Here is a 72,089-nt window from a genome sequence, read left to right as displayed (position 1 = left end):
CCCCTCCCCCTACACCCCTACCCCCCTACACCCCCCTCCCCCCTACACCCCCCCTCCCCCCTACACCCCCTCCCCCTACACCCCTACCCCCCTACACCCCCCTCCCCCTACACCCCTACCCCCCCTCTTTTCTCAAAGTGTCCCTGGCGTCCTGTCACCCCCCCCCCCCCCACCGGCTCCCTCCGCCCGACTCCCTCGCACCGGCCCAGGCAAACGCAGCCGAGCTCACGCCGCATTTCGTGAAATATTCACGATCAGCACAGGCCCCCACAATCGCTTACACGCGACCCGTTTCATTTCATCTCTGGTCCCGTGAAAGACACGTGGAGAGGGGAGAAAGAGAGAGAGAGAGATGGGCGTGGGAGAGAGTGGTGGTGTTGGTGGTGGTGGTGGTTTCATGTGTGGATCACGATGCGACAACACTCAACGCGTCCTCCCGGCGATCTTACCCCTCCCCGCATTCGCGTGCCCGTCTCTCTGTTCGGGTGCTCCAGTGCGCGCGCTGCGACCCAGCGCTTTGGAGGCGAGGGTTGGTGGATCGCGCAAAGAAGGGGCTTCCCAAACTCGAGTCCTCGTCGTTACCCCCACCCGCCACCACGCTTCGTCTATCCACGTTTTTCAATTTTTACTCCGCAAATCGAAAACAACTTCCACTTGTTCGCGCGGCACGCGCCCGATGGTTGGTAAACACGTCCCGATGGTGCAGGTTTCTCAAATTCCAACACTCCCATTCCACCTGCGCAGCACCATAAATGAGTGCAGCAAGTTAGTCTATCGGCAGCTCAAGACAAAGGGTGAGTGGGTGAGTGGAGTGAGTGAGTGTGTGATGTGGTGAGCTGCAGTGTGGTGAGTGAGTGGGTGAGTGAGTGGGTGAGTGAGTGTGTGAGTGATTGTGATGATGTGAACTGCAGTGTGGTGAGTGAGTGGGTGAGTGAGAGAGTGTGGGTGAGTGAGTGATGTGACCTGCAGTGTGGTGAGTGAGTGAGTGAGTGTGACGTTGTGAGCTGCAGTGTGGTGAGTGAGTGAGTGTGATGTGAGCTGCAGTGTGGTGAGTGAGTGGGTGAGTGAGTGAGTGGGTGAGTGAGTGATGTGACCTGCAGTGTGGTGAGTGAGTGAGTGTGACGTTGTGAGCTGCAGTGTGGTGAGTGAGTGAGTGTGATGTGAGCTGCAGGGTGGTGAGTGAGTGGGTGAGTGAGTGAGTGGGAGTGAGTGATGTGACCTGCAGTGTGGTGAGTAAGTGAGTGTGATGTCATGAGCTGCAGTGTGGTGAGTGAATGAGTGAGTGTGATGTGAGCTGCAGTATGGTGAGTGTGTGAGTGTGATGTTGTACACGTGTACTTGTACACATTGTATACAATGCATTACGAGTGTGTGTGTGTCAAGTGTGTGGGACACGCGCGCGCACCGGGGGTATAACAGTGCATCAAAGACAAAGACCCCCCGTGTAGCCTTAGCAGACTGATTGGGGCAAGTGCTGTCAGCGAGTAAGCAGCATCTATGAAGGGCGGCACGGCACACGAGGGGAGCCCCATGTGGCTGTGTGGGTGTGCACGCATGCATTGGGAGCGGTGGTGCAGCGGTTAGCGCGCCGCGCTGCATTCCCGACAGAGGCCCGAGTTCGATTCCCGCTCGGGGCTCACCAACACCAGTGATGATTATCTACACCTCTCGTGGGCCTTCCCTAGGTCGACTTGGCATGAAAGGAGTACCTGGTGCGGTGTGTAAACATCGCCACCGGGGAGACAAAGGCGGTCGGGCGTGATGCTGGCCACCCCACCCCCTCGCCTGCAGTTCCGGCCTTCATAGCTGCTCGCTAACAGCACTTGCCCCTACAGTCTGTTAAGGCTTTACGGGGGATCTTTGTCTTTGTGTGTGGAGGTTGAGTGGCGTAAATCGCTGTGAGCAATGCCCCCACCCCCCGCCTTAGCCCCCCCCCCGCCTTAGCCCCCCCCCGCCTTAGCTCCCCCCCCCGCCTTAGCCCCCCCCCCGCCATAGCCCCCCCCCCCCCGCCATAGCCCCCCCCCGCGCTGTAACCCAACGCGCTCCTAGCGGTGTCGCTTCCGCAGCCTCACCCCCCCCCCCGCGTCCACCACGGGACAGCTACGCCCACCCCCCTCCACTCGTACCTCGTACAGGCCCCTCCTCCTACCCCTCACTCCTACTCCTCTCACCTACCCCTCCCTTCTAACCCCTCACTCCTACCCCTCCCTCCACCCCTCCCTCCTACCCCCCCCTCACTCCTACCCCTCCCTCCTACCCCTCACTCCTACCCCCCCTCCTACCCCTCCCTCCTACCCCTCCCTCCTACCCCCCCTCACCCTACCCCTCACTCCTACCCCTCCCTTCTACCTCTCCCCCTACCCCTCCCTCCAACCCCTCCCTCTTACCCCCCTCTCACCTACCCCTCCCTCCTACCCCCCTCACTCCTATCCCTCACTCCTACCCCTCCCTCCTACCTCTCCCCTCCTACCACCTCCCTCCAACCCCTCCCTCTTCCCCCCTCTCACCTACCCTCCCCTCCTACCCCCCTCACTCTACCCCTAACTCCTACCCCTCCACTCACCCCCTCCCCCTACCCCCCTCACTTCTACCCCCCCTCCTACCCCTCCCTCTTACCCCCCTCTCACCTACTCCCTCCCTCCTACCCCTCTCACCTACCCCTCCTCTCCTACCCCTCCCTCCTACCCCCCTCACTCCTACCCCTCCCTCCTACCCCCCTCACTCCACCCCTCCCTCCTACCCCTCCCTCCTACCCCTCCCTCCTACCCCCCCTCACTCCTACCCCTCACCTCCTACCCCTCCCTTCTACCCCTCCCTCCTACCCCCCCTCACTCCTATCCCTCACTCCTACCCCTCCCTCCTACCTCTCCCCCTACCCCTCCCTCCTACCCCCTCCCTCTTACCCCCTCCCTCTCACCCTCACCCTACCCTCCCCTCCTACCCCCCCCACTTCTACCCCTCTCACCTACCCCTCCCTCCTACCCCCCTCACTCTACCCCTCCCTCCTACCCCTCCCTCTTACCCCCCTCTCACCTACCCCTCCCTCCTACCCCTCTCACCTACCCCCCCTCCTACCCCTCCCACCTACCCCCCTCACTCCTACCCCTCCCTCCTACCCCCCTCACTCCTACCCCTCCCTCCTACCCCTCCCTCCTACCCCTCACTCCTACCCCTCCCCTACCTCCCTTACTCCTACCCCCCTACCCCTCCCTCCTACCCCTCCCTCCTACCCCTCTCACCTACCCCTCCCTCCTACCCCTCCCTCCTACCCCCTCTCCTACCACACGCAGCCCCTGTGTCCACCCACATCGCGTTCTCATCTCCAACCTCATCCCTCCCCCCAATGCCCTCTCCATCCCTCCATTCCTCTAAAGCCACGTGACTCCCTTACTCCCTCAATTCCCCCTCTCTCCCACTCGTCTCGTATCCCTCCCTCGCTCTCTCTCCACATACCCCCTCTGCCCATCCACCCATCTCTCCCTCTCGTCCCGTATCCCTCCCTCCCTCCCTCTCTCCACATACCCCCTCTGTCCCTCCCTCTCTCCCTCCCCACATACCCTCTCTGCCCATCCACCCATCTCTCCCTCTCGTCCCGTATCCCTCCCTCCCTCTCTCACATACCCCCTCTGTCCCTCCCTCTCTCCCTCCCCCGTGCGAGGAAGGAGGAGGGCTGCTGCGATTAAGAGTGATGTTCTGACACGGCTGTCCCGGCAGCCCCTAATTGAAATCGTGTAGCCGGGCTTGTAGCAAATTGCCGACGTGACAGATCTATCAGAGGACGCGTCCGCTCCGCCCAGGGGGTGGGAGACGCGCGCCGCGCGGGGCCACGAGCCGAGGCCGGGAGGGCGCAACACACACACAGCCACCTACCTACACACACCTACACACTCACACACACCTACACACCTACACACACAGCCACCTACCTACACACACAGCCGCCTACCTACACACACACACACAATCACCTACCTACACACACCTACACACACAGCCACCTACCTACACACACACACACAATCACCTACCTACACACACCTACACCCACAGCCACCTACCTACACACACACACAATCACCTACCTACACACACCTACACACACAGCCACCTACCTACACACACAGCCGCCTACCTACACACACACACACAATCACCTACCTACACACACCTACACACACAGCCACCTACCTACACACACACACAATCACCTACCTACACACACAGCCACCTACCTACACACACACACAATCACCTACCTACACACACCTACACACACAGCCACCTACCTACACACACAGCCGCCCTACCTACACACACACACACACAATCACCTACCTCCACACACCTACACACACACCTACACACACAGTCACCTACCTACACACACACACAGTCACCTACCTACACACACACACACAATCACCTACCTACACACACACAGTCACCTACCTACACACACAGCCGCCTACCTACACACACACACAGCCGCCTACCTACACCAACACACAGTCACCTACCTACACACACACCCACACACACACACAGCCGCCTACCTACACACACACACACAGCCACCTACCTACACACAGCCGCCTACCTACACACACACCTACACACACACACACACCCACACACAGCCGCCTACCTACACACACACACACACAGCCACCTACCTACACACACCTACACACACACACACAATCACCTACCTCCACACACACACACACACAGCCACCTACCTACACACACACACAGCCACACACACAGCCACCTACCAACCTATCTACACACACACCTACCTACACACACAACCTATCTACACACACACCTGAACACTCACACACACACAGCCACCTACCCACCTACCTACACACCCACACACAGTCACCTACCCACCTACCTACACACCCACACACACACACACAGTCACCTACACACCTACCTACACACCCACACAGCCACACACACCTACACACACAGCCACTACCTACACACACAGCCGCCTACCTACACACACACACACACACAATCACCTACCTACACACACCTACACACCCACACACATACAGTCACCTACCCACCTACCTACACACACCTGGACACACACAGTCACCTACCAACATACCTACACACACACACACATAGCCACACACAGTCACCTACCCACGTGCCTACTCACACACCTGCACACACACACACAGTCACCTACCTACACACACACCTACCTACACACACACACAGTCACCTACCCACCTACCTGCACACTCACATACACACACAGTCACCTACCACAGCACCTACTCACACACACACACACACAGTCACCTACCACAACACCTACTCACACACCTACCGACTGATATTCCACAACGGCCGGAAACTTCATTTCCCACCCGACAATTCTCGTTTCCGAGTCGCTGGCTGGCTAGACTAGGCCTGCAGTAGGCACGCGACTCGTAAAACAAATCCATTGCGAGAGATATGATGGATGTGGTGTGCCGGGTGATACAGGCTGGGGTGAAGCTCAGTGCCGGATTATCCCAGGAGCAAAAGTAGCATATGCTTTCAAGCTATCAATTCCGGTTTAGTGATTCTGCACTTGCTCTATTACGATAGTACTATACTGCCTTCAACTTTTACGAACGACTGGGTGTTTAAGGTTAGCGATTTGTCGCATTATTTGGCTGTATAGCAAATGAAAAAATACAATTACTTTACTTCCCCCCCCCCCAGTCCCCTCTCATCCCTCCCACCAACCCCACTCACCCCAACCACCCATCACCACCACCTGACCTCACACAAACGCCTGCGGGGGTCAGAGGTCAGTTGTCAACTCGTCGCGACCCCTCAACCCAATCCCGTCGTCTCACCCCTCTCACCTCCGTGCACATCATCTGAGCTCCACTCCTCACCACTCAGCCGCAATGCCCTCACCTCAGCTCCACATCCTCACGCACCAAACCCCTCACCATCCACACACACTCTCACCTCGCCACTCACCACCACCCACCCACATCCTCTCACCTTTCCCCTCCGCCCACTGTTATCATTTGAGGCTGAGTCGACCTAGGGGAGGCCCAGGACCGGTTCAGATAATCATCACCGGTGTTGGGCCGTGAGTGAGAATCGAACCCGGGTCGCCTGGTTCGTAGCGCGGCGCGCGAACCACTACAACTACCGCTCCCCAACAAAGACGCACACACACAAAGACAAAGATCCCCCGTATAGCCTGTAACAGATGTAGGGGCAAGTGCTGTTAGCGAGCACCTATGAAGGCCGGCACGGTACACGAGGGGGGTGGGTGGCCAGCACCACGCCCGGCCGCCTTTGTCTCCCCAGCGGCGATGTTTACACACCGCAACAGGTACTAATTTGAGGCTCAGTCGACCTAGGGGAGGCCCAGGCCCGGCTCAGATAACCGTCAGCGGTGTTGGGCCGTCAGCGGGAATCGAACCCGGGTCGCCTGGTTCGTAGCGCAGCGTAGCGCTACCCGCTACACTACACACGCCGACTTCAACAATGCACACCTCTCACTCCCTCCCTCTCTCTCTCGCAACAACCCACCCCCCCGTCTCTCTTCCCCAGCCCCCGTCTCCCCCCCCACCTCTCCAGCGCGACCCCCTGCGATGACAGATCACCCATCCCATGCAGGGCAGCACACGAGCGGCGCAGGGCTCGCCGCTAATCTCTTCGCTAATTCTCAATTACAGCAAAATGGAGCCATACATCACCGCGACACCACGATCGATGCGAACGTTATTTCCAATGGTCCTGACACCCCCACTCGCCCCCCCCACCCCTACATAGTAGAATACCCCCCCCCCCTTCATCCACCCCCCCCCACCACCGTCTCCTCCTGTCAGATGTCTTCATTTTATTATTTTAATAATATTATTATAATTACTACTACTACTACAGCATTGCTACCCTGGTTGTTGTGGATGTGTGTGTGTGTGTGTTAGTTACGCCAACGGCACTTGTCCGGTCAGCCTGCTCAAGGCTATATGGGGATCTTTGTATGTGCACGGTGTGTGTGTGTGTCTGTGTGTAGTACGGGGAGGGGTGGTGCAGTGGTTAGCGCTACGCTGCGCTACGAAACCCGGCGATCCGAGTTCGATTCCCGCTCACGGCCTACTCCGGTGACGAAAGATCTGAACCGGTCCCGGGCCTCCTCTAGGTCGACTCAGCCTCACATGAGTACCTCGCTAACAGCACTTGGCCCAACAGTATGTTAAGGCTATATGGGGGATATTTGTATATGCGTGTTCATGTTGCAAGGCAATATGTCTGTGTTTAGAATGTATCTGTGTGTGTAGTGTGTAGAGCTCCCTCCAGTAGTTGAGGCCCTTCCGCCAACAGTGGCGTGAGCGAGCAGTTGCAGGACTGCGCCTCTACCACAACCACCACCACCACCACATATTATTAATTAGGTGCTGGTGGTGGTGCCGGATGGTTTGGGGTTTGGTGGATTTAGTGGTGGTGTTTAATTGTGGTGGTGATGGTGGTGGTGATGGTGGTGGTGGAGGTGGTGGCGGAGCTGGTATCAGTGGTGTCAGTGGTGTCAGTGGTAGTGGCGGTGATGGTGGCGGTGATGGTGGTGGTGGTGTCAGTGGTTGTGGTGGTGATGGTGGTGGAGGTGGTGGTGGGGATGGAGGTGGTGGTGGTGATGGTGGTGGTGGGGATGGTGGTGGTGGTGGGGATGGAGGTAGTGGCGGTGATGGTGGTGGTGGAGGTGGGGGTGGAGGTGGTGATGGTGGTGGAGGTGGTGGTGGTGATGGTGGTGATGGTGGTGGTGGAGGTGATGGTGGTGGTGGAGGTGGTGGTAGTGATGGTGGTGGAGGTGGGTATGGGGGTGGTAGTAGCGGCCGTGGTCGTGGCGGCGTCTCGACAAATCCCCTAGGATTTCGGGTTTCTTCATTTTTTTTCTCTCCCCCCCAAAAAAACGTTGCGCCGTGATTCTGCGGGGAAACGCGGCAATTTGGGTTTCTATCGCCTCTCGCATGCTCCCAATTTCCCTTCCCGTAATGCGAGCAGCTCAGAGGGCGCCCGCAAAACCCTCCCCCTCCTCCTCCTCCACCCCCCTAACCACACCGACAGCCCCCCCCCCACCACCCCTCCACCGCTCTCCTCCCATCCCTGCGTATTCGTTGACACAATAAAAAAATGCCCGACTGCACCAACCCCCCCCCCTCCAAACCCCATTCCCCAGAGGCCACCTGTGACAGCTAAACCCGCTCGCTGTGTGCGCGTCGTGCGGTGAGAGAGAGAGAGAGATGGGGATGTGGGGGGGGTCATTCTCTCTCCTGTTCCTGCGACTTTTGCTGCCATAACGGCCCTGAGAGTCGCGCACAGGAGTCCGAGTGCGATGCCCGTCTCGAACGAACACCCATGGCGCTCCTCTCCCCGTTCACGACCCTGAGCCGACGGTGGAAATTCCACGTTTCTATGGCGGGGGCGAGGAACAGCAACGTAGTGCTTCAGCATCTGGTGATGGTGTAGTCTTGTTTTTGCCGTTGCGTAATGGGCAGAAGCTGCGTGGTTGTGTTTGTTTACAGTGTGTTTCCGTGCGCGGTTGTGCGACATTTTTGGTTTTCACGGCCTTCGCTGCCCCGTATATCCGTGTGATCGTACGTTGAACTTCTTTCCCACCGTACGTAGCCATCCGTGCTCATCGGAGGTGCGGGGGAAGGACACCAATGATGATGGTGATGGTCGTCGGTGTTCCGTCGTGATGATTATGAGTTTGTCTCGCCAACTACAGGTTTGAGTAACAACGCGCGTGCTGTCAGGAGAAGGATGACGTCACAGGACCACCTGTGACGTCATCTCTTTATCCCGACGACGTTCAAAGATAGCTGACGAAGGGAACGCGTAAAGCGGTGGCTGTTTTATCGTTTCGCGGAAGCGTAACCCTTTTACGTCAACTTTCATCATTTTATATTTCATATACGTATGTGTTCGAACTCTCTATACGTATAAAAAAATATTCGGTGTTTTGTGCAGCGATGATATTTCGCATCGCCACGATACCACGATATTTCGTTTGGCCACGATACCACGATATTTCGCATCGCCACGATACCACGATATTTCGTATCGCCACGATACCACGATATTTCGTATCACCACGATACCACGATATTTCGTATCGCCACGATACCACGATATTTCGTATCGCCACGATACCACTATATTTCGTTTCGCCACGATTCCACAATATTTCGTATCGCCACGATACCACGATATTTCGTTTGGCCACGATACCACGATATTTCGCATCGCCACGATACCACGATTTTTCGCATCGCCACGATACCACGATGTTGCGCAAAGACGGCCGAGACTGTTGATCCAGGAGGCTACATCCTTCCATCGCACTGTGCCACCACATCGCGCTAAGCCCACTCGCTACAAGATACGAGTTGCGGGGGGGGTGGTGTTGTCCGGGTTTGGGGGGGCCGAGGGTGGTGAGGGTGGGGGCGAGAGCGAGGGCGGTGGGGGGGGGGTTCGCTTCTTGTATTAATTCAAACAAAATCGTTGCGTGTGTCCTTCCTGTAAGAGAGAGAGAGAGACCTCACAGCATTTGACGGCGGAGGGCGATCGATGGAGAATTCACATTGATCGCTCAGCTTCTGAAGGCTTCTCTTATAATCACACACAAGTGATACCACTGCATGCCCCCGCTGTGATGTGTGAGTGTGTGCGCGGTGCTGTTGCCGCGTGTGTGTGAACCCGTGTAACTGTGCCGGCATTCGTAGGTGATCGCGAACAGCACTTGCCCCCAATGACTGTGAAGGCTATACGGGGGAACTTTGTCATTGTGCATCTGCGGGTGAGTGTTTGGGTGAGTGTTTGTGTGAATGTTTGGGCGAGTGTTTGGGTGAGTGTTTGGGTGAGTGTTTGGGTGAATGTTTGGGTGAGTGTTTGTGTGAGTGTTTGGGTGAGTGTTTGGGTGAGTGTTTGGGTGAGTGTTTGGGTGAGTGTTTGGGTGAGTGTTTGTGGGAGTGTTTGGGTGAGTGTTTGGGTGAGTGTTTGGGTGAGTGTGTCCGTCTGCTGCTGTGTATATTTGTGGTTGGATCTGTGTGTGAGTGTAGGGAGCGGTGGTGCAGCGGTTAGCGTTACGCTGCGCTACAAACCCGCTGACCCGAGTTCGATTCCCGCTCACGGCCAACACCAGTGACGAGCTGGTCCGGTGCCTCCCCTAGATCGACTCGGCCTCAAATGAGTACCTGGTGCGATGTGTAAACATCGCCACTAGGGAGACAAAGACGGTCGGACGTAGTGTTGGCCACCCACCCCTTCGTGTGCCGTGCCGGTCTTCATAGGTGCTCGCGAACAGCACTTGCCCCCAACAGTCTGTTGACGGCGACACGGGGGATCTTTGTCGTTGTCTATGTGTGTGAGTCTTTCTCTTGTCCACGAGTTCGTCTTTGTCGTCTATCATTGTGTGTACACGTATCTGAGTTGGATTCCCGCTCAATGACGACCTCCCAGAGGTCGACTCAGCCTCAAATGAGGACCCTGTTGCCGGGTGTAAAGTGTGAACATCAAGCCCAAGGGGAGACAAAGGCGGCCGGGCGTGGTTGTTGATCATCTACTCCCTCTTGCTCTTTAACAGCACTTGCCCCAACAGTCGGTTAAAGGCTATGGGGGGCGGGGGGGGTATCTGTCTTTGTTGTTGTGTGTGTGACCAATGTTGCAGTGTCGTGTGGTTCGCGCGCCGCGCTACGAACCCGGCCACCCGATTCTCAAGCACCGGGCCTTCATCGTCCCGTGGCGACTGCATCGGGCCTTCATCCAGCCGTGGGCTGACGTATCATGCCGGTGGGCTATGAATGTAACATTTTGTATCGTTCTATTTGTTTATGCGTCTATGAAGAATTCTAGATTTGAAGGTTTCGTGACTGCAAGGATTCACACTCGTAGGTTTTTTCGGTAAAGTCACGAAGGTAAAATAATAATAATAAGAAAATAATAATAAATGAAAATAACAAAACATTTTTTTTTTATTTTTTTTATTTTACATACGTGACTTTACCGAAAAAACCTAAGAGTATCCATGAAGAATGTGCGGTTATTTAAAATAAAATTAAAATATTTCACTTTCACTACAATTAAAAAACAACGACCACGCCTCGTCCACATTTCGCTCTCCATCGCCGTGAACCGTGATCTACCCACTAGCTGGATGAAGGCCTCTTGCAACCGTGTGGGCCGTTGCAGGCTGCTCGACCACACTTCACCACAGCGGGCATCGCTGGGGCTCGTAGAGGGGGGCCCTTCCCGCACGACCGGATCACACATCGCTCGCCACTGACGCTCCATCTCCGCGGTGTACGTCCCCTGGGACGTCGCCTTTCCTTCTCTCGTCGCTGTCACTCCGCCCTTAGCCTCGACCCCGTCGAGCACCGACTGCTGATCCGAATCACAATTCCGGCCTCGGAGAAATCGAAACGTCCATCGGGCTGCACTCTACGGCGAACATTGCCCCATCAACTTTGATCTCGCCGGGCACAGCGAGTGCCTGGGGGCACCGTGCTCTGGCGAGACACGTGGTGGTGGTGGATGGGGGGGGGGGGAGGTGTCACAGAATCTCAGCGGTAGCTCTGTGATGTCCACTTCCGCGGGCCGTTCTGTAACAACACGACGGCGGGCGCTTCGTGTCGCGACGAGACGCCGATGGGGGGGGGGGGAGAGGAGGGGATAGAGGGGAGGAGGGGAGGCGGTGACGGCGGAAATGACAAAAAATAGAGGAGAGAGAGAGAAAAGAGACCGTCTTTATTGTACATGTAAAACATTGAAAACGCAGTCCAATTCCATGGGTCACGCAAACAGAACGCGATCATGACGGACGTAGAAAAACCCCTCTCGAGCGATGCGCTGCGTGGGCTCAGCGCGCACGGTCATTGGCAACATTGATTGATTGATTGATTAACTAATTAATTGATGTATTTATTTATTTAATGTTTAACCGGCCACGTGTCTCGGCGGTAAAGCGAGCGGATCGCGATCGGACGGATGCGGGCTCACATCCTGGTTTGGTGGTGGAGGAGGGGGGGGTGGATGGTTGACTCAGCACATCATCCCCTACGGGGTCGATAAAATCGATGGTACCACTTTGTGGGCGAGTGAGCGGCGAGTTGTTCCAATGGCGAGACTCGACCCCCCGGCCATATGAACGTGGAATGTCCACCACTGCCTCAGCGCTGTAAACAATGCCTCAATGCTCATGTGATGCCACTGACGATTTGAATTAATGACACCGTGCCTGATGCGTGAAACTGGTCCCGTGTTGAATATCTTCTGTGCGGTGTGAGTCTTGTTTCATTTGTCACGTATTACTTTTATTATTTCCTCCAAAGACAATAATTTACAACGCGCGTTGTATCTTTCCGCAACTCGTATATAATGAACACAAATGATAACACGTATTTACAGACTCACTACAGTATATAAATTCAGTATACAGTACTCTTATCCTGAGAGTGCTAGGCATTATTGTAGAATGGTTTTCCTCTCTCGCAGTCCTTCTGCTACTGCTGCTGTTGGTTTATGACATCGATCGTTGTTGCCTCTGTACGTGTGTGTGTATGTGTGTGTATGTGTGTGTGTGTGTATGTGTGTGTATGTGTGTGTATGTGTGTGTGTATGTGTGTGTATGTGTGTGAATGTTTATGTGTGTGTATGTTTGTGTGTATGTGTGTGTGTATGTGTGTGTATGTTTGTGAATGTTTGTGTGTGTGTATGTTTGTGTGTGTATGTTTGTGTGTGTATGTGTGTGTATGTTTGTGTGTGTATGTTTGTGTGTGTATGTGTGTGTATGTTTGTGAATGTTTGTGTGTGTGTATGTTTGTGTGTGTATGTTTGTGTGTGTATGTTTGTGAATGTTTGTGTGTGTGTATGTTTGTGTGTGTATGTTTGTGTATGTTTGTGTGTGTGTATGTTTGTGTGTGTATGTGTGTGTATGTTTGTGAATGTTTGTGTGTGTGTGTATGTTTGTGTGTGTATGTGTGTGTGTATGTTTGTGTGTATGTGTGTGTGTATGTGTGTGTATGCCTGTGTGTATGTACGTGTATGTGTGTTAATGTTTATGTGTACGCCTGTGTGTATGTACGTGTGTGTATGTTTGTGTGTATGTGTGTGTATGTTTGTGTCTATGTGTGTATGTGTGTGAGTGTATGTTTGTGTGTATGCCTGTATGTACGTGTATGTATGTGAATGTTTGTGCGTATGTTTGTGTGTATGTTTGTGTGTATGTACGTGTGTGTATGTTTATGTGTGTGTATGTGTGTGTCTGTGTGTATGTGTATGTGTGTATGTCTGTGTGTAAGTACGTGTGTGTATGTCTGTGTGTATGTGTATGTGTGAATGTTGGTGTGTATGTGTGTATGTTTGTGTGTGTGTATGTATGTGTATGTGTGTGCTCGCTAACAGCACTTGCCCCTACAGTCTGTTAAGGCTAGACGGGAGATCTTTGTTGGGAGCGGTAGTGTAGTGGTTTAGCACGCTGCGCTACGAACCCGTAAATCCGGGTTCGATTCCCGCTCACGGCCAACGCCGGTGACGATTATCTCACCCGGTCCTGGACCTCCCCTAGGTCGACTCAGCCTCAAATTAGCACTCGGTGCCATGTGTAAAGATCGCCACTGGGGAGACAAAGGCGGCCGGGCGTGGTGTTGGCCACCCACCCCCTCGTGTGTCGTTCCGGCCTTCATAGGTGCTCGCTAACAGCACTTACCCCAACAGTCTGTTAGAGGCTATGGGGAAATCATTGTGTATCTTTGTGTGTTTGCGTATGTCTATGCGTGCGTATCTGTTTGTGTGCGTGTATTTGTGTGTATATGTGTGTGTGTTTGTGTACGTGACTATGCTGTGTGTACGTACGTTTTGGTGTCTTTGTGTTATGTACATAAACAAGTCCTCGTGATGGCAGCGACTTGTCGGTTACACATCACGACGGTGCGCGAACAGCTTGGGATAATGAATTTGCTCCATCGCTGATGTCATCATCATCATCATCATGGTCGTCGTTGTCATCATCATGCCACGACTCATCATCGTCACAGCCAGGCCACGTGGTTCAGCGGTCGTGCGAGTGGCTAGCAAAGTGGAAAGTGGCGAGTTCACATCCTGGCTGGGTGGGTTGGGTGGGTTGGGTGTGGATAGTGGTGGGGGTTGACTAGGCCCATAATCACTCCGGGGGTCGATAAAACGGTACCGCTTTGTGGAGAAGTCAACAGTGGTTGTCCTGTGGGATGGACTCACCCCGTCATAGAAACGTGGAATTTATACCACTGCCTGGGGGCTGTGTAAACAGGAGATGAGCACCAAATGCCGCAATGCAAGGAGATCACTTTGACATCATCAATGAAATCGCACATGTTGACGTGTAGTGCTTTAAGCTTTTTATATATCAAACAAGAACAAAACTAAATTACTGGCAGTACTGAATTTCCTATGACGCATCATTTCTTTTTCAATATCATCATCATTATTATTTTCATGATCATCATAAAGAGTATTGTGGGCTTCATCCCCACAATGCATGATGCACATCATCATCATCACGATCATTATAAGGATCATCATCACCACCACGATGATTATCATCTCGACTGTCCTTACCGTCCGCTCTGTACGCGTTAAGTGCCACTGCCGTGTGCGCTAATTCCACAGTAGATTCGTACAACCGCACACGCGTTCAGAACGCTCGCGTGAACCGCGTTAACGATGTCCATTTCCCACGTATCTCTCAACACCACCCCCCCTCTCTCCCTCCTCCTCCGCGCGGGCCGCGAACTCGATGCGAGAGTGGAGAGGGTGACAATAACATCAGAGGCGCGATGAACGGTGTCCTTACCGAGGTCCGAATAAAGATCTCCATCCGATTGTTTTTGGGTGGTGGCGGATATCCGCGCAAGGACCGCACGCAGCGGGCTGCTGCTTCAGTGATTAGAATCTTTCCGCGGGCACAACACGTTTGGAGCGCGGCGTTGTTGGTGTTGTTGTTGTTGTTGTTGTTGTCGACAAGGTTACAAACCAACCCCCCTCTAGTTCCCGATCAGCGCGGCCGCAGCAGGGGTCGACAACTGACGTCTCCGCAGACGCACGCGGCTCTTTGAGGAGCGGCATCGTGTCAAGGTCATTTATTGAGGACCACGCGCCGTCTCGTATTCACGTACATTGCGGCTCTTGACATTTTTTTTTACCGGATTTTAAAATAAATAAATACAAAACGGGCTCTTCTTGTTGTTATTTCGGTTGCCAACCCCTGGGCTAGAGGATGCTCGCAGTGACCGCGGAGCAAATCGCGTTTAGCGGTGCCGTCTCGAAGTGGTCGGGCCGTGTGAATGGAAGTCGCGGCCAGCCCACAATGCGTGGCTTTCCGCAACCCCCACCCCGATCACAGAGGGCATTGAGAGAGAGAGAGAGAGATAGTGGATCAGAGTGGGGTGGGGGTGGGCATCTGAATTCTGTAGACATATTCTTAACCCCGAAATCATCTCTCTACAGCCTCGTGCCAGGACAAACGTTAATCGCCATTGTTCATAATTCATGAACAAGTCGTTGTATTGTTACGACTGTGAAATATATAATTGAGCAAGTTACAGTACAGTTAACAGGCGCTTTTGAGAGATATATTTTTATCTATACCCGCACATGATGTATGATGTAAATGCGTTTTTAGGTTCATATCACGACCACCCAATGGGGTGGGCAGGGGGTCTCGACATCCAGCAGTGGATTTGCAAAGGATCTGTACACTGTAGTTGTGCAGAGGGTCGTTGTCTGTGCTGAGCGCGGCAATCTCCCTCTGCCTGCTGTCAGCAGAGAAACCCAACGGAACGTAACATCTGCAATAAGCCGTGACATGTGTTTTGATTCTCACATCTCAAATAAATACGTGGCTTATGAAACAACAATGATATTTTGACTTAAAGCTTTCGTGACTGCGGGGATTCATATTCTTTGGGTCTTTCGGTAAAGTCACGTAGATAGGTTCAAATTAATAAAAACATTTTTTTAACGAAAAGCTGTCTGCTTTTAGCAGCTTTCCCCCTAATGTTTTCCTCCCGATGACTATCGCTTGTGTTGTGATCGAAACGTCGTAGTTTTTTTTGTTTATTTTACTTGTATTCATTTGAACCTATTTACGTGACTTTACCAAAAGGCCCAAAGAAAACAATATTCTTATTAAAAAATTGAACGACAATTAGACACGTTTAAAAAAAAAGAGGAATATCTCGAAACGGTTACGGTAATAAACTAGCAACAATGTGATGAACTTTTTTTTGTCTATATATAGAAAAAAATATATATTATGGTCCTATCTGATGTTCAGTTTCATTCCGATTTGTGGCGAAATTACCCACCTCCCCCACACCCCCCCCCCCTTGACCCCCTCTTGACCCCCCCCTGCTCCCCCCGAGCCCCGCCCCCAGGAATGCGGCGCACTCTGTCCCCTCCCCCTACGCCCCATTATTGCGCAATAGCCGCAATATTTCGCCAAAATCAGAAAGGAACTCTCGCTCAGTAAACGTTCTGTGTTTCTAAAGAGAGAGAGCACAGTTTGACGTGAAAGCCACGATAAATATACATATTTTAAACAAAATAAAAAATAAATTTGGACCAAGATAAATTAACGGCGTTTGAGAGGCGCTGCTGGTCAGACTGTGTGGATGACATGCGTCACGGCCTACTGCTGCTGATGCTGCTGCTTAGAAAAAAAGTGTTCTTTAAATTATTAATCGACGCCGAACACGTACAACGAATTCAATAACTTAAAGTCATTCATACAGCGCTTATTTAATTGACGATCCGTCTCACTTCAATTTAATTGAACTAAGAAAGATAACAATGCGACAGCGAAGTGACATTAATTGTAGTCATTAGAGTAATAGTACAGATAAAAGTGCGTCGAGGCTTGGATAAAGTCTGAACTGCTTCGCGCGCGTCACGATCACCCCCCTCCCTCCCTCGTCACCCTCCCCTCCACCTCCCTCCCCTCCACTTCCTCCTCCCCATGCAGTCACTCTTGGGCAAGAAAGATCGAGATCACCATCACCATCATCATCCCGTGGATCAGAGTCGGGCTCAAAGTGGAAACGCGATAACCCTCTTGAGTCGAACGACACGTGGTACGTGTTCCGCACGACTTTGTCTGCGTGCAATGCATCGTAGGGGATATCGCACCGAATATCGTGAATGGAGTCCAACGTTTGTCCTTCGATTTGTGCCGTTCGTTACGCGTTCAACCTTTTGCGCATTCAACGGGGAGGTTGGGGGGGGGGGCAGGGGTGACGTCGGAGTCAGCGACAAAATCACATTTGTGCCGAGTTCAGCCGGAGCGGAAATGTTCCTGACCACCTCATTCTACCTCCTCCATCATCACCACCACCACCACCACCTCATCTCCATCGCTACAAACGAACTCCAGCACGACTACTCCTGGCGTTCGGTGGCAGAACTCGGTGGGCGGTTGATCGGTGGCCCTTGATTGGTGACGGCTGATTGGTGGCCGTTGATCGGTGGGTGACGGCTGATTGGTGACGGCTGATTGGTGGGTGGCCGCTGAATCGTTGGTGGCCGAGGTCTGTCGTGCCGGCGGCCTCTTAGAGACCCAGGGCGGCCGCGTGCTTGCGAGCTTTGAGTCGCAGGTCGGCGATGCTCGAGTTCTTGGTACTCGTTTTAGCGGCCGCAGCGGCGGCGGCCACGGCCGAGGCGGAGTCGGCGATGCTGGCGAGGGAGGGCAGCCCGAAGGGAGGCGGCGGGAACATCATGTAGGGAGCGTGTGCGGCCAGGTGCGAGTGGAGGTGGTGGTGGGCATGGGCAGCCACTCCCTCCAATTGCAATTGCGCCTGTACCTTCATCAGGGGGGGGGGAGGGAGGAGGGAGAGAAGCGGTGGCAACGTTGTTGTTGTTGGCAGGCTGTAACTTTCGCACTGCTGTTCAAAGGAGGAAAATAAACCAAACTTCCTCCCTCCACGGTGATCTTTCATTCCCGTCGCGATGTCATCGCTGGAGGCGGCTGGATCGCTCGCACGCGGTCGCCTCCGCAACCCGTTGCGGAGCAATTGCGCGGTGCAACGTGGAACGACTTTTAATTTCAATTGTAAGAACGAGGGCGATAGCTTCCGCCAGCAGGGGCGTGAGCGAGCTATTGCAGGGCTGCGCCCTCACCTTGATGCGTGTCGATGTGTGTGAGTGTGGGGAGCGGTGGGTATAGTGGTTAGCGCCACGCTGCGCTACGAAACCGGCGTCCCGAGTTCGATTCCCGCTCACGGCGAACACCGGTGATGATTATTTGAACCGGTACTGGGCTTTCCTCAAGGTCGACTCAGCCTCAAATGAGTACCCGGTGTGGTTGTGTAAATATCGCCAATAGGGAGACAAAGGCGGTCGGGCGCGGTGCTGGCCACCCACCTCCTCGTGTGCCGTGCCGGCCTTCATAGGCGCTCGCTAACAGCACTTGCCCCAACAGTCTGTCAAGGCCACACGGGGGATCCTTGTCTTTGTGTTCCGTGTGTGTGTACACCTGTTCCGTGTGTGTGTACACGTGTTCTGTGTGTGTGTACACGTGTTCTGTGTGTGTGTGTACACGTGTTCTGTGTGTGTGTACACATGTTCTGTGTGTGTGTGATCCGTGTTCTGTGTGTGTGTGTGTACACGTGTGTGTGTGTGTACACGTGTTCTGTGTGTGTGTCTGTGTACACGTGTGTGTGTGTGTACACGTGTCACTGTGTGTGTACACGTGTTGTGTGTGTGTACACGTGTTCCGTGTGTGTGTGTACACGTGTTCCGTGTGTGTAGGGTTACCTGTTGGAAGGGCATTCTCAGAGCGCCCATGTTGACGTAGGGGGCCACGCGGCACGCCTCCAGGTGACTCGTGGTGCCGATCAGGACTCCTGGGCGACAGGCGGTAAACACTAATAATAATAAACAAATATATCACACACACACGCTCCCATTTGTTCATGCACGAGAACGTGGGTTCGGGCAGTAAACACGAATAATAATAAACAAATATATCACACACACACTCCCGTTTGTTCATGCAGGAGAACGTGGGTTCGATCCCGACGCCTGCTATATATTGGGAGTTTGTGTGTCTCTCTCTCTCGTCATCATCATCATCATCACGGTAAGTAGGAGATGTTAACTGCCTCTCCTGGTATACAGGAGGGTCGTGGGTTCGCTCCCGATCCTGACGCCTGCTACATTTTGGGAGTTTGCGTGTCCCTCTCTCTCTCGTCATCATCATCATCACGGTAGTTTGGAGATGTTAACTACCTCTCCTGGTATACAGGAGGGTCGTGGGTTCGATCCCGATCCTGACGCCTGCTATATATTGGGAGTTTGCGTGTCTCTCTCTCGTCATCATCATCATCATCACGGTGGCTAGGAGATGTTAACTCCTCCTGGTATACAGGAGGTCGTGGGTTCGAACCCGGCCCTGACGCCTGCTATATATTTGGAGTGTGCGTGTCTTTCTCTCTCTCATCATCATCACGGTAGGTAGGAGATGTTAACTCCCTCTCCTGGTATAGAGGAGGTCGTGGGTTCTCCGATTCTTTTCCTCCACGTTTAGCGTATTTCGCTGCTTTTAATTTACATATAATGACAAGCCACTTCGTTGGGTTATCATTTGTGGCGTGATCGCTTCTGAAAAGAGCCATATTGCTCGGTGGGCATTACCTGGTAAAATACACTTTCGTCAATAACAACAACAATACTGTGGCCTGAAAATTTAAAAAAATATATAACAGGCAACGTTTCGGGCAATGGTGCTTCATGGCACAGACAAAGGCCAGAGAGACGACGTGGATGAGTGGTAGAGACTGCATTCTACACCGTACGAAGATCTGATAGGAATAACATATTAATGTATTTTTCTCTCCCAATTTTTAAATTGGCATATTAATAGCTGCCTATTGGTAGCAGTTATTACGTGGTAGCTTTTTGCGTGGCGGTGATACTGACGATGCTCTTTAGGTACCCAGGAAAGCCTCGCTGAGTCCGAGGACTCGTTTTCAGGAAGGAGGGGGTCATTGCTACATTGCGATGTTAAATAACAGACCCCATTCATTCCATCACCAGTGAAGATTTGGTGGCGTCTGCGTGGGAGAAGCCGGGAGAAGCCCAGAGACAACCCAGTACCTCGCTGCTGCATGTGGGAGGGTTGTTTCAGTTTCCAGTTTCATTTATTCGGTATAAACCTGTGAGCCATGCGGCTCTTGACTCGGGTGCAACCGCAACAAACAAAAACATTAACATCTTAAAGTGACTACGAGCAACAGAAAAATTCAGGAAAAAACAGCAAAGTTTTGGGGTGGGGTGGGATGGGATAGACGCTAATCAGCGCCGTCACCTCCTGGCCACACCTCACAGTCACGGACCTACAACACCTGGCAAGCACCGGTACGGATCGTGTCCGAGCGAAAGCGATATCGTGGCAGCCGTGAAAAAATACTTGACAGGCGACCCGCGCGCCAAATGAATTATCAGCGATCACAATTAAAAACGAAAACTCTTTTTTTTATTTTATCAGGTAAAGCCGACCGACCTATACAGTTTTTTTTCAGAAGCGACCTGGCCACAAATGACAGCTCAACGAAGTGGCTTATCATCATCATCACGTGGGAATGTATAGCAGCCATATACTCTAAGCGCGTGTTTAAAGACGTGGAGGGAAAAACCAGAGGACCCGGAGAAAAATCCGTGGGGAGAGCGTGCAAACTCCAAATATACAGCAGGCGTCGGGTTTAGACTCGAACCCACGACCTCCTGCATACCGGGCGAGGGAGTTAACATCTAGAATATTTAGAGAATTTTGCTGATATAAATTTCCATGTGACAAGCCACTTTGTTGAGCTATCATTTGTGAGCAGGTCGCTTCTGAAGAAGCGAATAGTTCAGTGGCCTTTTACCTGGTTAGATAAAAAAACAGTTTAGTTGTATCTGTATATTTAAGTCATTTTCTTACCTTTCCTAAACTTTGCAATCCTATCGTGTATTTATTGTTTGTTTGTTGTAACGTTCTGATTCGCCCCTACTGGACAGCTTTAAAGTCAAGAGCTTCATAGCTCATCGGATTCCTCTAGTTTCAATAAATATTCTGAATACTGATCTCGTCACCGAGGCGTCCCATTGGGAGATTAAGCGGGGGCGGGGCTCGAGGGGGCGGGGCTCTAGGGGGCGGGGCTCGAGGGGGCGGAGCTTAAGGGGGCGGGGCTAGAGGGGGGAGGGGCTCGGGGGGGAGGGGCTCGGGGGGGAGGGGCTCTGGAGGGGGCGCTCAGGGGGGGGGGGGGGCCGTGGTGATGGAACGCATCCGGTTGACGTCGTAGCGATAGATTGGTGACGCAATTATTTATTTATTCATCAATCACCGTTTGGTGGCGAAAGACATGCAGGGGCGCAGGGCGGAAGACGACTTCCGTGTCGGTGAAGATGTCTCGCACAAAGTCGGAGGCTTTCGCGACCAATATCCAGAACAAACGATGAGTGAAGCAACTGAGTAAAGTTTGGCTGCGAATCTTGACAATTAAGTTATAAGTGCTTCAGCACACCCGTGTTGGTCGGGTTTAACGACGCATTTATATATTTGCGCGATCTAACCCAGAGCAAAGGATGAAGATGTATGTTTTCTCCCTCCCCCTCTCTCTCTCTTCGCTGTGAGTTCAATGCGGTAGTTAAACCACCTGGTGTAAAAGTGCGCCCTTCCAGTAGCCTTACACGAATAAACCCGTCGAGAAGCAAAAACACACAAACTGCACCACCGTTCTCAGTAGAGACGTGCCCGCAGGCACGAACAGACAGACAGACACACACAGCACAGACACGAATACACAAACAGACACACAGATACACACAGCACAGGCACGAACACACACACACAGACACACAGACAAACAGACAGACACAGACAACACAAACAAACAGACAGACACAGACAACACAGACACACAGCACAGGCACGAACACACACAAACAGACAAAAACACAAACAGACACAGACAGACAGACACAGACAACACAGACAAACAAACAGACACATTCACACAGATACACAAAAGTAAAACTGACTGTCATGCAAATACCCGACACTACATACATACATACAAAGATCACCCGTATAGCCTTAACACACTGTTGGGGCAAGTGCTGCTCGCGGGCACCTATGAAGGCCAACACAGCACACACCGCACCAGGTACTCATTTGAGTCTGATTCGACCTAGGGGAGGTCCGGTTACACAGACACACACACACATATAGACACGCGCAGACACACAGACAAAGATCCCCCGTATAGCCGTAACATACTGTAGGGGCAAGTGCTGTTAGCGAGCACCTATATACAGACACACACACATATAGACACACGCGCAGACAAAGATAAAGATCCCCCGTATAGCCGTAACATACTGTAGGGGCAAGTGCTGTTAGCGAGCACCTATATATAGACACACATATATAGACACAACAACAACCGCCATTCGCCACTAAGTGGCGGTGACGTCACCACGACGCTTGTGCCAGGCCATGTGCACCTATATAGACACACGCACATATACACACACACATACACACACACACATACACACACACATAGACACACGCGCGCGCACACACACACACACAGACAATTACCTTTATGCATCTGATTCTCCTGCTTCCTGCATTTGGCGCGCCTGTTCTGGAACCAGACCTGGGACACGCGCCACAAGAGTAGACAATGAACCCGCCTCGATCACCCCCCCCCCTCAACTCCTCGCCCGCCTTAAATCAGATCGAATCAAACGCGCGCCCCTAAGTATCCGCGAATAAATAAATCAGACATTATCATGCGCGCTCGGGTTGGGCATATATCAATGCTGGCGCGGAATGCGGGCTTGTGTTAATCACACGAGATACTTTAATCAATAATGCATGCCGCTGCTGGCTTTATTGATGCCGACCGACCGCCTCATGCCGCGTACATTGAGCGATGCAATTTGAAAGCGCCTGACATTTACGCAGAGAGCGGCCGCGGTGTTCCCATTGTTGAGGCATTTCGGAGCCGACACGAGCGGGCAATGCTTCCGATTGAAGGGGGGTTAGGGGCCGGTGATGGCTCTTGAATTTTTTTGGTAATTTTTTTGGTAATTTTTTTTCTCGAACAATTTTTCGTTTTGTATTTTTGTTTGTTTCTTTGCCAGGTGTAAGGCCCGCTCGGAGCTAGGCGTAGCTTTTTTTTTTTAGAAGCGAACTGGTTGATCACAAATGGTGGTTGAACGAAGTGGCTTATCATTTATGGGGGAACATTTATCGCAACGCGCGGTGTTCATTCTAAATGTGGAGTGGGGGGGGGGGGAGACCCCAGGAGGACCCAGAGAAAAATTCACGCCACCACGGGGAGAGCGAAACATCCAGACTCCAAAATATACAGCAGCAGGTGTCAGGGTCGGGATCGAACCCACGACCTCCTGCATACCAGGCGAGGTAGTTAACATCTCTCCACCGTGGCGAGGGGGTGGGCGTGATGGCGAGAGGCGGTGTTGTTAGTGGTGGTGGTGGTGGTGGTGTTATTGGTGGTAGGTATGGCTTGTAGTAGTCATGGTGGTGCTAGTGATGGTGTTATCATGCAAGGTTGGTAGTCGGGTGTGAGTGGTGTTGCTAGCGGGCCTTCGCGAGTGACTGTCATGGGCCCTGCTGTCGGGAATTAAATGGGGCCGCTCTACAATTCCTCACCGCCCCCTTACCCCCCCCCCATCCCTCCTCGACACTCTGGGCCCCGGCGCAGTTGCACTGCCTGCACACTCGACAGCTCCTCCACGGCACGGGGCATGACCTTCGTGAAACGTGATCACTCACTCGCTCCCATCCCCCTCTCATCCTCCCACCCCTCACGCACCCCCCCTCCACCCCCCTCCATCCCCCTCCACCCACCCCTTCCACCCCCACCCGCTAAAAGTTGATTAAAAATGTAAGAGTCGACGGTTGCTGCTGCTGCTGCTGATGATGATTGTCGCCGTGGCACAGCAGATATCCGAATAATTGTTGTTATTTGGTTGTTGTTGTTGTTGCTTGGTTGTTATTATTTTGAATAGCGGCTCGCTCCGATGGGAAATATTCGTTCGCGATGTATGATGGGAAAAACTCGCCATGATCATGGTGATGATGATCATGATTTAGGCGAAGATGCCGATGATGTTGCGTGATCGTGAACGCGCTTCGTGTAGCATTGCACGCAGCGTCGACGGTTATGATGATGATGGTGGTGGTGATGGTTCCATGCTTTTGCTACTGATGATAACTTTGAAGCTGCTGATGACAATGCTGTCGCTGCTAATGACCTTACACTACCAATGATGACACTGCTAATGGTAATTGCTGCTGCTGATAATGACGCTGATGCTGATGATGCTGATGATGATGCTAATGATAGTTGCTTCTGCTGCTGATGATGCTGATGATGCTGATTGATGCTGATAATGCTGATTAATCCTGATGATGCTGCTGCTGATGATGCTGATTGATGCTGGTGATGATGATAATGATGCTGATTATGATGATGCTGATGATAATGATGACGCTGATGCTGATGATGCTGATGATGATGATGACGCTGATGATGATGCTGATGATGCTGACTGTACCTGCACTCGAGCCTCGGACAGTCCGAGCCTCTGGCTCAGCTCCTCCCGCATGAACGCGTCGGGGTAGTGCGTCTCGTCGAATAGACGTTCCAGCTCATTGAGCTGCTCCAGGGTGAAGTTGGTGCGACTGCGGCGCTGCTTGAGCTTCGCTTGGCCCTCCTCCTCCTCGGCTCTCGACTCCTCCCGCCGCTCCTTCGAGTCTGATAGAGAAGAGGGAGTGGGAGAGATGGGAGAGTGGGAGAGATGGGAGAGTGGGAGAGACGGGGGAGTGAGAGAGATGGGAGAGATGGGAGAGTGTAGGAGAGAGGCGATTCAGGGCGTGAAACGGGGAGATTGTAGGCGCGAGGGATGAGTGGAGTCCCCCCCCCCACTCCACTTCCCTGCCTACGAGTGACGACGTCGGGGTGACTTTCACGTGCGAGTTGTGAGCCGCGCTGCGCCGAAATGTGTTTAGCAATGTTCCGTGTCGGGACTCGAACCACGTTGCCCGTGAGCTCAGTGGCGATGGAGTCCAGCGACGAGGCACCGTGCAAAGGCGCGGCCAAGTCAAGGGAGACTTTGCCTAAACCTCAACGGAAGCTGGGTAGTTGAACGCCTTACCCAGAATACGAGGTACTATCGGCTCGGGCTGAGAGGTGGTCAGGACAGGGCAGTACAGCAGCGAATTCGTGAATTTATCTGCGTGGATCTTTAAGTGTGTGTGTGTCTCTCTCTCTCTCTCTCTGGGTTTTGTTCTTGCAACTTCTCTTATCCCTCCCGTAAGAAAGCAAACGCCCAATTATTATTTGATGGAATTGGACAAATATCCCCAATGTGGGAGCGGGACACCCTCGTAAACATACGAGACTCATCCGGGGAGGTTATTTTTTTTTACCTCTTCTTCTGAATAAATAAACAAGAGACGCCGCGCGTATTATGCACCAACGAGCTATTGACCTCGATATTTCAAGAGCCACAAATGCACCGCGTGGTGAAAACGAGACACGGTGGCCCCCCTAATAAATAACTGGCCATGAAGCGGCACTGAAAGAGATGCAGATGTGCCGGACCCCCTGATGTCGACGGACACTACGAACAGCGATTGTACGATACAATCTGCCCCGTGCATTCCAACCGTGATGCTATCAGGTGAACGGTAGAGTAACGGTTAGCGCTACGCTGCGCTACGAACCCGGCGACTCGAGTTCGATTCCCGCTCACGGCCCAACACCGGTGACGATCATCTGGGCCGGTATTGGGCCTCCCCTAGGTCGACTCAGCCTCAAATGAGTACCTGATGCAGTATGTGAACATCGCCACTGGGGATACAAAGGCGGTCGGGCGTGGCACTGACCACCTACCCCCTCGTGTACTGTTCCGGCCTTCATAGGTGCTCGCTAACAGCACTTGCCCCAACAGCATGTTAAGGCTATATGGGGGATCTTTGTCTTTGTGTGTGCGTCTTTGTTTGAGAGCGGTAGTTGTCGTGGTTCGTGCGCTGCGCTACGACCCTGGCGACCCGGGTTCGATTCCCACTCACGGCCAACACCGATGATGATTATCTGAACCGGTCCTGGGCCTCCCCTAGGTCGGCTCAGCCTCAAAAGATAATGCAACCGAGCAGGTGCATCAGCGGGTCGAGCAAGCGGAATCACAATCTGAAGGTTGCGAGTTCGCGCCCTCGTTTTGTGGGTTAACTCAGCCCATCATCCTTCCGGGACCGATAAAATAAAACTACCCCTTTGTAAGTTTTGTTAACAACGGTGCATCTCCTGTCGATAGACTCGCTCCTCACCAGAGGAATGTGGAATTGCCACCACTGAACTCTGCAGGCCTGGAATCAACGGATGATCATTTGAGCAGGACATTGCTTCCGCCTCTGCGTGCGTGTACTGCATTGTGTCTGCTGTCAATCTTTAATTGAAATGCAATCGTCTATTGATAATTAATCAGAAACTATCCCCAGCCACGGGGCGTCAATTAACATCAATGGGAGAACCACGTGATATCGCTCCAATTAAGTTATTGAATTAGAGTTAAACGCGTGTAATTTATAGCCCACTAATTAATAGACTGTTATCATTTCTCGATAAATCTTGACTTAAAGCTTTCGTGACTGCAGGCATTCATATTCTTTGGGTCTTTCGGTAAAGTCACGTGGATAGGTTCAAGTTAATAAAAAATAAAATAAGCAAAAAACTACGACGTTTCGATCGCAACCCATGGCACCTGGGTCTGTCCCTTGACCTCCTGCCAGCGGGCTTTCGACACTTCACGTGCCCTCAACGTGCACGTAGCCTGGCACAAGCGCCGTGATGACGTCACCTCCACTTAGTGGCGAATGGAGGTTGTTGTAGTTGTGTCTGGGGTGCGGTAGTGTAGCGGTGAGCGCGTTGCGCTACGAACCCGGCGACCCGAGTTCAATTCCCGCTCACGGCCAACATAGGTGACGAATTTCTGAAGCGGTAGCTGGGACTCCACTAGGTCGACTCAGCCCTAAGCGAGCACCGAATGCGTAAACATCAGCACTGGGGAGACAAAGGCGGCGGGCGTGGTGCTGGCCACCGACCCCCTCGTGTGCAGTGCCGGCTTTCATAGGTACTCGCTAACAGCACTTACCCCAACACTCGTTCAAGGCTACAAGGGGGATATTTGTCTTTCATGAACTGTGCGCGTGTCCACACACTTGCTGTGCATTGTATCAAATGTGTACGACATCACACTCACTCACCGCACTGCAGGTCACAACAACAGACTCGCTCACCCACTCGCCCACTCACCCACTCGTTCACCCACGCACTCACCTACTCACCCACCCACTCACCCACCTACTCACCCATCCGCTCGCTCGCTCACCCACCCACTCACCCACCTACTCATCCATCCACTCACCTACTCACCCACCCACCTCACTTCTAATTCTGCTCCTTTCCTCACTGCTCCACTGTGGGATGCCCTCTACCATCGTCATCACCATTCCTCTCCTCCCCACCAGCGCTCACCGTCACCTTGCTCAGAGTCGCGCTACACTCGTTATCGATTACAACTTTGATAACGGTGCCGTGTGTTGCAGGCCGCTCTGGCGGTTCGGGCCTCTGTCCGTATTTCTTTTAAATGTGGATTGAAAACGAATTTCTTGAGAACTGCTTTTGGTGGTTAGTTTGTTGTCCTTCCCTTGGCTACGTACGGTGCGAAAGACGTTCAACATGCGTACGTGTGTGTGTGTACGACACACGCAGTGAGTATTCAGATGATATACTTGATGTGGTGTGCCGGGTGAAAACATTTTCCGGAGTTCAGTCCTCAAGAGCTCCGACTGAAATAAATCCCTGATATAGAAATTGGGGAGCGGTAATGATCCACCAATCCTACCCTTCGGGATTATTCGATACATTGTCACGATTGCGTTTAATTACGTGCCATGAAGGACCATTGCCCGAAACGTCGCCAATATATTCCCCCCCTCCTCCCTTCTTAATGCCACGGTTATTGACGGATGTGATGTTTTTTGTTATTGTTGTTGTTAACAATTATTACCGAGATCAATTAAATTGTACATTTGAAACATTCCAATGCATCTTAATTCGCACGCGTGATTCTCCTTCACGAACTTGGTATGCGACAACTTGCAACCTGCACGCGTGCCGTGCTCATCCGCCCAGCGTTGTTGTAAATAGCAAATCCACTGACTCACTCTATTCGGAGAGGCGTCATCCAGCGAGTGATCATGGTGCATGATGATGATGTTGAAGATGATGATGATGACGACAAAGCAATCTCAATTTGTACTTTTTGTTTTTTTCAGTAAAGTCACGTAGGTAAAAAATAAAATAAATTAAGATGAAACAACGGAAATAAATAATTATTAATTTTACATTTAAACAAAAAAACTAGATTAAATAATTATTTAAGTTTGCTGTTCGCATTGAAATAAAAAGTAAATAAAAATTCAAAAAAGTTTTTACGTTAAATATTTATTTAATATAGTAGTTTTGATTGAAATGTAAATAATAAATGTAAATAATAAATAATAATTATTTAATTTAAATGAAATTTTTATTTCATTTCGTTTTTTTTATTTTAATTTATTTTATTTTTTACCTACGTGACTTTACCGAAAAAAACTAAAAATATGGATCCTTGCAGTCACGAAAACTTCAAATCTAGAATCAATCTCACTTTGACTTTGTGTGACGTCACGTGTCCACGGGAGATGGCTACGGCTGGGATACGCGTTCATCCAACGGTGGATTGACCCTGACTGATAACATAAATCTATCGCTAACCCTTCGTGGCATTTCCTCCTTCATCTGTCCCCCTCCCCCCACCCCGAATAACGTCGCCTACCGACTTCACGCCGTCACCAACACACTCAACGCGTTTCGTTTGCAGCGTCAACGACGCGACAAAGGCACAGGCGCAGCCCTGCCATCGCCTCGCCCACGCCCACGCCCCTGCTGTCGGAAAGGGTCTCCCACCTCGAGGTAGCTCCCACAGAGCTTCGCCAAGATTGTGTTCTCGGCCCGCTCTTCTCGCACCGGCTATAGACGTCTCGGGGGAAGACGACGGTCATGATGATCTATTCTTGCCCGTGGCAGCAGCGGTGCTGTTCTGGACATTGATGCGAATGTCGAGGGGTCTGCTGCTCATCCACGACGAAGAGGGGGTCTACAGGAGTTAGGAGTTTTGCAAACTTTACAGCGGTTTTCTGTTCTTGGTACTCCGAGCGTGAAGAATAAGAATTGGCAGATACCCACACTTTACCTCACCGCACGTACCGGCTTGCTATGGGTGTTTGGAAACTCTGCAACGACCATTTGTTTCCAGTGGCGCGCCGTGAGATTGAACCTGACCGGCGACACTCGGGGCTGCGAGGCCAGAGTGCTGCCCATCCACGGCGACGTCGTGGAAGTCCACAGACAGAATGGCCATCGTTATTGACGAAGCCTTCCCGCACATGATGTATGTATGTTGAACTTCTTTCGCACTGTATGAAGCACGGTTGGCTACGTACGGCCGCGAAAGAAGTTCAGTTCAACACACGTGGTGGTGATGATGATGGTGTTGGCGGTATGGACATGTCATCAACACCAAACTGAGGGCCTGGGTTTGACGTGGCACACGATTCGTAACTCACAAGAAATTATAATATTTTAATTTTAAAGCTATAAACTATTCTTTGGGTCTTTCGGTAAAGTCACGTAGATAGGTTCCAAGAAAATAACAACACCTACAAATAACATAACAGAACCTATCTACGTGACTTTACCGAAAGACCCAAAGAAGATTAATTTCTGCAGTCACGACAGCTTGAAGTCAAGATCTATCAACTTTTTTTAAATTTCAGCAGGTAAGGTCCTACCGAGCTATGTAGCTCTTCTTTCAGAAGCCACCTGCCTTATCACCCAACGAAGTGACTTATCATCACGTGAAAATGTACAGCAAACAATTACTCGCAACGCATGTTGGTTCTAAATGTGCAGGGGAAATCGGAGGACCCGGAGAAAAATCCACGCGACCACGGGGCGAAAACGCAAACTCCAAATATACAGCAGCAGGCGTCAGGGTCGGGATCGAACCCACGACCTCCTGTACACCAGGCGAGGTAGTTAACATCTCCTAGCCAGCACGGCGCCCCAACCACCTCAACATTTTGTTCCTGCACCTCGAAATGTACGCCAGTAATCACGATTATCCGTAAGTCTATGAGTCTCCACATGCAAATCTATCAGTGTATATGTACGCATATGAGTCTCTAAGTCTAACAGTAGCTATGCGAGTCTGAGTTTCTACGTAAGTCGATGGGTCTATCTGCAAGTCCATGAGTCTACACGGGGGGGGGGTGACTTTAGTATTGTGTGTAGGCCGTGTAAGGACAACTGCTGTCATTGGTCTTTGTGTGTGTACGATGTGTATACATTATACATCTGCAGTATAAACACGTGGAGCGGTGGCGAAGTGGTTCAGCGCACGTGGCGACGAACCTGTTGTAGCGGCCTTCACAGCTGCTACGCACGCAGCACTTGCCCCAGACACTGACAAAGGGGCTTTGGAGGGATGGTGGAAGGGTCCTTTGTTCTACACGCCAAGACAAAGACCCCCCACTAACAGCACTTGCCCCTGCGCTCTCTACTATTTGACGATCGACTGACTGCACGGGGAAAGTGCTCTCTACTACAGACTGTCGTGATATAGACTGTCACAGGGGTTAGGGGGACTGTCAGTTGTCTTTGCAGAGCCTGGAGGGGCAGGGTGAACACACACGCGCGTGTGTGTCTACAGACGCGGGGTTATTTTCGACATCAGATCCTTACCCCCCCCCCCCCCCCCCCGTTTAGCATCAGCGGTTGGGGCGGGGGGGTCCCTAGGGGAGTGAGGTATCCTGGTAACAAGGGTGTGTAGAAGGATGGACCCCCTCTAACCCACCCCCCCCCCCCCCCCCTAATACTCTATCATTGCGACTCTCCTCGCATTCCTGTGATATTCGTCGCGTTACTGCACTGGACAATGCATTGCCGGGCAAGCCACAGGCAGAATTGTTCCCAACGCGAAGCGCGACTCTGCTGCTGCTGATGATGATGATGGAAACTGAATGTTGAAGCCTGTTTCAGAGTTGTGCTTGGACTGAACGGCTGAGTGGCTGGTGGTATGTGTCCAGAAAAAACCGATTACTTTTATTGTTATCGCGTGACGACTATCACGCTGCTGTGTGTACGTGTGTCCGTGTGCGTCTTTATGGCTGCAGGTGCTGTGTGTGTGTGTGTGGGGAGCGGTAGTGTAGCGGTTAGCGCGCTGCGCTACGAACTCGTGTCCCGTGCCGGCCTTCATAGGTGCTCGCTAACAGCACTTGCCCCAACAGTCTGCTCAGGCTATACGGGGGATCTTTGTCTTTGTAATCGTGTGTGTACTACGCGTGCGTGCTATGCGTGGATGCATTGTGAATGTTGTGATTGTGGGTATAATTGTGCGATTATTTTCACGCGCGTGCGCTGTGTGTGCAACTGAGATTGTGTGCGATGTGTGTGTGCAACTGAGATTGTGTGCGATGTGTGTGTGCAACTGAGATTGTGTGCGATGTGTGTGTGCAACTGAGATTGTGTGCGATGTGTGTGTGCAACTGAGATTGTGTGCGATGTGTGTGTGCAACTGAGATTGTGTGCGATGTGTGTGTGCAACTGAGATTGTGTGCGATGTGTGTGTGCAACTGAGATTGTGTGTGATGTGTGTGTGCAACTGAGATTGTGTGCGATGTGTGTGCAACTGAGATTGTGTGCGATGTGTGTGTGCAACTGAGATTGTGTGCGATGTGTGTGTGCAACTGAGATTGTGTGCGATGTGTGTGCAACTGAGATTGTGTGCGATGTGTGTGTGCAACTGAGATTGTGTGCGATGTGTGTGCAACTGAGATTGTGTGCGATGTGTGTGTGCAACTGAGATTGTGTGCGATGTGTGTGCAACTGAGATTGTGTGCGATGTGTGTGTGCAACTGAGATTGTGTGCGATGTGTGTGCAACTGAGATTGTGTGCGATGTGTGTGTGCAACTGAGATTGTGTGCGATGTGTGTGTGCAACTGAGATTGTGTGCGATGTGTGTGTGCAACTGAGATTGTGTGCGATGTGTGTGTGCAACTGAGATTGTGTGCGATGTGTGTGTGCAACTGAGATTGTGTGCGATGTGTGTGTGCAACTGAGATTGTGTGCGATGTGTGTGTGCAACTGAGATTGTGTGCGATGTGTGTGTGCAACTGAGATTGTGTGCGATGTGTGTGTGCAACTGAGATTGTGTGCGATGTGTGTGCAACTGAGATTGTGTGCGATGTGTGTGCAACTGAGATTGTGTGCGATGTGTGTGTGCAACTGAGATTGTGTGCGATGTGTGTGCAACTGAGATTGTGTGCGATGTGTGTGTGCAACTGAGATTGTGTGCGATGTGTGTGCAACTGAGATTGTGTGCGATGTGTGTGCAACTGAGATTGTGTGCGATGTGTGTGTGCAACTGAGATTGTGTGCGATGTGTGTGCAACTGAGATTGTGTGCGATGTGTGTGTGCAACTGAGATTGTGTGCGATGTGTGTGTGCAACTGAGATTGTGTGCGATGTGTGTGCAACTGAGATTGTGTGCGATGTGTGTGCAACTGTGATTGTGTGCGATGTGTGTGTGCAACTGAGATTGTGTGCGATGTGTGTGCAACTGAGATTGTGTGCGATGTGTGTGCAACTGAGATTGCGATTTGTGTCTTTGTTCGGGAACAGCACTTGCCCCAAAAGTGTACGCGGCTACACGGGCGATCTTTGTCTTGAGTGCCGTTGTTTGTTCTCTGTGTGTGTAGTAGTCGTGTGGCGGGGAGCTGTCGTGTAGTGGTTCGCCAACTGCGCTACGAATATGAGAATCCGACTTCCATTATTGATCATGTCCAACTAACTCACCAACACCAGTGACGAATATCCGAACGAGTCCTGTGCCTCCCCCTAGCTCGACCGCGGTGCGCTGTGTAAATATTGGCACGAGGGAGGTCAGGGCAAATAAACTGAATATTTAAAAACAACTAAATAATGTTACAAATCTACACTGAATTTAGCGATATTTTAAAAAATACGTAAAAATGAACAAGGCTAAGGAAGGCCGGAAGGTGACTTTACACAATTTAAGTGTACAACAAATATGATTTCTAGAAAACACAAATTACGCAATCAGGCAAATATAGAATCGACGGAGAAAACATCGCAACATTTAATGCAATGTTATAACAACGACAATGTTTTAACAACAATGATAATGATACTCTGAATTTCGATTTAAAGCTTTCGTGACTGCAGGGATTCATCTTCTTGGTTCTTTCGGTAAAGTCACGTAGAATGGAAATAATAAAATAATAAAAATAAAACATAATAAAATAATTCTCACGACGTTTCGGCCACAACGCAAGCAGCCGTCCTCAGGCGAAGGTCTGTAAGACCTGGTCTTCACCTGAGGACGGCTGCTTGCGTTGTGGCCGAAACGTCGTGAGAATTATTTTATTATGTTTTATTTTTATTATTTTATTATTTCCCTTATACGTGACTTTACCGAAAGAACCAAGAAAATTATACTTTACTTATGGTGCGCAATGAAACGTAAACAAATTGTCTTCACGCGGGCGAGTAGACACGAAATCTTAAACTACGCTGCGTGGTTCGTTTAATTGGGCACTCCACCCAGCCCCTCGAGTGCTGTGCGTCCTTAATATGAGCTCGCTAACAGCACATTGCCCCTAAACTGTGTCAGGTGAGTAGCTTGGGATGTACAACTAAATCACAGAGTGGTTGATATGCCAGCTTACCATCAAGATGGGATTATCAATGTATAAGTGCACATACATGGGGAGCGGTGGTGCAGCAGTGGTGGTGCAGCAGTTAGTGCTGAGTTCGATTCCCGCTCACGGCCACCAACAATCAGTGGCGGATATCTGAACCAGTCCTGGGCCTCCCCTAGATCGACTCAGCCTCAATTCGAGTGCCTGGTGCGATGGATAAACATCGTCACTTGGGAGACAAAGGCGGCCGGGCGTGGTGCTGGCCTCACACCCCCTCGTGTGCCGTTCCGGCCTTGACTGGTTCTACCCCCTAACAGCACTTGCCTCAACAGTTTGTTAAGGCTACATGGGGGATCTTTGTTTTTTTTTAATGTACAGTATGCATGCACTTTCCATCCACTGCTGTATGAAGGCCTCCGACACGCCGTTTCGGTCATCGTACTTTTTTGACCATACTTCACCACTCTGGTAAGTGCAGGTTGGCGAATCGGGTAGTAGGAGACAGGGGGTTGCCCAGGAGCGCTCCAGACGTCACTCTGGACATGTGTGAACAAGAGCTTCATAGATCATCGGATTCCTCCGGTATGAATCAATCTTCTGATTCACTCGCCACTGATTTTAGCCGGTAATTAAACTAACCACTGTGCCACCGCTCCACCCACTTTGTGTGTGTGGTTTATACAACACGTGTGTGTGTGTGGTTTATACAACACGTGTGTGTGTGTGATTTATACAACATATGTGTGTGTGTGGTTTATACAACATGTGTGTGTGTGTGTGCGTATGCTCGACGCAGCGTATAATGCATGTGGAATTCATAGGTGAATGTGTACATCTGTGTACACACCGTGCATCAATGTGGGTGCATATACGATTAGTGCATAGCCGTAATAATATTTAAATGGTTTACAAGTATATTAATATTCACGTTTAGTACGTTGTGCTTTAAAAGTAATTGAAAATAAGTGCTAACGTGTGCAAAGATGTACTGTATCATTTGTATGTGTGTGTGTCTATATATATAGAGACAAAGATAGCCCGTATAGACATGCAGTCTTGGGGCAAGTGCTGTTAGCGAGCACCTATCACAAACACACACACTCATGCCCCCACTTCCCTCCATCCCTCGCAACTATATAATTCCTCGTCGCAGCCATCTCTGAGACACACTTCAGCAGTTGTGCGTTCGCTATGTTGTCCCCACCTGAAGAAGGACGCTTGTGTTGCGCCCGAAACGTCGTGGTTTAATTGAGTTGTTTTCAGTTATTTGATTTGATTTTTGACCTACGTGACTTTACCGAAAAAAACAAAGAGTACACACACACTCCTTACGCATGCGTGCACGCACACCCGCACACCCGCACACACACAACTCTACTCTAATAGACATGCACACGCACTCTCTCTTTCTCTAACACACACACACGCACGCAGACTCATATGCGGGTAGTGCGAACGAATTCAGAATCAGCTGCAGGAATCCGTGCTGCTAGCGAGCACACATTTAAGGCTTGTTAGTACTGTCAAAGCATGATAATGACAACTTCTGTTGCATTTCGATTTAAAGCTTTCGTGACTGCAGGGATTCATCTTCTTGGTTCTTTCGGTAAAGTCACGTTGAATGGAAATAATAAAATAATAAAAATTAAACATAATACAATACTTCTCACGAATTGTCTTCTCGACAGACCTGTTCTCCACCTGAGGACGGCTGCTTGCGTTGTGGCCGAAACGTCGGAAGAATTATTTTATTATGTTTTATTTTTATTATTTTATTATTTCCATTCTACGTGACTTCACCGAAAGAACCAAGAAGACTTATGTTGCACCCTGATTAATTAAATCCCCCAACCCCTCCCCCTCTCTCTCTTTGCGATCCGGTTAGGCTGTATGTGAAGAGACGCAACCGACAATGTAAACCATAAACTATTTATATTTTACCAGGTAAGGCCCCCACCGACCTGTACAGCTCTTTATTCAGAAGCGACCTGGCCACAAGTGATATCTCAACGAAGTGGCCTATGATTGTCATGTGGAAACGTACAGCAGCCAAATTTCTCTAAAAGCATCACGTTGTTTCTAAATGTGGAGGGAATCAAACCGGAGGACTCGGGAGAAAAATCCACACGACCATGGGGAGAGAGAGAGACACGCAAACTCCAAATATACAGCAACAGGCGTCAGGGTCGGGATCGAACCCACGACCTCTTGCATACCAGCCGAGGTAGTTAACATCTCCTCGCCACTGCACGATTTCAGTTTGCGCCATGCATTAATAACCCGCGGCTTCGCGTCGCCCTTCAAGGCCCGCGTGTTGACCACAGCGGGGAACAGACCGCCCCACCCTCACGCTCATCGGGACAGTTCACCCGGCACTGGTTCACGCGAGGAACGCGATGAACGTCGCGGCCCTCGAGGTTCGCTTGCGCCCAACGAATGTCCCCGACTTGAAGAAGCGCTCCCAATCCGGTCCCCCAAAGAGCGTTGTTTGTTCGCGCGGTTGATGAGCGGTCGCTATCCAAACAACTCTTTCGTAAATCGTGTTTCGAGTAATGGTTGTAGCACGCCAATAATGATCGTAGTAGTCACAATAATAATAATAATAAATACGAAGCACGCGTTCTTGTGATGCCACATGCGCGTGGCACGCACCGTGGCACGCGCATGTTAATTCGCAGCCCCCCTCTTCAAACGGCGCCTGTGATGAATTTTTTAAAACTCCGTACATCACAGGAGGCAACGTCCACATCGCAATGAAGTGGGAATAGTAATGTTTCATTAACCTAGTTTTGTCCAAAACCCCGCGTGCACCCCCCCCACCTCCACTCCCTCACGGTTCGTCGAGAGCTCCTCCAGCACGACGGAGAGAATCGCACGGCTCCCCCCACAACCCCCCCTCCCGCCGATTGCTGCAATGATCGGCGGCGAGGAATCAAAAACCCCCGCAGCCACAGCCTGGTTCAACACAGACACCCCTAGGGCGGCATTCGACAATTGACACTGCGCGCGTCATTAAGTAAAAAACAAACCGAGATATATGATAGGCGACGTTTCGAGCAACGGCCCTTCTTCGTGGCACGTAAAATATGTGATGTGAAGAAGGGTTCATAGCGCCATGAAGAAGGCCCATTGCCCGGAACGTCACCTATGTTTTTTGTTATTGTACTATCTCAAGGCCAAACGGTGCTATTATTGACGAGTGTGTTAAGTTGTTGTTCATTGCGCTTGTGTACCACGGCCAACGCAGCAGCAGCAGCAGCCGCAGTTGCTAGCCTAAAGAACAACACGGCCACGTGTTCAGTTCGCTTGAGCCGGTGGTCTCGACAAGGCTGAGGACATGTGGAAGGCTCGACTCTCACGCACACGCCTCGCACTGCTTTGGGACGTCCACGTGCTCGACCCTTTTATGAGTCGGCAGCCTCAACAACATCGTGCTCCACGCGTTCAGTTCGTTTTGCGCTGCCGGTCGAGACAACGCCGAGAGCCTTTATCGCACGCAAAACTCGGCGGTCCCACGGCACGCGAATGCGAGGCGAGATGGGAGCAGCGGCGGCCGTCTCCCGCCGCCTGTGGTTCAGTGTCATCTCGGTGGGGCCGTCGGTGCGCTCCTCCGATGCGAACGGGCAGCGCTGTTGCAGACATGGCCACCGCACGTGATCACGTTGCGTTGCGTCACAGGCGTAGCACGTGATCTGCTCAACGGTGTCACCGTGCGTCGGAGGTGACAGCCGAAGTGCAAAAATGTTTTAGCGGAGTTGCTTTGTTTTGTCTGTTGATGGGCTCCAGGTTTGGAGCGCATTGTTTAATTTATTTTTGTACGATTTGTATTCAAACACATTTTTTTAATGGAAAATAAAAACAAAAATTCGCCGCTCTGATACTTTCATTCGACATCGGAAAATCCGCTCGCTCGGAGCGACGCGCCGGTAAAGATATTGCGACCCCTTTGTTAAAAATGAAGTTTGCTGAAACGTGAACCGATATCTCGACGTTTCGTGACATTGCGGATTATTACATAAAAAATAAGAATAATTTAATTATCGGTCACGGGCACAGCTCCACGCGTGGGGTTAATTCCAAGCTGCAGTGTTCGCTGCGCTGCGCGAGTAGAATTAACACGACACAATTGAACACATTCGTCAATAATAACAAACTGTGTGTGTCTGTAGCCTCGAACCTGGAAAATAAATATAATAGGCGACGTTTCGCGCAATGGCCCTTCTCCATAGCATATTCATAACACATCAATATGAAAAATAAAGCGTTACCCGGGCGGCCTACATCCAACAGGGGATAGAAAATAACTGTGGATGATGAAAAGGATAATATTGGTTGGTGATGATGATGATGATGCTAACTACAAAGCATCTGATGACTGTGCTGATGATGATGAAGATAATGATGATGGTACGATGCTTAAATGGGCCTGAGCCTACGTAATGAATTCGCGTGATAATCATCATCATCACCATCATCAACATAATCATCAACAGATGACAAAGGAAGCGAAACAAAAGGCACAATAGCCGCGCACTTTGTCCTTTACAAATTTCGCCGATTTATAAAATAAAACAAAATCCCTTGGACAATATCTCACACAGCATCGGCTAGCAGTAGCATCAGCAGCATCATCAGCAGCAGCATCATCAGCAACGCTCTCAATGTACCTCCCGTGTATAGACGCAGGCATAATGGCTCGAGCAGGAACCTCGTTATCCGAGCACCGATGGGACGTGAGTCATTATGCTCGCTTAATTTGCATCGCCTCCTAATTGCGTTACGCCTGGCCCTGGCCTAACACGCGGCCATAAAGGGATTAATTGAAAACGGCCCTCGGATGAAATATGTTGGACGTGCGATGCTCGTAAATTCGCGCGTAAAAAAACTTACATGGTAAATCACGCCGTGTGGTGTACGCAACGAAGACCCCCTACCACCACCCGCTCCCCCTGAGTTCCACGCGCGGATGCAGGTGTCCATTGCGTGCCGTGGTTGTGCTACGCGAGGGGGGGGGGGGAGCGGTGGCGCAAGTGGTGAGCGCACTGCGCCTACGAAACCCGTGACCGGCCCTCGGAGTTCGATTCCCTCTGACGGTGGCGGCATCAGTGGCGATTATTTGAACCGGTTCTGGGCTTTGCCTAGGTCTGCTCGGCCTATAATGAGCATCACCCGGTGCGGTGTGTAAATGTGAACGCCGTGGGGAGACAAAGGCGGCCGGGCGTGGTTCTTGTATTGCTTAGTGGTGGAAATATAGATTTTGTATATATGTATTTTATGCGTAAATATTTGGTGAATACATGCTCACGGATACACAATGCAAGCGTTTGCTCATGTCGAATACATTATAAAAAAAGAAATACGTACGTAAAATATGTGAGTAGAATATTCACGAAACGTGTACAAAAATAAAACGTGTGTATGTCTGTATGTATGTTGAACTTCTTTCGCACCGTACGTAGCCAATCACGCTAATCGGGCGTACATAATCTACACAATATAAAATATATACACACAGGCCCACACAATATAACATGTACTGTATGCACAGATAGGCATATACATAATATGATGATATTAAATCGATAAATTCGGACAAAATATACACACCAATTTAAATAATCATACACACACGTGTGTAACGTACATACATAAAATTCAGTCGAAACATACAGAATATCTCCATATATATACCATAGACATGCGCGCACTAAATATACCACACAGACGGAAGACACACAAACATATAACAAACACACACATACAGGCAAATAACACAAATACACGCATCCACACACACACACGCATAAAATACTGAACCAACAAAAAAATCGAATGTACACAAAGCGACGACATAAACATTCACAATGCGCGTGAAATCCAGAATATTCATAATTTGCACGTAGCACGCATAAACGAAACACTCACACACACGCACTTCAAAATACAACACACACACGCGCACGCAAACGTAAACTACACACAAAATAATGTGTACACACGCGCACGTCTTAAACAACAACCATATAAACACGCACAAAACACGAGCGTAAAGAATTCACGAGTACCACGCATGCGTAAGTGACACCGCAAATTGTGCACAGTACACGCATACGTACTTTGTATAAACACACACAACGCACAGGCATTGCAAGGAAAAAAGCCAGTACACACACACACACAACAGACAGACACATTCACACACAACGAGCACACGCGCACACAATATCGTACAATAAAAAACTAAACCATGAATATAGCCGTACACTTATATTGTACGTTGTTAATGATTATATATCGCGTCTGTATGTTGTGTGTGTGTGTGTGCGCGCGCTCTGCGTATACATCTGCGTGTGTGTGTGTCCGGTCCTGGGCCTCCCCTAGGTCGACTCAACCTGCAATGAGTACCTGGTGCGGTGTGTAAACATCGCCACTGGGGCCTTCATAGGTGCTCGCTAACAGCACTTGCCCCCACGGTCTGTTAAGGCTATACGGGGGATCTTTATCGTTGTTGTGTTCATTGTGTGTCGGGCTTAGCGCTACGAACCCGGCGAGACTCGGGATCGAGTCCCCCTCGCGGCCCACACCACGTGGCGATTATCTGAACCGGTCCTGGGCCTCCCCTAGGGTCGACTCGGCCTCAAATGGATCCCTGGTGCGGTGTGTGTAGGAAACATCGCCACTGGGGGAGACAAAGGCGGCCGGGCGTCGTGTTGGCCCAGCCACCCTCTCGTGCGCCGTTTCGGCTTTCATAGGTGCTCGCTAACAGCACTTGCCCCAACAGTCTGTTACAGACTATACGGGGGATCTTTGTCTTTGGGTACGTTACTCACGAAAACCGTCACCTGGCGACGACTATCACCAACATCACCAGCACCACCATCAGCCATGTGAGACCCACTGCTGTGGAGAAGGCCCCATCAAAGACGCCGGGAGGGCCATAATCCCCTCCCGGGATCGATACTGAAATCATTGATACCTTTTTGGGCGGACGTCAACAGCGCCCCCAACATAGGAATGTGGAATTTCCAATACTGCCTGTGGCAGGGGCTCGGTAGCGGGAGGTGAGAAACGAAACACAAACCCTTACACCTGACTAGCAGACTATATATATAAAGACAAAGATCCCCCGTATAGCCCTGACAGACTTCTTGGGCAAGTGCTGTTAGCGAGCTCCTATGAAGGCCGGCACGGCACACGAGGGGGTGGGTGGCCAACACCACGCCCCGGCCGTCTTTGTCTCCCCAGTGGCGATATTTACACATCGCACTAGCTACTCATTTGAGGCTGAGCCGACCAAGGGGAGGCCCAGGACCGGCTGAAATAATCGTCACCGGTGGTGGCCTTGAGCGCGAGTCGAACCCGGGTCGCCGGGTTTCGTAGCGGAAGCGCCCTAACCGCTAGGCCACCGCCCCTCACTGTGTAAAGACGCGCGCGCACACGCGCGCACACGCGCGCACACGCGCGCACACGCGCGCACACGCGCGCACACGCGCGCACACGCGCGCACACGCGCGCACACGCGCGCACACGCGCGCACACGCGCGCACACGCGCGCACACGCGCGCACACGCGCACACACACAAGTGCACACACACGTGCACACACACACACGTGCACACACACACACGTGCACACAAGCACAAACACGCACACACACACACGCGCACACACACACGCACACACGCGCGCGCACACACACGCGCACACACACACACGTTCACACACGCGCACACACAAGCACAAACACGCACACACACGCACACACACACACACGCGCACACAGACACACACGCGCACACACACACACACGTGCACACACGCGCGCACACACACACGCGCACACACACACGCACACACACACGCGCACAGACACACACGCGCACACACACACACACACACGTGCACACACACACGCGCGCGATCGCACGCACAGGTCGCATGCTGAAATATCAGCCTCAGATTCATTGACAGAGAAATCCATTCACTGTGATCTCAGCTGGCAACGGCTCCGTGTCTTCACACAAATGTGTTTATTTTTTTATTTAAACACACGACCAGCGGATTTTAAAGGGAGTTGGTATCGGAGGAGTCAATGGTGATGTCTCAAGGAGAGTGGTAACGCGGGGGGGGGGGGGTTAGGTGAGACCTGAAGTCAGTTGGTGGTGGAAATGTAATAATTGCTGTGTCCTGTGAGTGCATGCATGCATGGCGTTCGCCTTGCCGTGGATGCGCATTCGTAGCCCAGAATAATCCCCGTATATAATTGACTGTGTGTGTGTGTACCTGTGTGTGTGCGTAACTGAGTGTGTGTCAAGCGCGCTGCGCTACGAACCTGGAGACCAGAGTTCGATTCTCGCTCACGGCCAACACCACGTGACGATGATCTCAATCGGTCCTGGCCCCCCCTCTAGGTCGACTCAGCCTCAAATAAGCAGCTGGCGCGGTGTGTAAACATCGCCACTAGGGAGACAAAGGCGGTCGGGCGCGGAGCTTGCTACCCACCCCCTTTGTCAAAGACAAAACTCCCCCGTATAGCCTTAACGGACTGTTGGGGCAAGTGTTGTTAGCGAGCAGCACACGAGGGTGGGGGGGGGGGGGTAAGGGGGGGGGGGGTTGTGGCCTGCACCACGCCCGGCCGCCTTTGTCGTACTTGTGCGCGCGTGTGTACCGGGAGCGGTGGCGCAGTCGTTAGCGCACCTCGCCACGACCCCGGCAACCTGAGTTCGATTCACGAATGCGCCGATACCATTAATGGCGACCGATATCCGTCCCCCGATTCCGGCTCTCTCCTAGGTCGACTCAGCCTCAAACGAGATTCGTGTGCGTTGTTTAAACATCAGCAACCGGGGAGATAAATGCGGCAGGGATGTGTTGACAGCTACATCGGTTACTCGTGCGCCGTTCCAGCTATAATATTTGCTCGCTGACAGCACTTGGGCCAATAGCCTGTTAATGACTATACGAGGCATGGGTGCGTGCGTGATGTGGTTAGACACACACACACTGAACCGACAATGTAATCCCCATCGGTAACCCTCTTGTCGCCCTGTCAATAGCTTTCAACTGGCGCGGCGTGTTTACTCGTGGAATGAGACGCGCATCGCGACGGGACGTTGGCCAGAGAATCGGGGCACAAGCACTACTACTAGACAAACACACAGCCAAACACACAAACACACACACACAGCCACACAGACACACAGCCAAACACACAAACACACACAGCCACACAGACACACACACAGACAAACACACATACAGCCAAACAGACAAACACACACAGCCACACAGACACACACACAGCCAAACAGACAGGCACACACACAGCCAAACACACAAACACACACAGCCACACAGACACACACACAGCCAAACAGACACACACACACACACACAACCAAACAGACAAACACACACACACAGCCAAACACACACACAGCCAAACAGACAAACACACACACACACACAGCCAAACACATACACAGCCAAACAGACAAACACACACACAGACACACACACAGACAAACACACACACACACACAAAGCCAAATATCCCCCGTATAGCCTTAACAGACGTTTGGGGGGTGTGGGTAGCCAGCGCCACGTACAGGCCGCCTTTGTCTCCCAAGTGACGATGTTGACGCATCACCCTAGGTACACGAATTGAGACTGAGTCGATCTAGGGGAGTCCCAGCACCAGGTTCATATAATCGTCACGAGTTGTTGGCGGCCGTCGTGAGTTGGACTCGAACTCGTGTCGCGGGTTCGCAGCGCAGCGGGACAACCACCACACTTCCGTTCCCCCGTACACACTGACAACATACACATACACGCGGCACACACACACACACACGGTCCATAGGACAGTCAGATAGAAACACACCCGGACAATCGATTGGAATGACACACACACACACACAGGCGTGACATCGCATGCAGCTAAATTATCAACAATCATTACACACTGAGAGCACGCGGTTGCATTATCTATAGTGGGCCGGTCACGTGGACAGTGTCGCAAGTGACACACTGCTCACAGCACTTGCCCCAGCCGTCTGTTAAGGCTATACGGGGGATCTTTGTTTTGACTGTGCAGTCATGATACGACACGAGTACGACACGTGACACACTCATAACATTTCAATTAATCAAATTGCAATCATAATAGCGGATACAATCATTACAGCTGACAGAATCACAACAGCTGATACAATCCGCAATAGCAAATACAATCACAACAGCGGATACAATAAAAACAGCTGATACAATCACAACAGCTGCCACAATCATAATAGCGAGGACACTCGCAAACAGCTGAGATAATCGCAGCCAAGAGCGACGCCTGTGTGCTTTCGTGATGAAAAATTATCGGCAATTTTTACGAACTTATTGGCGTGGCTGCTGCTGCTGCCTAATCGATGATGCACAAGCAAAGCCAACAACAACAACAGATCCTCAATACATTCGCAAAGAACAACGCGCGTGGCCTTCAAATGAAAAAAAAGAAACAAATGTATAATACGCGACGTTCCGAGCGATATCCCTTCTTAAATAGCACGTACACGATTTGTTTGACCGCAGCACTAAGCCTTCTACATAATACGTAAGCGGTGTATGTGCTGTTAAAAATGGCAATTGCCCGAAACGTCATGTGATTAATTTATAATTTAAGACCGCACAGTGTGATTGAAGAATGCGTTGATTTTTATTTGCCATCAACATAAAATACGAGGAACCGTGTGGGAAAAAACCCCCCATCAAATAAGATGCCATTTGTTGTTATCCTCACTTTCCGCAAAAAAAAAACTGGATTAAAGGCATTAAGGTAAGCTTTTGTGAACACAGCGAATCTGCGTTGCGAATAATAAACGCTAACGACGATGATGATGATGATACGAATAATAATAATAACAATATTCAAACAATTCATCTTGAGCGTGTGAGTTTAAAAAATGTCACGCGATGCCCGTTGGTCCTCGCACCGCGAGCAGCAACTGGTGAGGAGGCGTTATTATTGGTGAGCGGATCTGCAAGCTTCGCTGCTGATGAGACCCAGAAAGTCGAAACTGGTTACCGGAGCCCGTGTGCAAACGCAAATGCTGCTGGTCAAGCACAGACGTACGTTTTGTAGAATTCACATTTATTGATGGGAACCTATACGTAGACATATACAGAACGGAGTTAGATTAATTACTTTGTTGTTTTTTTTTATCGGTAACATTGTTATTGTGGCTACTGGAAATATATTATCCGTTAGGTTTTTTTTTACAAACACGTTTGATGTGAATGCTGTAATCGTTTCCTGTACAGATGTTGACACACAGATCCCCCGGATAGCCTTTGACAGACTGCTGGGGCTCTTAGCGAATACGGGACACGAGCGAGTGGTGTGAAAAACACCACGCCCGGCCGCCTTTGTCTCTCCAGTAGTGATGTTTTACACACCACACGATAGATATCCACAGTTGATATTGGTCGTGAGCCGGAATTAAACACACACACAGACGTAAAGACACACACATGAACACACATTAACACAGACGTGAACACACACACACGCCTTAACATACACACAAAGACGTGAACACACACACATGAACACACATACATACACACATACACACAGACGTGAACACACACACGTGAACACACATTAACACAGACGTGAACACACACACACGCGCCTTAACATAGACACAAAGACGTGAACACACACACACACATGAACACACATACATACACACATACACACAGACGTGAACACACACACATGAACACACATACACATGGACGTGAACACACACACGCCTTAACATAAACACAAAGACGTGAACACACACACACGAACACACGTACACACACGTGAACACACATACACACAGACGTGAACACACACACACGTGAGACATCTGCCTTGCACACACACACATCTACCCTGCCCACTGTCGCGACAATGTACAGACAGGATCATGTCTAACTAGTCTAACTAGCGTAACTAGCACTAACACCGATACTCGCAAACACGCGCGAATATCACGACGCGTTCCATTCAATAAAAATCGGCATTTGCGCAGGCGATGCACACATAGAGCAAAGATCCCCCGTTTAGCCCACGAAGGATGTTGAGCCCAGGGCCGGCTGGTGTTGGTGGCCGTGATCGGGAATCGAACTCGGTTTGGCCGAGTTCGTAGCGCAGCGTAGGGCGCTAACCACTACCCTACGGCTCGCGTGTGTGTGTGATATATTGTGGGGAGCGGTGGTGTAGCGGTTAGCGCTACGCTGCGCTACGAACCCGGCGTCCCGAGTTCGATTCCCGCTCGCGGTCAACACCCAGTGACGATTATCTGGACCGGTCCTGGGCCTCCCCTAGGTCGACTCAGCCTCAAATGAGTACCCGGTGCGATGTGTAAACATCGCCAGTGTGGAGACAAAGGCGGCCGGGCGTGGTGTCGGCCACCCACCCCCTCGTGCGCCGTGCCGGCCTTCATAGGTGCTCGCAAACAGCACTCGCCTCAACCGTCTATTAAGGCTACACGGGGGAGCTTTGTCTTTAAATGTACACAAGACACGCACGCACGTGGACACTCACGCACGCGCACAGTCCAGCAAGCACACGGACGCATTCGTCTCTCGAGCGGCGTCATAACCCACGCACCCCCAACCCCCCCCTCACATCGCGCACCGCCGCTTCTCGCCACGCCTGTGCTCACGACCCTCGTGGCTTGTGGCTCGAGGTAGCAGCGGAGGGCTCCTCTCGCTGAGCCCGCGAGCTCAATGGAGCCGCGTGTGGAACTTCGAGGGCTGCTTCCTGACGCTGTCGATTTAAGGGCTCAAGTGTTCACCACAACGCGCATTTCGGCTTCTTGAAATTTGGAGCTGTTTTTTTTTGTTTACCGAATTCGAAACAACAATAACAACAACAACAAAAAAATCGTCGATTCTTGTTGTTGCTGTTGTTGTTTGGATTGCCGACCCGTGCTCTGGGTCAAACGCGACTGTGGTTCACACACATTCGCGTTCAAATCCTGGTGGCAACCGGTCGATTTAAACGAGTGCCGCTTTGTGTGCGGAGGTCAACGCGTGGATTGTCCTTTGCTTTGGAGAAACTCGCTCTCCGTCATAGGAATGTGGAATTTCCACCACTGACAACATAGCTGTGAAGAGGAGATGGGCACTGCTCGTTTGAGCAAAAGGAAATCAGCAGCAGCAGTGAAGCTGCCGCGCCCGATTGAGATCGGATTTAATAAGATGATGCCGTAAAAAAAACACTCGACTATTATTTTGATTTCACCAGGTAAGGCCCACTGAACTGTGTAGCTCTTTATTTAGAAGCGACTTGCCCACAAATGATAGCTCAGCAAAGTGGCTTGTCATCGTGTGGACATTTATAACGGCGGCCAAACGCTCTAAACGCGCGACGTTGATTTGGAATATGGAGGGGAAAACCGGGAGGACCCGCAGAAAAATCCACGCGACCACGGGGAGAGAGAGACACCGAAAACTCAAAATCTACAACAGCAGGCGCCAGGGTCGGGATCGAACCTACGACCCTCCTACTTACCAGACGAGGCAGTTAACATCTCGATTCCAGCTCACGAACACCACGACTGCAATATGGGTGAAATAAGATGGGGTAAATTGGGGGCGGTGGATATTCATGTCAAGGTCTTTGTGTCTGAGCATTAACCAAGACAAAGACAAAGACCACCCCCGCCCCCCCCGTATAGCCTCAACAGCCGCTTGGGGCAAGAGCTGTTAGCGAGCAGAGCCATCACGACCGCCGCCACCATCCAGCAGAATTATAATAACATTGTGCGCACACACACACACAACATTGTGTTCATCTACTGCGGATGAATGGGGTTCTGCACGACGTGCCAGCGGTCAGAGTGGTGAAGTATGGTCACCCCAGTCCCCTCACCCCCGCCCTACCCACACAGCTTGGCGAGGCCTCCATCCAGCAGTGGATTTATGATTGAACTGAGCACTATCCATAATCAGTGGCGATATGGAACGGGAGGCTATTGCAGTAGTCTCTGGCACTGTACGTCACGCGGGGGTTATACACGAAGTTGGGGTTGGAGCGGTGGGGGTTGGGTGACATCGAGAGTCTCGTATGGACGCGTGTCAGCACATGTACGCCCGTGCGAGCTCGCGTCTTCTGTGCCTCGATTCGCCGCTGCTAAATTAAAGCTGTGGAGCAATGAGCTCGGCCCCACGTTGCCCGGGGGGGGGGGCGTGGGGAGACGTTCATGCAGCAGTGGATAGACCAAACGCGTTGCCCGATGATAATGACGATTGATAATTACGATGATGAAGATGATGAGATTAGGCAGCATTACCATTCGCTTTGTGCGGTTGAATGAACGGACGAACTAATGTCATGGCCATACGACTCTGTACAACGCAGCGGTAGGTACCGTTCGGCCTTAATAGGTGCTCGTGAACACCTCTTGCCCCAATTGCCCGTGAGAGGCTACACGGGGGAGCTTTGGTTGGCGTCTCCGCGTTGTCGCGCTCCGAACCCGGCCCACCCGAGTTCGATTCGCGGGTGACAACATCAGCGGCGAGGAAATTTTTTCGAAGCGGATTTTTTGTGTTTGTTCATTCCCGCCGTGGTCTCCTTAGATCGACTCAGCCTTAACTCGAGTGGCTCCCTGCACTGGGTAACAACGGGAGCCGCTGGGATGGAAAGACGTCGTGTGCGTCGCGTTAGCCTGAACAGGCGCTCGCGAACAACACGGGCCATTACAGTCTAGAAATGTGCACTGCTATTCTGTGTCTTTGTGGTGATATTCACACGGTGTACGTACTATAAAGACAAAGAGCCCCCAGTATAGCCTTATTAGACTGTTGGGGCAAGTGCTGTTAGCGAGCATCTATTGAAGGCCGACACGACACACGAGGGGGTGGGTGGCCACCACAACGTCCGGCCGCCTTTGTCTCCCCAGTGGCGATGTTTACACACCGCACTAGATACTAATTTCAGGCTGAGTCGACCTAGGGGAGGCCCGGGACTGGTTCAGATAATCGTCACCCGGTGTTGGCCGTGAGCGGGAATCGAACTCGGGTCGCCGGGTGTCGTAGCGCAGCATAGCGCAAACCACTACACTACCGTTCCCCCACAGTGCGTACTATATATATATACACACACTCTGCACACTACATATCAGCGTAGCGCGTTTATATATCTCATAAAAAAAAACTTTGTAAAGCTCCACATCATGCTGCAGTAATGTATTTGAAATGTCGCTAAATACGCAGTATTGTTTCCATGTATTCGTGCACATATAGTGCGTTGGTTGTGTTAATCGCTGTAAGTCAGTACGTTGTGTGGACATACATCGCCAAGATTGTACATTCGCATATTTATGTCGGCCAAAATCCGTCGACTAACGTACGATTCCAATGTAAATATATTGACAGTCCTCCGGCAATCCACTGCTGGATGAAGGCTTCCCCACGCCGTCTCGAAGGCGAGCAGGAATTTTTCCCGGTTCGTGATTTCACTCGCCACTAATGTTAGCCGTGGCCGGGAATCGAACTCGGGTAGCCGGGATCGTTAGCGCAGCGCCCTAATCACTGCGCCACCACTCCGCGCACACACATACACACACATATACACACACACACGCACACACACATATACACACGCACACACACACACAGACGGACCTCTGGACGTGTATATATATTTAATCAGCAAAAGTAAACATATATAGAGTGCACACATACTGTAGTATAGCGTAACATTTACATGTTTTTACGATCGTTAGCCACCCCCCACCCCCCCAAAAAAAAGTTCGAATGACGTTCGCTAGGAACATTTGTTCATAAGCAGAACATCCCCAGTCGGGTTTGCCTTTTGTTGCCAATCATCAGCATTGTAGCCGTGTAATCAAATGTCTCTATTGCTTTGCTTGGCGCTCCAGGCATCGCCGCTCCACCGACACAATGCGGACATGGTTGGAGTCGCTGTGTGTTGTGTGTGTGTGTGGTGTGTGTGTTGTGTGTGTGTGTATTGTGTGTGTGTGGTGTGTGTATTGTGTGTGTGTGTGCGTGTGTGTACAGACGCCCAGGTCGCTACATTTCAAATGCTATAACGATTGTAATAAAATCATTGCAATGTTGAGAGTCGGTGGTTGAGTTAAAGGTGTCCTGTGCATGCGCGCGGGGAGCGGTAGTGTAGTGGTTAGCGCACTACGCTAAGGACCCGACGATCCGAGTTCCATTCCCGCTCACGGATATCTGAACCGGTCCTGGGCCTTCCCTAGGTCGACTCAGCCTGAAACGAGTACCTCGTGTCGTGCGTAAAACATCAACACTTTGGGGGGGGGGGGGGAGACAAAGGCGACCAGGCGTGGTGATAACCACACCATCTTTGATAACAGCACCTTGCCCCAACGGTCAGTTAAGGCTACACGGGGGATCTTTGTACGTACAGAACGACCTCGGTGTTCGTCACGATAAGATCGGCCGATATTCTGTTTCCCTTCGACCCGGGCACTTACAGAGCCTTCAAAGATGCCCGTCACAAGCCACCGCAGTCGATACAAAGACAAAGATCACCCGCGTAGCCTTACACCGAATGTTGGGGCAAGGTGTTGTGAGCGAGTAGCAGTACAACAACGCCCAGGCCGCCTTTGTATTCCCAATGCTGATATTTGCACACCGCAGCAGTCCACATAAGGAAGCCCCCAGGAACGGTTCAGACAAACGTCACTCGTTGTTGGCCGTGAGCGGGAATCGAACTCGTGTCGGCAGGTTCGTAGCGCAGTGCGCTCACCGCTACGCTACCGTTCCCCACTACGTACACACACAGACAAAGGTACCCCGTATAGGCATATGAACCGTGGGGACAAGTTCTGTTAACACCTGTTTTGGTTTAAATCCCGCGCGAGGTGGTGGTGGTGGTGTAGCCAGAACCACACCCGGCCGCCTTTGTCTCTCCTGTTCTCGGTTTACATACCGCACGAGGCACACATTTTTTAAGGCTGAGTCTACCTAGGTGAGGCTAACGATTGGTTAAGATATTGATTGCCGATGATATTAACGGGAGCCAGGAATCGAACTTTGAGGGTCGTGTTCGTAGCGCAGTGTGCTAACCATTGCGCCACCACTCCCACCAGTCTACGCACACACAATGCGATCACGAGAAACATATCCGTATGTACATATATCACATATGCACACACATGAATGCATAGATAATTATCGGTGCATTACCAAACAAATTCAAAGACTCCCCGTATAGCCTGAGCAGACTGTTGGGGCAAGTGCTGTTAGCGAGCACCTATGAAGACCGGCACGGCACACGAGGTGGTGGGTGGCCAACACCACGCTCCCGGCCGCCTTTGTCTCACCAGTGCTGATGTTTACACACCGCATCGGGTGCTAATTTTTTTTCATGCTTGTTGAACTTCTTTCGCGCCGTACGTAGCCGAGCGTGCTCATCGGAGAAAGGTCAGGGCCAGTTCAAATATTCGTCACTGATGTTTGGTCGTGAGCGGCGGAATCGAACTTGGGTCACCATCCGAATAGAAGTGGAGCGCACTAACCAAGACACCACCGCCCCAACTAATACACACACACACACACACTTTCTTATACACACACATGTATATTTAGAGACACGTACATAATACGTACGCACACACGCACCTCTATACATATAGATACACAGACAAACATATATTCACGTAGCGCAAATAAATACACACACACACAAACACAGCGCAAAGATATATATACATACACTTACACGCCTATATATGCACACATTTACAAACATACATGCATGTAAAGACAAAGATCGCCCGGACAGGCGATTCAGGCTGGTGGGGCAAGTGCTTTTAGCGAGCACCTACGAAGGCCCGAATGGCACACGAGGGGGTGGGTGGCCAACACGACGCCCGACCGCCTTTGTCTCCCCAGTGGCGATGTTTACACAGCGCACCAGCTACTCATTGCAAAGACAAATACACACACATCAACACTCAGACACAAAAGACAAAGAACACCCGTATAGCCTTAACAGACTGTAGGAGTAAGTGCTGTGTGGGTGGACAGCACCACGCCCGGTCGTCTTTGTCTCCCCAGTGACGATGTTTACACACCGCACCAGGTACTCATTTGAGGCTGAGTCGACCTAGGGGAGGCTCAGGAACGTTTCAAATGATAGTCGCTGGTGGCCGTGAGCGGGAATCGATACACATACACAGCGGCACGTACATGCACAAAGACACACACGCGCGTGCGCTTGTGTTTATAATATTAAGATCGCCAGACGCATGTTAAGCCGGCCTCGTCTGTGACAGAAAAGCAGACAGACAGTCAGGCGGTCAGGCAGGCAGGCAGTCATACAGTCAGGCAGTCATGTAGGCAGGCAGTCATACAGTCAGGCGGTTATATAGGCTGACAGCCATGCAGGCAGATAAGGCATACGTGCAGGCATATTGACAGCAATAGAGACAGACGGCCAGTCATACAGACAGTCATACAGACAGTCGCACAGACACACAGCAGTAGAGACAGACACACAGCCATAGAGACAGACAGACAGTCATACAGACAGTCGTACAGACACACAGCAGTAGAGACAGACACACAGCCATAGAGACAGACAGACAGTCATACAGACAGTCGTACAGACAGACAGAAATAGACGTTCATTTATATATACAGACCGCCAAATACGCAGTCATGCAGACTGACGCTACATTCACTTTATGTGCACAACATATCGTGACATACGAGCGAGGAGACACAGATACACACGCGCCAAGTCCCTTGTGTATCTAGTATGCATGTACGTGTGTTGAACTTCTTTCGCACCGTACGTAACCAACCGTGCTAATCGGAGGTGCGGGTACATATCGACATCACGTGTTAATATTTTTCGTATCATTATTGTTGTTGTTGTTCAAACAGAGGGCAAGTCTCAGTTGGAGTCGAGACCATCTTGGGGGTCACACAGAGAGCGAGAGAGATATTGGGGGTGTGGGGGGGGTGTGGAGGTTGCACGGAGCGATGTACATCAGCTCGTGTTCACGTGCTAGGCCGTGCCTGGGAGAGGCGTATCATCCAGCAGTGGATTGACCGCGGCTTACAATGAACGACGATGTTGAATGGCGACTGAGATGTTTTATTTGCGGCAGTCACGTGGCAGGGGAGGGCGAGGACGTCGCGAGCTTGAACTTAGACTCGGTAATGTGGTGTCTGCTCTGCGTAATCGTACCGAGTTGGTCTGTGAATGTGCCAATGCGTTAATATTGATGTTAAACCACGGCGCCGAGTATGTGCTATCAATAATCAATCTACACGCGGCGTATACGCTGTGTTGATCTATTAAAGATGCAGCATGTATTCATGCACGTACACACACAATCAAATAGGTCGTGTTCAACCGTACAGATTGTTGGGGAAATTCGTTTCAGAGAACAGCTGTCAAGGACCGGCACGAACGGAGGGATGTGGGCATTACTACTCCCGGCCGCCTTTGTCTCTCCAGCACTGATCCTTTACACGCACTGCATCGGGTAACTCGTTTTGAGGCTGAGCTAACCTAGAGGACGCGCAATATAGGTTCGCCACTGATGATGCTGCAACTACGGCACGGAATCGAACTTAGTTTGCCGGGTTCGCAGCGCAGCGCGCTAACCACTGCACCACCAACCTCACCCCCCCCCCCCACACACACACAAAGACACACACAAACACACACACACAAAGACACACACACACTCTCTCTCTTGAAACTATAACTAAAGTATCTCGCTCACCACCCCGGATCACCGCTAGATTTCCCCTCGCTCACACTCACCCACGAATACACTCACCACCACCACCACCCCCCCCTCTCCCATCCTCATTCGACATCGCCGTGCGAGTGCGATGCACGCGACGGACACGAGTGAGACAACGGACGGCGGAGTCGATGTGCACAGCACCGGCGAAGCAGGGACCACGGGAGAAGTCGCGGAACCACGCAGAACCCTCGAACCGGACCGAAACTTCGCGATTGGAGCGACATTCCCGTCGGCATCGCCTCGGAGTCGCAACGCGCGCGGGTTCAACTCCCCGCACGCCTCGCCCGACTCGCCTCTCTTACCGTCTCGGCCTTTGGAGACACCGAAGTCGCTGTCCTCCCTCTCGCTGTCTCCGTCCAGCCCTAACTCCTTGCTGCTGGGCGGGCGGGGCAGCATTGGCAGCCGCGGAGCCAAACCTGCCGACAGGGACCCCGCCATCGCATCTTCCCTCGCCGCCGCAGCAGCGGCAGCAGCGGCAGCAGCGGTCGCTACAATTTCGTCCGTGGCCATGCCGCTCCGAGCGCGAAGCGAGCCGCTCTCGAGGACTTCGCGGTAAGTAATTCCGTCCTTGCGGTCCTTCACTTTGCCCTCGAATGACTTTGAGACGAAGGCCGTGAGCTCCTCCATGCTCGGGATTTTCGACGGCAGGGAAGCGGCGAGCTCGGACGGGGCAGAGCGATGACGGAGGAAGATGCAGCTGCTGCTGCTGATGATGATGATTGTGTGAATCACACCGATGAGAGCAAATATTGTCCGTACAACGAAGCCTTCTGTCTGGTAAGATTTCTTTTTTTTTTGCTACAAAACTACAAAATAAAGTGAGACATGTTTTTTTTTACAAAAATAATGCTCGTAAAATAATTTAAAAAAATAAGCCGCAATGAACTTGGCGCCTCTCTCTTTTTTTTTAAGTACAAACAAACAAAAAACTGCGCTACGCGCGGCGCGAGTTGAAATTTCTTCGCGCCCTCGGCACAGCAACGTGGAGCTTGCTCCGCAGCCTTCTCCCGGCAATTAACGCGGCGGCGACGGCGGCAGGGGAGGGATGGACGGCAAAGAGAGAGTCTGGCTTTTTGTCGGTATCTTTCAGAAAGGAGGAGCGGGGGGGGGGTTTGAGGCAATAGGGGAAATCTGTTACAACATTTCGCGGGGGGGGGGGGGGTGGAAGAGGTGGGGGGGGGGGAGAAGGAGGAGGAGAGGTGCTAAGCGAGGGGGGGGGGGGAGATTAGCAGCAGCGGTAGCGGCAACAGCGGCGGCAGCAGAAAATGCTGCTCCAAAAAATGAGCCCGTTCCCCGCAAGTCGCGGTTGCTTATATAGGGCGCCGAGACGAAGAGACTCACGGCGCCCCGTGTGGGTTTGCCGACTCTGCGTGCGCGTGTCCGTGTCCGCGTGCGTGCGCGTGCGCGTGTCTGTCCGTGCGCGCCCGTACCGCAATTACCGAGCAGCTAATCGCTGGCCGCGTTGTGCATTACACCCTTATCGCCGTGTCATCGGCGCGAAGGGGTGGCTTGGCGGGTGTGTGGGTGGGTGGGTGGGTTGGGTGGGGACGGGCAGGAGGAAGGGATGGAGGGGGTGGGATGGGGAGAGGAGTTTAGTGGGGGGAAGGGAGTGGGTTGGTGAAGATGGGAGGGACGACTGGAGCTGTTGTGGGGAGGAGGCTGCGTGAGAGAGAGAGATGGAGAGAGGGAAGGAGGGAGGGAGGGAATGAGGGAGAGACGGAGGGAGGGATATGATGATGATGGAGGGAGAGGCAAGAGTGAGAATGGTGCCGGGTTGCCTGTGGATGGGGTCTGGGGGTGTGTGGGATGGGCTAGTGGCTGCCTTGTGTGGGAGGAGGTGGGTTGATGGTGGTGGTGGTGATGATGGGGGGACGTCGTCGTGGGAGAGAGAGCGGAGGAAGGAGGGGGAGGGGGGGCGGAGGACAGCACACACACACACACACTCTCTCGCACAAGGCGGCTACCCATTGGCCGCTCCGGCAATCCATCGCCCCATTTGACAAGAGCTTCTAATTAATTCAATTACATTGTATCCCTGTCGAGGGAACGAGCTACGGAGCGCCACGCGGAGGAGGAGGAGCAGCAGCAGCAGTAGCGATGATTCTCGAGATGGACAAGGGCCTCACGTCGAGCGCGCAACACACAGGACTCCTGCGGGCCGGGTTCGATTCCGGGACAAGTCACTGCTGCTGCTCTGTTTGCGAAGCGGCGCGCACGTGGGCGCGTGCGCGTGTGTCTGAGTGTGTGTGTGTCGGAGAGAGTGTGTGTGTGTGTCGGAGTGTGTGTGTCTCAGTGTGTGTCGGAAAGAGTGTGTGTGTGTCGGAGAGTGTGTGTGTCGGAGTGTGTGCGTGTGTCTCAGTGTGCGTATCTTTGTTTTTTGTGTCTGAGTGTGTGTCTGAGAGTGTGTGTCGGAGTGTGTGTGTCGGAGAGTGTGTGTGTGTATGTCTCAGTGTGCGTGTCTTTGTTTTTTGTGTCTGAGTGTGTGTGTGTATGTATGAGAGTGTGTGTGTCTGAGAGAGTGTGTGTATGAGAGTGTGTGTGTGTATGAGAGTGTGTGTGTGGGGAGCGCTAGTGTAGCGGTTAGCACCCTGCGCTGTGAAACCGGCGACCCAAGTTCGATTCCCGCTCACGGCCAACATCGGTGACGATTATCTGAACCGATCCTGAGCCTCTCCTAGGTCGACTCAGCCTCAAATGAGTACCTGGTGCGGTGCGTAAACATCGTCACTGGGGAGACAAAAACGACCGGGCGTGGTGCTGTCCACCCACACAGCACTTGCTCCTACAGTCTGTTAAGGCTATACGGGTGATCTTTGTCTTTTGTGTCTGAGTGTTGGTGTGTGTGTATTTGTCTTTGCGTGTCTTTGTTTGGCGGGTGGCAGATGTTTTTATTGTTGTTGTTGTTGAGTGTTGGTGTATGCATATTTGTCTTTGTGTGTGGGTGGTGTTGGCTACCCACCACCCCTCGTGTGCCTTAGATTTGTCCAAAACCGTCTGTCGGAGGCTAGACGCGGGATTTTTTTAATTCTCTGTGTTCGTGGGGAGCGGTGGCGCGGCTATGAATCCGGACAATTGAGTTCGATTCCCGCTCACGCTCAACGCCAGTGACGCTTACTTAGACCGGTCCTGGGCTCCCCCCCCCCCCAACACTTTATTTAGACTCAGCCTCAAGTGAGTAGCTGGTGCTGCGGGTACACATCGCGACTGGGGAGACAAAAGCGGTCGGGCGTGGTGCTGGCCACCTAAACCCCCTCGTGGACCGTTCCGGCCTTTTTAACACGCAGTCGGCTTTCGCGACCAATATCATCCACGAGATAGGTTTTTTTGGGTTAGTTCGCGTAAATTTACGGGGATATTTCGCGTAAATTTCCGTAAATTTACGCGATCTTTCCCCGTAAATTTACGCGTAAATTCCCGTAAATTTACGAGATATAACCCCGCAAATTAACGTGATCTAACCCAGAGCACCTCTCTTATGGACGTTCCAGCCTTCTCAACGCTCTCGCTAACAGCACTTGCCCCAATAGTCTGTTAAGGCTACACGGGGGATCTTTGTAATTGCGCGTATCTCCACGCGTCTGTGCCCACGCGTGCTTTTTGTTGTTGTTGTCGTACGTGAGTGTTACCTTTTTGTTTTTAACACGCGCGTATATCGTGTACGCGTGTACGCGTGGCCCAGTGTATGTAAAGTAAATACAATGTGAATTGCACGCCCGTGTGTGTGTGTGCGAGCGAGTGTCTGTAGGCTGCGTCCGTGTGTCGATATTTTCGCGTGTGTGCACGCCACACTAAATGACACGTGTCATTGACACGGCTACCACGCTACACCCATGTGCTACGCGTGTGCGGGCATTGGTGCGTCTAAGCGTGCGAATCTGTGTATGCGTGTGCGCCTGTGTTTATGTATTTATATGTTAACAAGCACACGTGCATGCATTTGTACTCTATATGCGTGTTTGCGTGTTTCTTTGTGTACACTTGGATGCATACACTTTAATAATTTTGGTATTTGTAGATCTGTGTATTCATGTATACATGCATGTGTATATGCACATATACATACGTGTATATATGTAAATACTTGGGATCTTTTTGTATACAATTACAATGTGCACTTGTAAATACGTGTGTGCGTGTGTTTTGCGAGTGTGTCTACAAAAGCGGATAGGGAATGAGCGGTGGTGCTCTGGTTAGCGCAGTGCCCTATCAACCCGGCCACTGAAGTTGAATTCTCGGTCACGGCTCCCAACCGCATTGACCAGCGTGGTGAAGTATAGTCAAGCAGCCACCATGATAGACACAGCGTGGGGAGAACTTTACCCAGTGGTGGTTTAGAAAGTGCTGCGTGTTATTGTCATCATGAACGCAATGTGCGGATTCTAAGACGCATTCAACCCCCTGTAATGTATTGGCAAGTTTGGAACGCTTACGAATCGGCAGGTGTGGATGTGCGTGCATGTGTGTCTCTGTGTGTGTGTGACCGATTCCTAGGTGCTACTCGCTAACGGCACTTGCCCCAACAGTCTGTAAAGGCCGTGGGGAGCGGTGGTGCAGCGGTTAGCGCGCCGCGCTACGAACCCGGCGATCCGGGTTCGATTCCCGCTCACGGCGATTATCTTAACAACCGGTAATGGGCCTCCCCTTAGGTTGACTCAGCCTCAAATGAGTGCCTGGTGAGGTGTGTACATATCGCCACCAGGGAGACAAAGGCGGCCGGGCGTGGTGCTGGCCCACCCACCCCCTCGCGTGCCGTGCCGCCCTTCGTAGGTGCTCGCTTGACCCAACAGTACGTTAAAGGCTGTACCGGGGATCTCTACAACTTAATTGACACCCGGGCACAGGTTTTTGATGAACACGATTTCCCCATCTTCGCGAGATTGATTCGGGTCGATAAAATAAGCTACCACTTCCTTAAAAAAAATTGCGTGCGGAGTGTCAAACGTGCGCCGTTCTATTTCGACAAACGCCGCCTCTCCCACTCCCGTCATAGGAACGGGGAATTTCCAGCACTGGCGAGCGCCGGTGCCTTTGTTCTCGTGTGCGCATCCGTTTCCGTCGAGCGCAGAGTGCGAGCGGCAGTAGAAGCCTGCTGGTCCACGCGAGGCAGACGCATGCCCTGTACCCCCCCCCCCCACCCCACCTTATGTGCGTGTCTCATCTGCTGCATATGCCCGGCGGTAATGATCTCATTAGGGGGGGGCAACTTACTCGATCTCTCCGCTGGCCTCTCTACGGATGTGCTCTGGATAAGGGCCATTGCCAGAAACGTCGTCTTAACGTCTAATGTTTCTTCTTCTTCCTATTCTCATGTTTTTTTAAGGCCGTCGCGCTGTTGACGGATATTTCGCTTCGGCAATAAGTTGCGCGACCTCGTTGCTCGCCGGGTTGAAGTTGAGTCGCGCGGCTTCTCCCACGCGGGTTGCAGGCGACGGTGTCGCGCGATCTCGCTGAGCGGTTGCGTTGCGCAACCAACCGCTCCAAGTTGCACTTGGAGCTGCGGGGCCTTGATTTGGACGGAGATTGCGCGTGTCGCTCCGTGGGCGGCGCCGGGCAGAGCGGGCCGCAACAGGCACGGTCTCGACGCTCTCGCCAATCGACGGTGCCCGAGGCGACGTTCCGGCCGGGTGGCTCGGTAAGGGAAAGCGTCGCAAGTTCGCAAGGTCGCGAGTTCGATCGCTGATTTCGCGGGATCGACTCAGCCCATCGTCCCTCCTGGCTCCGGAAAATGAGCACCGCTTTTAAGCGGTTCTACTGTGGTTAAGACACGCCCCGGCCATAGGAACGTGGAATGTCCACCAATGGCTGCTAACGGGAGATGAGCACCGCCGCAATCTCATTCGGACAGGCAAACCGGACCACAAGTCTTCTTCGTTGTCTGTGTTATGAAAAAGGGCCCATTGCCTGAAACGTTGACCGTGATCTCTGTCGTTCCCTTGGTTCCGTGTTCTTTGGTTTCATTTAAATTCGATCACCGGCGCAACCGCCAAGTCACGGAGAACGCGCCCCAGTCTGTCTCTTCTGGGAAGCTAAGCAAGGTTGTATTTTTGTTAGCCAGGTTACATGAAATTAACGTGAACACTTCACCTTGAATAATAATGATATTATCATAATAATAATTATTATGACCTAACGCTCACCGAGTCACCCCAGTAACTCTCTCACTCGCAGCCAATCGCCTCCTTATCGCTCTTCTATCGCGACCACCCTGGCCACTGACCCCACGACCTTCTGCTCGCTGATTCCTCCACCCAATGTTGAGGACTCGGTCGAGCACGCTGCGTCAGCCGCGCCGTGTTCAACCACCGCCACATTGCAGGTCACGACACCCACCCAACTCACCCACCCGCTCACCCACCCGCTCACTAACTCACCCACTCGCTCACCCACCTGCTCACCCACCCGCTCACCCACCCGCTCACCCGCTCACCCACCCGATCACACACCCACCCGCTCACCCACCCACCCGCTCACCCACCCACTCACCCACCCCACCCGCTCACCCACCCACTCACCCACCCACCCGCTCACCCACCCACCCACTCACCCACCCGCTCACCCACCCACCTGCTCACCCACCAGCCCGCTCACCCACCCGCTCACCCGCCCACCCGCTCACCCACCCACCCTCTCACCCACCCGCTCATCCACCCACCCGATCACTAATTCACCCACCTGCTCACCCACCCGCTCACCCACCTGCTCACTCACCCCTCACCCACCCGTCCGCTCACCCACCCACCTGCTCACCCACCCGCTCACCCACCCACTCACCCGCCCACCCGCTCACCCACCCACTCACCCGCCCACCCGCTCACCCACCCACCCACCCACCCTCTCACCCACCCGCTCATCCACCCACCCGATCACTAATTCACCCACCTGCTCACCCACTCACCCACCCACGCGCTCACCCACCCACTCACCCGCCCACCCGCTCACCCACCCACCCGATCACTAATTCACCCACCTGCTCACCCACCCGCTCACCCACCCGCTCACCAACCCGCTCACCCACCCACCCGTCCGCTCACCCACCCCACCCGCTCACCCACCCACCCACCCCACCCGCTCACCCACCCACTCACCCACCCACCCGCTCACCCACCCACCCACTCACCCGCCCACCCGCTCACCCACCCACCTGCTCACCCACCCCACCCAACTCGCTCGCTCACTGTAGACAGTTCGTATTACAATGTTAAGAGTGCTATCTGTCGTTGGCCGTTTGACATTTTGGATATTTGGACCTGTGCTCAGTAACTGCAATTGAATATACAGAGTATGTGTATACATATATACACACAGAGTATATATATATGCCTTCATATTTGTGTGCGTCTTTATTTTGACGGTGTGGTAGGCGAGGCGAGTGAATAACGCCGCGATTTGAAATCACATCTCAGCTTTCCGTCGGCTTTAACGTCACACTCCACGGGAGGGCAATTTACTCGGTTCACTGACGGCTACGACGACGATGACGATGAAGATGGTGTTTAGGAGCAGTGCGAGACTCGGAGCAACGTGGACCTAGGGACTGCTCGTGGCCATTCAGTGAAGCGGAACCTCGTTTCTGACGTCGTACGGTCCTACAACATCCCTCATTTTCACCACTCAAATTGAAAAGTTTTCTCAGTTGATTTTGTTTAACCCCCCCCCCCGCCCGCCCCCCGGTGAGACGTCAAGTAGAACAGGATAGCGAGATGTTAACTGCCTCGCCTGGTATGCAGGAGGTCGTGGGGTCGATCCCGACCCTGACGCCTGCTGCTGTATATTTGGAGTTTGCGTGTCTCTCGCTCTCATAATCATCACGGTGGCTGTGAGATGTTAACTACCTCGCCTGGTGTACAGGAGGTCGTGGGTTCGATCCCGACCCTGACGCCTGTTGCTGTATATTTGGAGTTTGCGTGTCTCTCTCTCTCATCATCATCACTGTGGCTGTGAGATGTTAACTACCTCGCCTGGTATACAGGAGGTCGTGGGTTCGATCCCGACCCTGACGCCTGCGGCTGTCTATTTGGAGTTTGCGTGTCTCTCTCATCATCATCACGGTGGCTAGGAGATGTTAACTACCTCGCCTGGTATACAGGAGGTCGTGGGTTCGATCCCGACCCTGACGCCTGCTGCTGTATATTTGGAGTTTTCTGCGGGGTCCTCCGGTTTTTCCATCCGCATTTCCAATCGACATCACACGCGTTTAGAGTATTTAGCTGTTACACATTTCCACACAAACAAACTTCATTGCGCTATCATTTATGACCAGGTCGTTCCTGAAAATGAGCTGTATAGCTCAGTGGCCTAACCTTGTAAAAGTTTTTTTTTTAATTCGTTAGTTAGTCTCATTTGCGAGGGCGACCCGGGGACTTAATTCCACCAGGAGGGGGCGATGATTGCCGCTCTGTTCATGGTCCAACAATAGTAAATTGGTGGGATCACTTTTACATTTGGCAAATGTGTACTCTGCGATTGTGTGAGAGTCTCTGTGTGTGTATTCATCTCAGTCAGTCGACCCGTGGGACCTGCTGGGTCTTCCCCCCTGTGACCTCCTGCCAGCGGGCGTTCGACACTTCATGTGGCCTCAACGTGCACGTTGCCTGGCACAAGCGAATGGCGAATGGCGGTTGTTGTTGTCGTGTGTGTGGGAGTCGGTGTGTGTGTTTGTGTGGGGAGGGTGGTGTTTGAGGTTAACGCTACGCTACGAACCTGGCGACCCGGGTTCGATTCCATCTCACGGCCACCAACACCAGTAACGATTATCTGAACCGGTCCTGGGCCTCCCCTGGGTCGACTCAGCCTCAAATGGGTACCTGGTGCGGTGTGTAAACACCGCCACTGGGGAGACAAAGGCGGCCGGGTGTGGTGTTCGTCACCCACCCCGTGCCGACCTTTATAGGTGCTCGCTAACAGCACTTGCTCCTACAGTCCGTTAAGGCTATACGGGGGATCTTTGTCTTGGTGTGTGAGTCGGTGTGTGTGTGGGGGAGCGGTCGTGTTGTAGCGATTAGGCGCTGCGCTCTTCCCGATAACGCACGGAGCGCTGTGTCAACATCGGCACTGGGGGGGGGGGGGGTGGGAAGACAAAGGCGGCAGGGCGTGGTGGCTCTAGCCGCAACGACCCTTCATGCGCCATGCCCGACTGACAAACGTGTTCAGAAACAACACTTGCCCCGACACACTGTGACGCCTACACCGTCGCCTTTGCCTTTGTGTGTGTGCGGTTGTGCAGTGGTTCGCGAGCTGCACGACGAACCGAGGCCACCCCGAGTTCCATTCCCGGCAAACATCAGTGGCGCGCTAAATGTGAGCCGGTCGTGGGCCTCCCCTAGGTCGACTCAGCCTCGTGCACCGCGTCCCGGCCTTAATAGGTGCTCGCACACAGCACTTGTCCCAACAGCCTCTCAAGTCTACACGGGGGATCTTTGTCTTTGTATTGTATCGTAACACTATGCTTGCATATGTACGTGAATACGTCGTTGTATATATGTGCGTCTGCTTGCGCGTGTGTGAGTGTGTACATGCGGGGAGCGGTGGTGCAGTGGTTAGCGCGCTGCGCTACGAACCCGGCGTCCCGGGTCCGATTTCCGCTCACGGCCAACACCAGTGACGATTTTCTAAACCGGTTTTCAGCCTCCCCTAGGTCTACTCAGCCTTAAACTAGTACCTGGTGCGATGTGTAAACACTCCCACTAGGGAGACAAAGGCGGCCAGGCGTAGTGCTAGCCACACACTCCCTCGTGGTGTTATTCCGGCTTTCATAGGTGCTCGCTAACAGCACTTGCCTCAACAGTCTGTTAAAGGCTATACGGGGGACCTTTGACTTTGTACGCGTGGGGAGCGGTGGAGTGTTCTAGCGGTCAGCGCACGGCGCTATGAACTAGCGGCAACCCAAGTTCGGTTACCGCTCACGTCCAACATTTGTTGAAGAATATCTGAGACCGGACCTGGGCCTCCCCTAGGTAGGCTCAGCCTCAACTAAGTAACTCGAGCGGTGTTTAAGCTTCGGCCACCCACCCACCCCCTCGTGTGCCGTTGCATTACAAGATTGGTGATCGCGAACAGCACTTGCCCTAACAATATGCTGAAGGCTATATGGGGGACCTTTGTCATTGTCAGCATGTGCGCACACGCGTGTATCGTGTATATATGTGCGTCTGCCTGTCTCTATGTGTAGTATGTGTCGGTGTGTGTGCGTGTGCCTACACGCGTGTGCTAAGACGTTCCATGAACAGGTAGCGCTGGGGAGACAAAGGCGGTCGAGCGTGGGTTCTCTTACTCCGTTCCCGCCTTCGTAGCTGCTCGATAATAGTCTGTGTAAGCTACACGGGGAATGTTTATTTGTGTTATGTATATATATGTGTGTGTATATTCACGTGTGCATATCTGTGTACATGGGTACGTTAATGGTGAACGGGGAGCGGTGGCAGAGTGGTTAGCGCACCGGCCGCTACGATCCCCGGCAACCCGAGTTCGATTCGCAGATTTCCGCGCGCGACCAATAAGAGTGGCGAATATCGGAAGCGGCCGTGGGCCTCCCCTAGGTAGACTCCGACTAAAAAAAAAAGCTCTATCCTCGTGTGGTGCTGGCCACCCACCTCCTCGCTTGTCTTAATAGGCGCCCGCTAAGACCACTTGCCCCACAAGTTTGTTGAATTCTAGATTTGAAGCTTTCGTGACTGCAAGGATTAATACTCTTAGTTCTTTCGGTAAAGTCACGTAGGTAAAAAATGAAATTAATAAAAATAAAACAATAAAATCACGACGTTTCGGAGGCAACACAAGTCTCCGTCATCAGGTGGGACCGTCACAGCTAGATTTACTAATCTTGATTTACTAATCTAGCTGTGACGATTTACTAATCTAGGTGTGACGGTCCCACCTAATGACGGAGACTTGTGTTGCCTCCGAAACGTCGTGATTTAATTGTTTTATTTTTATTAATTTTAATTTCATTTTTTACCTACGTAACTTTACCGAAAGAACTAAGAGTAAGTTTGTTGAAGGCTTCACGGGGAGGCGAGGACCGTATTTTGTCTTCGTTGTAAATATTTACTTGAACGTGTAGGGGTATCAGGAGCAGAATCTTTATTGAGACTTTGGGGAAGAATCCGATGAGCTATGAAGCTCTTTTTTTCACAGCTGCCCAGTGTGGGCGGGTCAACAAAGTTACAACAACGATGACAATTAAAAAAAACAACAACGATGGGAGTGCAAAGTCGAGACAATTCCGTGTGCGTTCGACGCTCTCACACACACACAGACACAAAGACAAAGACCCCCCCCCCCTCCGTATAGCCTTCATAGACTCTCGGGGCAAGTGCTGTAAGCGAGCACCTATGAAGGCCGGCACGGTACACACGGGTGTCCAGCACCACGCCCGGCCGCCTTTGTCTCCCTCGTTGTGATTTTTACACATCGCACCCAGGGAACTCCCACACCGCTTCAGATATTCGTCACGGATTCGAACTCGGCTCGTCGTGGTTCGTTGCGCGGCGCGCTAACCACTACGCTCCCGTTCCCCAACGCACACACGCGCACATGTGCACGCACGCACACCACCCCCCCCCCCCCCCATATCAAACAAACATTAATAAAATAACGATGGTGGTGGGCTATTTCATATGTTGACGCTCTTTCTCCCGCGTTTAATATTTAATGCCCGCGAATCAATGATCCTTTGATGTGCAGCATAAGACTGATAATTCATGACAAGTCTACACCCCACTGCCACCCCCCCCACACCCGCCCCCCCCCAGCGCGCCAGCCAGCACGCGTTGACAGAGTGCAATGCGCTCTGGGCTGATGTTGTTATTCTATCGATTTTCCGCGTCCCTTGCAGACGTCATCACGCACGGACCACGCTTCTCTGTCTCGCGCGATGGAATGTGGTGTGCGTGTGTGTGTCGTGTGTGTGTGTCGTGTGTGTGTGTGGTGTGTACGTGTCGTGTGTGTGTGCGTGTCGCGCGTGTGTGTGTGCGTGTGGTGTGCGTGTGTGCGTGTGTGTGCGTGTGGTGTGCGTGTGTGCGTGTGTGTGCGTGTGTGCTTGTCATGTGTGTGTGTGCGTGTGTGCTTGTCGTGTGTGTCTGTCGTGTGTGTGTGCGTGTGCGTGTGTGCTTGTCGTGTGTGTGTGTGCGTGTCGTGTGTGCGTGTCGTGTGTGCGCGCGTGTGTGGGGAGCGGTAGTGTAGTGGTGAGCGCGCTGCGCTACGAAGCCGGTGACCCGGGTTTGATTCCCGCTCACGGCCAACACCGGTGATAGCGATTATCTTAACCGGTTCTGGGTCTCCCCTAGGTCGACTCAGCCTCAAATGAGTACCTGGCGCGGTGTGTAAACGTCTCCTGCCGGGCGTGGTGTTGGCCACCCACCCCCTCGTGTACCGTTCCGGCCTTCATAAGTGCTCGCTGACGGCACTTGCTCCAACAGTCTGTTGAAGCTATACCGGGGATTCTGTGTCTTTGTGTTTGTCTGCGTGTTTGCGTTCGTGCGCCACGTGTGTGTGTATCTGCGTGTCTCTGTGTGTACCCGCGTGGGTCTGTGTTCCTGTCCCTGCGTGTCGCTAGCCGTGCGTGGGGCCAAGTGGTGAGCGCGCTGCCTTACGAACTCGACTCGTGGCCGGGAGTGATAATTATCGAAACCATGTTCAGGTCGATCCAGCCTCGAGCGATGCGCTGCGTTAAATGCGAGCACTGGGGAGACAAAGGTGGCGGAGTTTGCGCAGTGTTGGCCAAACCACGCTCTCGTGCCGCCCTCAGTAGGCGCTCGCGATCAGCACTTACCCCAATTTATCCGTCAAAGGCTACACGGGGCACCTTTGTCTTTGTGTAAATACTACAGCTAGCTGTATGCATCTCCGTGGATGCATGCGTGTTGCACCTGTAATTGAAATGGCATCATGCTCTATATATTACACGCGACGCTCCGGGCAATCACCCTTCGTAGATTATCGATGCTCATAGATTTGAATAAGAGTGTAGTGCCCGAAACGCCGCCTTGGGCTTGCACGATACGTGACGTCACCATCACGAATCATCGCGACTTTCCGTCTCGCGCCAAATCGCTCACGCGCGTAACCGGTTACCGTAACCGGTTACCGTAACCGGTAACCGTAATTCTCCGGGTTCGAGTCGGTTTACCCCGTGTTCTTGTACAGGCAAATTGAGTTCTGAGGTCCACACGGCGGTACAGCCGTTGCAATACGGACGCACAAAACAATAGAAAGTTTTGTCGATCTGTTTGTGTTTCTCTCCTTTGTGACGGGACTTTGTAGATGAACGTTGAGCACGGGGTGACCAATAAGGTCTGAATTTGTCTGTAATAATATAGGGCACTGATAAGGGGTTCACAGCTACAGAGATACGATATTCGTCCAAATTTCTGAAGCGTTCTCATTTATCTGGAGACTCCGGTCATTTTCAGCCGTATAATAGTGACGGTGGTTTGAAGTGGACAGTCACCGTGGAAGCCACTGATTGACGCGTGTGTAATCTATGTACCTACTCGTATATGCGTTGTGCTAAGTCGTGGATGACAATAGATATATTTGTGACACGTGAATTGCAACTTTGAATGTTATCATTTTACATCGTGCGCATTGAATACACGTTCGAATAATGCCCTGTACAACTTACACGATATAATCTTATACGGTATAATCGTGTTAAAAATAACATGCAGCCCTTTGTCAATCCACTGCGGGATGAGTTAGTCCGCTCGTGGGGAGGCGGGGGAGAGTGGTGGCGAGAGAGAGAGAGGAGTGGCTGGTGTTTAACCACACGCCAGTCAGCGCGGATTGTTGAACGTGTAGCCCCAAGACCTGTTTCAGACATCACACACGCCATTCGCGGCCATTCACCGTGGCCGTGAATCGAGTTCGGGTAGCTGGCTTCAAGACGTCGGGGCGCGCTAACCAAAGCGCCACCGCTCCCCGCCCCCCCCCCCCCCCCCCCTCTCAACCCCCTGTAAGAAGGCACGCACCGTCACTCAAGAACCTTTGCTTGTTTGACGTCGACTTTTGCGGATCGCGAAACGCGTCTCTTAAAAGCGAGTTGTGATGTCCATGACAGAGGTGGGTTTGGTCGCGTAAATATGAACGTGTCGATCTTGATTTGCGGCTTTCGTGATTGCGGGAATCCATACTTTTTGGTTCTTTATTTTATTTTATACCTACGTGGCTTGGCCGAAAGAATCAAAGAGTATAAACGTGTCGTTAAACTCGCTAATTGGTAAGGTTTGTCGCGTAAACAAAACGTGGCCAATTCGTTACTAGTTCAGCACACCGGTGCGCTGGAGACTAAACCCCACCCAAAACATTTACAATTCGAGTACCGTGTCGGCTGGTGGAGGGTTTAACGACACATTTATATTTACGCGATTTCACTCCCGGAAAAAAACCTCTCATTATGGATGATATTGGTCGCGAAAGCCGACTGCGCGTTAAACTGATGCGTGATCAATCGCCGTTGGGTTTAACGCGACGCAAATAAACGCTCCTGTGATTGATGACGAGGATTGTTTTAGTTGCATTAATTTTCATTCGTTTGCACGGGTTCGTAGCGCAGTTGCGCGCTAACCACTGCGCCACCGCTCGTGCATACGGACACACACGCACACGCACTAATCCACCCACTTACTCACACTCACTCACTATCTCATCCACCCACTCGTACACACACCCATCCACACACACACTCACCCACCCTACTACAAAGATCCCCCGTGTAGCCTTAACAGACTGTTGGGGCAGGGTCAGTAAGCGAGCACCTATAAAGGCCGGCACGGAACACAAGGGGGTGCGTGGTCAGTACCACGCCCGGCCGCCTTTGTCTCCCTAGTGACGATGTCAAACGAAGAGAGGCCCAGGGCCCATACAGACACTCATCCACGAACACAATCACACACTTGTTAACCCACTCACCACTTATATACACACACACACTCATACACCTATTCACTCACACACTCACCGACTCACTCACCCACACACTTACCCACACACTCACCCACACACTCACCCACACACTCATCCACACACCCATACACACACTCATACACCACTCACTCACACACTCACTCACACACTCATCCACACACTCACCCACACACTTATACACCTACTCAATCACACACTCACTCACTCATACACCCACTCACTCACCCACACACTCATACACCCACCCCCTCACCCACACACTCATCCACGAATACAATCACACACTCGTCAACACACTCACAACTTATACACATACACTCAGACACTCACCCACACACTCACCCACACACTCACCCACACACGCATCTACCCACTCACTCACCCACACACTCACCCACACACCCATACACAACCCACTCACACACTCAACCACACACTCACCCACACACTCATCCACACACTCACACACTCACCCACACACTCACCCACACATTCATACACCTACTCACTCACACACTCGCCCACACACTCACCCACACACCCATACACCTACTCACTTACACACTCACCCACACATCCATACACCACTCACTCACACTCACACACCCATACACCCACTCACCCACTCACTCACCCACACACTCATACACCTACTCACTCACACACTCACCCACACACCCATACACCACTCATTCACACTCACACACTCATACATCCACTCACCCACTCACTCACCCACCCACTCACTCACCCACCCACACACCCACTCACCCACTCACTTACCCACCCATTCTCCTACTCACCACACTGCAAGTCACAACGCTTCTCATTCAGGTTCACATAGGAATCGCCTCTCCCACCTTCGTCGTCGTCTCTATTCCCAGGTTCTTACAATATAAAGAAACATATTTTCTACCCACACTAGCCAAACACTCCTAACCACACTCCCTGTAGCCCCGCCCACACTAGCCAAACACTCCTAACCACACTCCCTCTAACCCCACTCACACTAGCCAAACACTCCTAACCACACTCCCTCTAACCCCACTCACACTAGCCAAACACTCCTAACCACACTCCCTGTAGCCCCGCCCACACTAGCCAAACACTCCTAACCACACTCCCTCTAACCCCACTCACACTAGCCAAACACTCCTAACCACACTCCCTCTAACCCCACTCACACTAGCCAAACACTCCTAACCACACTCCCTGTAGCCCCACTCACACTAGCCAAACACTCCTAACCACACTCCCTGTAGCCCCACCCACACTAGCCAAACACTCCTAACCACACTCCCTGTAGCCCCACCCACACTAGCCAAACACTCCTTACCACACTCCCTCTAGCCCCACCCACACTAGCCAAACACTCCTAACCACACTCCCTCTAACCCTACCCACACTAGCCAAACACTCCTAACCACACTCCCTCTAACCCCACCCACACTAGCCAAACACTCCTAACCACACTACCTCTAGACCCACCCACACTAGCCAAACACTCCTAACCACACTCCCTCTAACCCCACCCACTCTAGCCAAACACTCCTAACCACACTCCCTCTAGACCCACCCACACTAGCCAAACACTCCTAACCACACTCCCTCTAACCCCACTCACACTAGCCAAACACTCCTAACCACACTCCCTCTAACCCCACTCACACTAGCCAAACACTCCTAACCACACTCCCTCTAACCCCACCCACTCTAGCCAAACACTCCTAACCACACTCCCTCTAACCCCACTCACACTAGCTAAACACTCCTAACCACACTCCCTCTAGACCCACCCACACTAGCCAAACACTCCTAACCACACTCCCTCTAACCCCACTCACACTAGCCAAACACTCCTAACCACACTCCCTGTAGCCCCACCCACACTAGCCAAACACTCCTAACCACACTCCCTCTAGCTCCACCCACACTAGCCAAACACTCCTAACCACACTCCCTCTAACCCCGCCCACACTAGCCAAACACTCCTAACCACACTCCCTCTAACCCTACCCACACTAGCCAAACACTCCTAACCACACTCCCTGTAGCCCCACCCACACTAGCCAAACACTCCTAACCACACTCCCTCTAACCCTACCCACACTAGCCAAACACTCCTAACCACACTCCCTGTAGCCCCACCCACACTAGCCAAACACTCCTAACCACACTCCCTCTAACCCTACCCACACTAGCCAAACACTCCTAACCACACTCCCTGTAGCCCCACCCACACTAGCCAAACACTCCTAACCACACTCCCTCTAGCCCCGCCCACACTAGCCAAACACTCCTAACCACACTCCCTGTAGCCCCACTCACACTAGCCAGACACTCCTAACCACACTCCCTCTAGCCCCGCCCACACTAGCCAAACACTCCTAACCACACTCCCTGTAGCCCCACCCACACTAGCCAAACACTCCTAACCACACTCCCTCTAGCCCCACCCACACTAGCCAAACACTCCTAACCACACTCCCTCTAACCCCACTCACACTAGCCAAACACTCCGAACCACACTCCCTGTAGCCCCACCCACACTAGCCAAACACTCCTAACCACACTCCCTCTAACCCCACTCACAATAGCCAAACACTCCTAACCACACTCCCTGTAGCCCCACCCACACTAGCCAAACACTCCTAACCACACTCCCTGTAGCCCCACTCACACTAGCCAAACACTCCTAACCACACTCCCTCTAACCCCACTCACACTAGCCAAACACTCCTAACCACACTCCCTCTAGCCCCACCCACACTAGCCAAACACTCCTAACCACACTCCCTGTAGCCCCACCCACACTAGCCAAACACTCCTAACCACACTCCCTGTAGCCCCGCCCACACTAGCCAAACACTCTTAACCACACTCCCTCTAACCCTACCCACACTAGCCAAACACTCCTAACCACACTCCCTGTAGCCCCGCCCACACTAGCCAAACACTCCTAACCACACTCCCTGTAGCCCCACCCACACTAGCCAAACACTCCTAACCACACTCCCTGTAGCCCCGCCCACACTAGCCAAACACTCCTAACCACACTCCCTGTAGCCCCACCCACACTAGCCAAACACTCCTAACCACACTCCCTGTAGCCACACCCACACTAGCCAAACACTCCTAACCACACTCCCTGTAGCCCCACCCACACTAGCCAAACACTCCTAACCACACTCCCTCTAGCCCCACCCACACTAGCCAAACACTCCTAACCACACTCCCTGTAGCCCCACCCACACTAGCCAAACACTCCTAACCACACTCCCTCTAACCCCACTCACACTAGCCAAACACTCCTAACCACACTCCCTGTAGCCCCACCCACACTAGCCAAACACTCCTAACCACACTCCCTCTAGACCCACCCACACTAGCCAAACACTCCTAACCACACTCCCTCTAACCCCACCCACACTAGCCAAACACTCCTAACCAC

General features: G+C 52.0%; 1 protein-coding gene across 1 annotated transcript; it reads right to left on the bottom strand.

Annotated features, from left to right (window-relative positions):
• Positions 1–17,011: 17,011 nt before the first annotated feature.
• SHOX2 (SHOX homeobox 2) lies at positions 17,012–54,744 on the bottom strand. The gene is given in 7 exon segments (XM_078623417.1): positions 17,012–17,864; positions 18,817–18,905; positions 22,649–22,706; positions 24,637–24,836; positions 27,444–27,458; positions 53,106–53,126; positions 54,133–54,744. Coding segments are annotated over 7 exon segments (846 nt in total). The 5' UTR covers positions 54,344–54,744; the 3' UTR covers positions 17,012–17,612.
• Positions 54,745–72,089: the final 17,345 nt, after the last annotated feature.

The sequence above is a fragment of the Lampetra planeri genome, unplaced genomic scaffold, assembly GCF_965212315.1.
Source record: "Lampetra planeri unplaced genomic scaffold, kcLamPlan1.2.h2 scaffold_243, whole genome shotgun sequence".
In the NCBI taxonomy this organism is placed as follows: domain Eukaryota; kingdom Metazoa; phylum Chordata; class Hyperoartia; order Petromyzontiformes; family Petromyzontidae; genus Lampetra; species Lampetra planeri.
Note: the sequence above shows the minus strand (reverse complement) of the source record. Positions and strands in the feature narration are given on the sequence as shown.